The 72,089-nt window shown below is 31.9% G+C and overlaps 1 protein-coding gene across 2 annotated transcripts; it reads left to right on the top strand.

Annotated features, from left to right (window-relative positions):
- Positions 1-20,832: 20,832 nt before the first annotated feature.
- Positions 20,833-38,058, top strand: LRFN5 (leucine rich repeat and fibronectin type III domain containing 5). Of its 2 annotated transcripts, XM_045568026.1 has the most exons (4): positions 20,833-22,217; positions 24,886-25,598; positions 31,946-31,989; positions 37,667-38,058. In XM_045568026.1, exons 1-4 carry the CDS (start codon positions 20,833-20,835, stop codon positions 37,682-37,684), a joined length of 2,160 nt encoding a protein of 719 aa, XP_045423982.1. In that variant the 3' UTR covers positions 37,685-38,058. The 2 variants fall into 2 exon arrangements, with proteins under 2 accessions (XP_045423982.1, XP_045423989.1); XM_045568033.1 differs by lacking the exons at positions 31,946-31,989; positions 37,667-38,058 and adding an exon at positions 28,878-29,312.
- The last annotated feature ends 34,031 nt before the right edge of the window (positions 38,059-72,089 follow it).

The raw sequence follows: 72,089 nt of genomic DNA, 5'->3' as shown, positions 1-72,089 counted from the left end.
TGTCTTAAAAATACACACTTTGCAGTTGATACACATCCCCATATATGTATATATTATATAATATTTACTAAAGCAATGAGTTCAAACATTCCATGTTCTTCATAATTTTCCTTCTAATAACATCTTCATCAATATTTAGTATTAATGTCTTCAAACATTCCATGTTCTTACTATTTTCAGATTATTCTGTCATATGCAGAGGGTGGAGTATTATATTATACCTGATGATTTTGACTGTACTTACATTGCTTCATACATTTAAGACTACCTTGTTAAAATCATTCAGTTTCATAATGTGTATATCTTCCTATTGAAGTGTGTCTTTTTTACTGTAGATAATACTTTTTTACTTCAAATCTGTGTTTTCTGATATTACTAGTTACATCTACTTTTTCTGATTTGCATGTGATAGTTTATCTTTTATGTTCAGCATTTGTATATTTTTTATATTTTATATGTGTCTTCTGTAAGGAACACAAAGTTTAATATTTCTATTAATAATACAGTGTGACAAACTTGTCTTTTTTTTTTTAATGTGGATTAACCTTTTTTTTAACAGTAGGGTTTACGTTTTGCCCCCTGATAGATTTTTTATTTTATTTATTTATTTATTTAATTTCAGCTTATTATGGGGGTATAAAAGTTTACGTTATGTATATTGCCCATGCCAGCCCCTCCCCCCCCCCGGAGTCAGAGCTTCAAGAGTGTCCATTGTCTAGACAGTGTGCATCTCACTCATTATGTAGGTATACACTCATCCCCTTCCCCCACCCCCCACATCTGCCCGACACCCAGTTGGTGTTATTCCCAAATGTGCACTTAGGTGATGATCAGGGAAACCAATTTGCTGGTGAGTACATGTGGTGCTTATTTTTCCATTCTTCGGATACTTAACTTAGTAAATGGTTTCCTTTGGCTCATGTCTTACTTTGCTAAGGTTTCCTTAACAAGGTACCTTAAACTAGATGACTTAGACAACATAATTTTTTTGTCTCACGATTCTGAAAGCTTCAAGTCCTAGATCAAAGTAGTGAAAGGATCGTTTCCTTCTGAGGGCTGTGAAAGAGGATCTATTCCACACCTCTCGCCTAGCTTCTTGTGGTTTGCTGAAGATCTTTGGTGTTCTTTGGGTTGGAACAAACATCATCCCGATTTCTGCTTTCATCTTCACATGGTGTTCCCCCTGTGTGTCTGTCTTCAAATTTCCCCTTTTTATGGAGACACAAGTCAAATTGGATTAGGAACCTATCCTACTCGATTATGACCTTATCTTAACTAAAAACATCGGCAATAACCCTATCTCCAGATAAGGTCACAGTCAGAGGTACTGAGAGGAATATAGTTCAAAACCTAATACGACTTTTTGAAGGAACACAATTCAACCCATAATAGAATATTTAGTCTATTTCTACTTCATGTAAATACTAATACATTTTGGGTTAAATATACTATATTAGCATTGGCTTTCTCTTTCTCTAATCTGTTATACATTTTTCCCCCTTTTCTCTCTTGTCTGTTTTCTGGTTATTTTTCCCTTAGAATAGTGAAGAACTCCTGTGATTCTTATTTCTTTCCTCTACTAGATATTATGTTGTACTTTATTTTCTTGTACAGCGTATATTCTTAATTTGATACAGGGTAACTAAATTAGTTATTTTGCCTTTTTTTAGGCTGAAAAATACAAAGTTTTAAACTTTTTGTCTGTTTTGATAGAATTTTACTTTTCTACTGACTTTTTAAATTTTGTTTGTTTATTTATTTATTTTTATTTCAGCATATTATGGGGGTAAAAAATGTTTAGATTACATACATTGCCTTTGCCCCACCCAAGTCAGAGCTTCAAGCATGTCCATACCCCAGATGGTGAGGACCACACCCGTTAGGTGTGAATATACCCATCCCCTCCACCCCCTCCCATCTGCCCTACACCTGGTGAATGTTACTACTAAACATGCACATAAGTGTTGATCTGTTAATACCAATTTGATGGTGAGTACATGTGGTGCTTGATTTTCCATTCTTGTGATACTTCACTTAGTAGAATGGGCTGCAGCTCTATCAGGGGTAATACAAGAGGTGCTAGATCACCATTGCTTTTTGTGGCTGAGGAGAACTCCATGGTATACGTATACCACATTTTATTAATCCACTCATCATGGGCACTTGGATTGTTTCCACGTCTTTGCAATTGTGAATTGTGCTTCTATAAACACTCTAGTACAGATGTCTTTTGAATTTATAAAGAAGACCCCAAAGGCAATCACAGCAACAACAAAAATAAATAAATAAATGGGACCTGATTAAATTAAAAGGCTTCTGCACAGCCAAGGAAACTGTCATGAGAGCAAACAGACAACTTACAGAATGGGAGAAAATATTCACATGCTACACATCCTATAAAAGAGCTGATAGCTAGTATCTATATAGAACTCAGTAAAATCAGCAAGAAAAAATCAAACAACCCTATCAAAAACTGGGCAAGCAACATGAACAGAAACTTTTCAAAAAACAGCTTAATGGCTAACAAACATGTGAAAACATCCTCAACATCTCTAATCATCAGGGAAATGCAAATCAAAACCACAATGAGATACCACTTAACTCCAGTGAGAATGGCTTTTATCAAAAAGTCCCAAAACAATAAATGGTGGCGTGGATGGGCAGAGATAGGAACACTCATACAATGCTGGTGGGATTGCAATCTAGTACAACCTCTATGGAAAGTAATACGGAGACACCTCAAAGAGCTAAAAGTAGAACTACAATTTGATCCAGCAGTCCCATTACTTGGCATCTACCCAAAGGAAGAAAAGACATTCTATTGATTTTTTTTTAAATGTGTACCATTATTTTGGAACACTTATTGAGATATAATTCATATACCATACAGTTTACTTACTTAAACTGTACCATCCAGTGGCTTTTAGTATATTCACAGAGTTGTGCAACCGTGGCCACAATCTAATTTTAGAATATTCTTGTCACCCAATTAAAAAAAAAAAACATGCTCTTTAACAACACTGTTCATGTCCCATCCCCAATCCTGGACAACCACTACTCTATTTTCTGTTTCTGTGTATTTGTCTATTCTTTACATTGCATATAAATGGAATAATATCATATGTGTTCTTTTTTGACTGGCTTCTTTTATTTAGCGTAATCATTTTGACGTTTATGTTGTAGCATATCTGAATACCTCATTGTTTTTTATTGCCAAATAATATGCTATTATGTGAATATGGCACATTTTATTAATACATTCATCAGTTAATAGACATTTGGATTATTTCCACATTTCTGCTGTTATGAATAATACTCCTCCCACAAATTTTGTACAAAATTTTGTGTCAACATGTTTTCATTTTTCTGGTATATAATTAGGAGTGCAATTATAAGGTCATATGGTAACTATATTTAACATTTTAAGCAATTATCCTTAATTTTTTTTAACGTGGCTGCACATTTTTGCAATGTCATAAGCCATGTATGAAGGTACTAATCTCTCCACATGTTCACCAATACTTGTTATTGTCTTTCTTTTTGATTGGAACCATTATAATATATGCAAAGTGATATCTCATTATTGTTTTGATTTTTAAAAATTGAGCATCTTTTCATGTATTTATTGGTGATTTGTATATCCTATTTGGAGAAATGTCTATTTATTCAAATCATTTTCCCAATTATAATCAGGTTTCCTTTTTATTATTATGTTATAAGAAAGAGTCCCATATAAGACATGATTTCCAGTACCAGTCCCATATAAGACATATGATTTCCACATACTTTCTTCCATCCTGTAGGCTGTCTTTTCATTTTCCTTGATGGTATCTCTTGATGGCACAACAGTTTTTAATTTTTTAACATCCAATTTGGCCATTTTATTTAGTTATTTAGAATTTGGTGTCATATATAAGAAGCTGTTCCCTAATCCAAGATCACAAGATTTACACCCCTGTTTTATCTAAGAGTTTTATAGGGTTAGGTCTTAAATTTAGACCTATGAGTTAAATTTTGTTGTATGATATAAGGAAGTATATTCATTCTTCATCATCCACCTTTCTTTCTGCCTAGGAATTCTGACAATAACGTATTGTGTTACTAGACTTTCTTAGGCTCTAAGAGAACAGAAGGATAACACCTTTGAAGGAGTTTCTCAGCTTTTGTAGGTTCAAGGCAGATATGGCTGAGGACCAAGTCCAGGTTATCATTTTAAGGGTTGTGGAGTTACTGCTACTATTAAATTTTCTACTTTTGGGTCTCTTACAATGAGATAAGTAGGGAAGGTATTTCAGCCCAAGTCATGAGGTGTATTTGAACTTAGCCCAAGGATATCCAAAAATACAAATAAACTGTGTGAGCTGCATGCTGTACTCCCATGGTACCCATTCTTATTACTCAGCTAGGTGCCTTTCCTTCAACCCACCCTGATAACTCCATGCAGTGTTTCATGTTATTATGAAGAGAGGAGAAAAAACCCTCTGTATTTTGTTTAAATTTTATCATTATTGTTTTAGTTATTGAACAATCAGTATGAAACAGAAGAGCTCCTGTGTAGAACAAATCACAGAATTTAAAATCATCACATAATTAACAAGTTACATTTATGTGATAAACTGAATATACCTGATTTGAACACATGGTTATCAATTTCTAAAAACAGTAAGACAGACATCTAACAATGCTGTCTTTTGAAAGATCTATAAGCAATCTCATGTAATGAATCCATGATATGACCTAGATCATATTATTAGATGAATAATATTAGATATTATTATATGAACCAAATGCTCTTATTTATGTAGTTGTCAATGCAGTTTGTCTAATATAGTGAGATACAGTCTCCAAATCACAAAGAACTATCTTCCAAAAGTATATTGACAAGATTATTGCCACTGAGCCTTTAATTATAGAAATTGCTTTAAGGCTAGCCTTCTTAAATCTATAAAGGAGCTGAATTATGATATTTGACTATTTCCAGTAGAGGTGATATAACATACTATTTAGGAACATAGGCTTTAGACTCAAACATATATGCATTTGAAATCATAGATATACTTTTTAATAGCACTATGACTCTTGATGACTTACTTAAACTCCACAAGTTTAAAAACAATTTTAATAATACTTACATAATAATGTCATCTTAATGTTTGTTATTTGATATATTTTAGACATGTACACATTTCTGTGTCTATGCACTCATGGTGGAAATAATGATTTAATCCAAATGTTCCAACTTATAAAAAGAGATCTGTGTTTTATGTAAATAAAAATCTCTATATTTCAACTTATTTTCACCTGATTATTGAATCCGTTCCATTCTTTTATCCAGAATGTCAACCAAGTTTTTATCATGATAGGTTGACAGGTCATTAATGTCAGTCCACATTGGTGTTGATGCTCACTATATATTATATATCATCCCAGCTGATTCTCAGATAATAACATACCTCCATTTTACCATCAGCTTAGATGTTTTATCCCAACCAGATTCCTGCAATTTTTGTTCAGTGATGAAATGACTGACAAATCTCCTCATTCATACCTTTTATATTTGTCAATTCTCACCTTCCCTCACTCTCTTGCTACTCTACCTCCCTGCTTCCCTCTTTGTCTTATGCTACTGAGTATATTGCTTCATTTCTTCTTTATCTACATGATTCCAAAAAGAACTTTTGTGGGGAAAAAATGTCTTCCAGGAATCCGGACAGAAAGATAGGATAGATTTCTTCAACTCCTGGAATCCATGAATGCTTTTGCTACAATTTTTATATTCATCATGGTGGTGCTATCCATGTGTACATATTTTTCTTTGTACTCTTTTTCTCTAGGCCAGAGTATTTTTTATCGTCTTCCTCTAGATGGAAAAAAAAAGCAATCAAAAAGCAACAGCAAGCTAGGTGGCGATAGGGTACATTAAAAAATTTTTTTTCAGGACCTAGGCCTTCCAAATCTCATAAGGTAAGAATTAACTTTTCTTTATTTCTCTTTGAATTTTCTTTATGTCTGTCTACCTGCTGAATAGGAGATATCAAGGTTAAGGGATTATAGGAAAAAAATACCTCATTGAGTAATATTTTAAACTATCATGCTCCCTCAAGCTTAGCCCAGACACAAGTAAAGCAATGAATAAATTTTGCCAGATCATTAATAGTTCTGATTTAACCAGTGACAGTAGTGGTAGTAATCATTTACTCCCATAACAAAACCTAAATAAGTTCTTAAAACTTGGCTTCTCCAAAGAGCGAATACCAATGAGCCCCTAAGAACCTACTGACACATGCCAGAAAGCGAATGTGCCCTGGAATGTGTAGAGTACATCATTTCCCTCCCATGACTCCTTCCTTGCCTTGGTGGTACCTACTTGGTTGAAATGAGAAGCAGCATTTGAATGAAGACCATTGTTTCTCAAAGGACACTTTGATTACTTTTCAACATTTTGGTAATTTTAAACATTTTTTGTGAACTGTATCTTTCAAAGTGAACAGTGCATGAAACACACATTTGCAGTACAATGAGTAACTATGAAATGAATGTCCATATAGCCTGCTTCTCAGGTAGGAATTTAAACATGCCAGTACCACCAGACCCTATATTTCCTATGGAGACCACATACCCTCCATTCCTTGACAAATAAACACAATTCAGATTTTATGTTAATCACTTGACTTGTTTTTGTTTATGGTTGCATCACCTTTTGAATATCTCCCTGGTTTTAAAATTTATACATAAATAGAGTAGTACTTAATCCTTTGTGTCTAGCTACTTTTGTCAATACTATACTTGTAAACAACATGTTGCTGCCTAGAGCAGTAGTCATTCGTCTCCATTGCTTTGTAGTATTTCCTTGTTAATTAACTTCAATTTATATTTCCATTCTACTCTGGGTAGACAACTTGGTTGTTTCCAGTTTGGGGTGATTACAAACAATGCCGCTTAAAACACTTTCTGTATGTCTCCTAGGCACACGTGCAACACCACAGGTCTGTTAGGAAGTCTCCATTTTCATAAGCAGAAAAGCTCTCAGGGCAAAATTGGCTTGGAGAAGTAAGTTTACCTCTGTGCGATCTTATGTTTCCCCAACATTAAGCTGGCACACCTCATTATGTTAACTTTATGCAGCTTTTTAAAAAGCTTTTCATTAGTATTTCATTCAGCTTAAAAGAGAGTCCAAACTATCTAGCCCAACATTAACAAAATAAAAATTCTATTGAGTATTATATTTAGTTTTAGTTTTCTATATAATTGTGATCATAGTGCACATCTAATTTTATAGCTCACTTTTAAATCTAAATATATATATAATATATATATATATAAAACTTTTCTATGGCTGGGAATTTAACACAAATTTAAAACAGTACATAGTATACATGTATTATCTCCCAGTTTCCATGGCTTAGATGTCTGGGCACATCTTAGCTGGATCTTCTGCTCAAGGCTAAGATAAAGGCATTGGCCTGGTTGAGTTTGTACTGGGAGCTTTAATAGGGAAGAACTCACTTCCATGCTCCTTCAGGTTGTTGGTAAAATTCATTTCCTCGATGCTGTGATACTTTGCTTCCTCAAAGCCAACAATGGAGCAAGAGAATTTCTGCTGTGTGAAGCCTCAAACTTCAAGGAAAGCTTAAACCTTCTTTTAAAGGACTCACCCATTATGCTATTTGCCTAGGATAATCCTCTTTTTATTAACTTAAAAATCAAATAATTAGAGGTCTTATATCTGCAAAATCACTTTATCAATGCCATTTAATATACTGGCTAGAAGCAAGCTGTAGCTTTTAACTACACTACACTCAATGGGAGAAAATTACACAAGAGTGTACACAACAGGGAGTGGGAATGACAGGGACATACCGTACATTGTGACACATATTTTTCTTATGATTTTTTAGCTCTTAAAGATTTTTCATAACTGTATTATGATCCATCTGATCAAGTATAATGTTAATATAATTCACTTAAATGCTAGATTATCAGTATATATAAATTTTTATATATTTATCAATATTTTTATTGTATTTGTCTAATTTTTAAGGTCTTAAAAACTCTAATGTCTGAAAAATAACATGGACCTCAGTTGTCTCAACTAGAAATCAGCAGTTTTTAAAAAACTGGAAAAAGTGAGGGGTGAGTGCATTATTAAAAATCTATCTCGTTCTATTTTCAAAATCCTAGAGATAAATAGTAGATACTATGTTTATCTCATCAAAAATATGCTTGTGTCAGTAGTCTTGCCAGTTGACAACTGAAACCAATCATCAGATCAAATATAATCATTATTTTGTATAATAATAAATAAATAACAGTGAAAAAAACTCCCACAATTAGACAATAGAGTGCTATCAAGAAATTTAAAATAACACATTTGCTGTCTGCAAAACAGCCATATCCATTGTATCCATCAAGGTTTGGATTCTCGTAGATTTTAATACCCGTATCATTTATTTCAACATCTTTCCAGCCCTGACTTAAACAAGACAGACACCTTCAAAAATAGATTATTCCATGTGAAATTCATAATTATATCTCATCATATCCCAACCTTTTTTTCCCCTACATTCTGTATTTTAATTAATACCACCCCATCCACTCTATACCCAAGCCACAGTTGAGGAAGTCAGCCAACATTTGTGCTTACCCCACAGTTTAACCAAACATCAAGTCTGAAAGCTATTTTTATGTTACATTCTCATGGTCAGGGAATATCTATAATTGGCCCAATACCTGATTATTTATAAAATATTATTTGATTAGCTTGAAATAATTAATAACATTTCCTAACTAACTTACTATCAAAAAATACTTCAGGGACTGAAAGAATAATGTCTGCCTGCTGATAGATGAAAGATGCATGTTAACTATGTTTACTCACTTTGATCATCACAAAATATTTGTTTTTAACTATTTTATTATAGCTTAGAACAATAACTTAAAAATCTCTCAATTAATAGATAACTTTTGTGGTTATGACTCATTGCTAACATGAATGATTTAGTATGAAAGGAACCAAAGTTAGGGTTAATATTTTTTTAATTTTATAGAAAATATGTACATACACTTTTTAAAAAAATTCTGAAGTATCTGTAGACATAGAGACTTGAATATACACTGTTTCTTTCTAGTCACTTTTAGCAAATTCATATTTGATGCATTTATGTTTGAAAAATCATACTGTAACCAGTTGAGATTAGTTTGGCTATGGATAACAGAGACTTTTCAAAATCACAGTTTAAACATGCTGGAAGGTAATCTCAGGCTGGTAGAGCAAATCTGTGACAATCAGGAATGCCTTCTTTATAGTCCTTGCTTATGACTCATCTTCAAGGTCACATCAGTGTCCAAGTTTGCTCCTAGAGTTTCAGACATCACATCCATATTGTAGTTCAGAAGAAGGCAGACAGACAAGAGGACAAGCAGGGCAGACCCCATTTCAGTCATCTCTCTTTTGGCAGCCTTCTATAAAAATCTCAACATTTTCACATACATATCATTGGGAAGAGTGATTCACACGAATATACTCACTTGCAAAAGAAAATAGAAAATAAACTATTCATTCTGGGAAGCAATGTGACAGTAAAAAATTGGGTTCTGTTTCTAAATAAGGGAAGAATGAATATTGTACAGGCAACTACTACTTCCTCACATGCACACACATGGGCACACAAGTGTGCACACAGATACACATATAGATTTGTATATACATAAAATGTATGTGTGAAGTTTATACTGATTTTTCAATAAGCACCTGTCTAAATTCTGCTTCATTATGATTCATAATCAATTTAATATCCTGGTTAAAAATTCACTAAGTTGATGTATCATAGTATACTCGAAAGTTAGTGATAAGCATGTCCACATTGTTATTCTTCTTACTTGCCATGCTGCTGCTTTGATGACTGCTGCTGCTGCTGCTTCTAATTAGGGAGCATCTATCCTGGGCCAGGTATTTTGTTAAATAGTTTATGTACATGTTAGGTGAATAAAACTGCTCCTTGCTCCTATTTTCAGGTATAGTATGGGATTTGAAAAAAAATACAAACTTAAATCTCAAAAACACTTGAGAATCATCCACATTTTACGTAATGTTTTCTTTAGGAATAGAATAGGAGAGTGCAGGGCCCAAAATACAATAAAATATCCTGAATGTCCCTGGGGGGGAAGAGAGAGATGGAGAGAGACATAGAGAAATGGAGAGAGGAGAGACAGAGGGAAAGAGGGAGAGATAGAAGGAAAGGGAGGGAGGGAGAGTGAGAGAGATTGCTTTCAGTGATATAAAAGATTCCATATGGTATTAGTTTGTCAAAATACTTCCGTAGGAGTACTGCCGGAACTTTCCACCCGCACACATATTTAGTATTTAAACCTTCAGTAAATTCATTTTTCTTCCTTCTGTGTGTCTTTCTTTTCCCAGTTTTTTCAGCTTCACTGAATCTCAGCTATTCAATTAGATTTTCTGTTGGAGATAACTAAACTGTTTTGATGCCCACAATAATATCAAGAAAAAGTCTAAATGACATTTTTTTTATGACGAATTATCCATATTTCTAAATGCCTGGATCCTGTCATACATATCTGTGCTGATGATTACACTTTCTGCAGGGCCCCATGACTGACTGTACTTCTTTAATTGCTATGGCAACAGCACAATAGAGCCAATATAAGCACAGGGACTACAGTTACATCAAATGTTAAATACCTTAGGGAAACTGAACTACAATGGATAGTATGACATTCAAAGTGTCAGAGATTCACCTTTCAGAATTTCAAGAAATGAGTGGGTAAAGTACTAAATCATTTACTGTATTTGAAACACTGATGATAGCATTGAAATTCGTATTATAACCTTTATTATGCCCTTGCAAGTTGTCATAAATCAAGGTGAATTATGGAGAGGGAGCTGCTATATTCTTGGAAATTGGGACAAAACAGGGGTCATCTACTGCACTGAGATAGGAGGATGGTGATTTCATTGCATTTCACATTTGTGACACTGTTCCATGTGTGGACTTATCATCTCCCCTGTATCCACTGAAGCTTGATTATCCTGCAATGAGATCCAGTAGGAAGAGAACCTGGTACCTTAAACCCAGGTTGGAATCTTAGACACCTAATAACGTCTTCAGACCTTCACTGAGATTCAGATTCCTCATCATTCAATGAAATGGAATATAAGCTCTTATTACCTTGATGCTTCATGCTTGCCACAAAGCATGGATATATTGGGGCAAACTTCCTCAGCTTGGACATTGATGGGGAGCAGCAGTGTAATGTCACAGCAAACAAGATACTCCTTATCTGAGAGATTCCTTACCTCTGCTTATTTATGTGAAGTCCACCATTTACACATAATATTGTCTCTTTCTATATTTTCTCCAGTCCTCTCTCCTCTTCCCTAATGCATTTTAATTTAATTTAATCAATCAGAGGAATCTGGCTATCCCTTGTTTCATTGCACCTTTAAAAGCTACACCTTGGGAAACTCATCTTTTAAATACAAAGTGGATTATCAAGTTATTTGTCAAAACAAATAACCATCCTCTCCGTGGATTAATTATACTTATCCCTCAGAGGCACTACTGGCTTAATTACAGTTTTAAATATAAATTATCTCCCTCTTTTCTGTATGCATTACTCCCTCCTTCCCAAATATTTCCCACTTACTTTTGAACGTTCATAAGGAGAGCTCAAAATCAATGGAAAATAATTTCAAAGAACCATTTGCCACTTGTGCCAGCTGACTCAACTCTAACCTACTGCTGTTCTAGAACTGCTGGAAATCTTCACAGCCACTTAGCACGGGGCTGCTCTAGGCTGCTTTTTCTCCTCAACCTATTTTCTGCAAGAGAAAATACATTCAGCTTCACAGTTCCTAAGTAGCATTTCCTCTCAGGATCTATGAGTTCTTAATAACAATATAGTCTCTATAGGGAGACTTTCTAGTAGGTAAGGTAGGTGACAACTCAGTTTATACCAGTGAGAGAATACTCAGACCTTTTTATATACGTAAATCACTCCCCTTTCTATAAGGTGGAATCTATATACTTAAAAGAATACTTGTCATTCTGGATTAAAGCATTTGGGTGATATTAGTCATATCTTGACATACTAAAGAAAAATGAATGACCTGTAGTTCAATGTGTCATTTCAGTTGCCTTCTCCGATGCTGTGAAGTCTTTACTGTAATAATCTGCTAGCACGTTTTATATGCAATTCAGTTATGAAGAGACACCAAGAAAACAAATAAGTACATGACTTGATGAATTTAAAGAGTCATTGTTGTAAGAATTAACAATCTTTTATGTAAAAGTGCTACATAATCAGAAAAACACAATATGAATAATATTTGCCACTAGCAACATAACAAACTAGAAAGAGCATGGATTTTGGAAATAGATATCTCTCTCTCTTAAACCTACCTTTTTGTTTACTTTCTATATGATCTTGAGGAAATTTCTTAAATTTGATTTTAATATATAAAATGGGAATAAAAATAACTATATGCAGTTGAGCAAGGATTAAATAGGATTTGGTACAATAAGTACATAATATAACAAGCCTGTTTTAGCTTTCTAATGTAAGCTAACAAAATTAATATAAGTAAATATTTTAAAATGCATTAAAAATCTCTGTGTATAGCCGTTACCTCAATTTTGGGAAGCAAAAAATTGCTGAAGTATTTGTACATCTACAAGTTAGAGTGAGCATGGCAACTTTTTCACTCAGTGAATTGGCTTAATTATAAATTATCACAATCTCAAAATTAGTTTCTCATTGACAAAATAGACCATTACTTCCTTTATGTTTACTTATGCTCAATGAATGGTAACTATTATATTTTTAATTAGTTACTTTGTTTACATAAGTTGTTATTTATCTGTAGTCAATTTATATAAATAATATTTATATATTTTGTCATGTTAAAAATACATATATGTGTATGCACACGTGAGACCAAAGATTACAAGATGCTATATTAAGAACTCACAAACCCATTTGAACTGCATAAATTTAAATATCAGAAGATATCTAAGTCAAAACTTTCATAGTCTGCCATATGTGTTGATTGTTTATATACTTGTCCTATATAGATCCTAACCTAATTTTAGTAGATTCTGTCAAAGTACCTTGTATGCATTGCTGGTGCTAAATACATCTTTCTGAAAAATAATCAAAGAATGAAGTAGACCTACGATTTGATCCAGCAGTCCCACTACTGGGTATTTACCCAAAGGAAAAAAAGTCATTTTATCAAAAAACACTTGCACTTGAATGCTTATTGCAGCACAATTCACAATTGCGAAAAAGTGGAATCAACCCAAGTGTCCATCAGTTCATGAGAGGATTAATAAAATGTGGTATATGTATATAATGGAGTACTACTCAGCCATACAAAATGAATTAATACCTTTTACAACAACTGGATAGAACTGGAGACCATTTTCCTAAGTGAAGTATCGCAAGAATGGATAAACAAACACCACATGTACTCACTATTAAATTGGAACTAACTGATCAGCGCTCATGCACAGATAAAAGTAAAACTCAATGGAAATAATCCAGATGGGAGAGAAGAGGTGGAGATGGGTGAAATCATACCTAACAGGTGCAACGTACACTGTCTGTGTGATGGGCACAGTTATAACTTTGACTCAAACAGTACAAAAAGCAATCCATGTAACCAAAACATTTGTACCCCTGTAATATTCTGAAATTTTAAAAAAAAAGAATGAATGAATGAACTGATGCATGGGTAAATTTTAAGAGTTTATTATGTTGAATGTGCTTAGGAATTTTACTAATGACTCTTAAAATCAAGGACCAAAAGATAATTGCTCTGTGTAATACATGTCATGTTTTGAGGATTGGACTTAACAGGTTCCATCATAATATCCTCAGTATGTGTTTTAAAAGAGAATAAAGTTAAAATGTTAGCACTGATAGTCTCTCTAGAAAAGCAATTAGGCAGAAAAACTAAAATATTTGAAATAAAACTATTAAATTTGTTTCACTACCTAAACTATATTATGAAATACCCTTTACAGTACTATAACCATTTCAACAAATCCTAAAACAACTCCTCAGCATCAACAGGCATTAATTAGTATTTGTTCTTAGGCATTGGTCTGGGCAAAGGGGCACTAACTGAATTGATAGAGTTCTGATGAATGATGGCAAGGCAGCTCCAGAGGACCCCGGTAGCTTTCCTTTAATTCAACATGTAAATTGCTACCATATTGGTTTCTGCAGAGACTAGATTATACTCTCAGTTTGTTGTAAAGTCCAAATTTGCTTGTCTATTCCATTCTGGTTGCCAAATACATACTGATTCTCTTGAGCATGTGTTATGTAATAGCCGTGAGCTGAAAGATGATGCAATGCTGGAAAATTATTTTCCAGTTTGTTGTGTGATAGACTCTTCTTTGTTTATAAATGTGTCACTTTGTATCTGAAAGGAATATGCTTGAAAGAATATAATATAGAGATGAGTAAGTATTATCTAAAAAGCTGCACTGTATCACTATTTACTAAGTTACAGCCCCATTCAAATATTTAATAAAAACCTGTCTGAGATGCTTGCATTTAACTATTTAGAGAAAGTAACAGATCATGTTTAAAATAGTTTTACTTCACTAGATATTAATAAAAATAAGGATACTGTGTTTGATGATATTTATTACTTTTTAAATTATTAATTCCAGGAAAGCATGACAATTATTCTTCTCTTCCATTCACAGTAATATTTTCAAGTAGTTATATATTAATTTAATAAATATGTCAAGGATTAGTTTATAATTATAGCAAATGAAAACTATGCTTCTTTACATGATCTCTTAGCTACTGTCTTTTACAAACTTTGAAATCTCCATTTTGTCCTAATAACTTGAAAAATCTCATTAAAAACAATTTATATGTTGGTATTCATTACTTAGAGGTCTCAAACAGAATTTTTTTTAAATTTCAGCATATTATGGGGGTACAAAAGGTTACGTATATTGCCCTTGCCCCTCCTCCCTCCCTGAATCAGAGCTTCAAGCATGTCCATCCCCTACATGATGGGCATCGCACTCATTATGTATGTATACACCCATCCCCCCCCCACATCTGCCCGACACCACCCTATTAATGTTATTCTTGAATGTGCTCTTAGGTGATGATCAGTGAAACCAATTTGATGGTGAGTACATGTGGTGCTTATTTTTCCATTCTTGAGATACTTCACTTAGCAGAATGGGCTCCAGCTCTATCCAGGAAAATACAAGAGGTGCTATATCACCATTGTTTCTTATAGCTGAGTAGTACTCCCTGGTATACATATACCACCTTTTATTAATCCACTCATGTATTGATGGGCACTTGGGTTGTTTCCACATCTTTGCAATTGTGAATTGTGCTGCTATAAACATTTGAGTGCAGATGTCTTTTTTATAGAATGTCTTTTGTTCTTTTGGGTAGATGCCCAGTAATGGGATTGCTGGATCAAATAGTAGGTCTACTTGTATCTGTTTAAGGTATCTCCATATTGCTTTACATAGGGGTTGCACTACTTTGCAGTCCCACCAGCAGTGTATGAGTGTTCCTGTCTCTCCGCATCCACGCCAACATGTATTGTTTTGGGACTTTTTGATAAAGGCCATTCTCACTGGAGTTAAGTGATATCTCATTATGGTTTTGATTTGCATTTCCCTGATGATGAGAGATGTTGAGCATTTTTTCATATGTTTTTTGGCCATTCTTCTGTCTTCTTTTGAAAAATTTCTATTCATGTCCTTTGCCCACTTTTTGATAGGACTCAGGAAAATCAGCGAGAAAAAATCAAACAGAAATTAAACATAGAGTTAAGAGAGTGGTCCACATTTAATTCTATACTTACTCTTATTTTCTAAATCACCATATCTGTAGTAATTTGTATATGTTGCCTGATGATAAAAAGTAAATCAGGTTATGAAATAGGAAACAAAATTTTAGGTAGAGTAGAATCACATCTTTGAATATATATGACAGAGCTAAGAAGATATGTTTCTAAAATATGGGTAAGTTCTAATTAACTACCAATGATGTGCCATTTTATGTATTCTTCCTTTTGAACCCATATTTGGAAAAATAATGAAAAAAAACCCTATTCCCTTTTTAAAAATTTAATCATCTTTTAATGATTACTAAAATGTTGCAAGAATAGCATGAAGAGTTTCTGCATACCTTTTCCCCAAATTAGCAAATACTCAAATTTAATGTTTGCTTTCCCCCTCTTTTCCATCTTCTTGTCTCTCTATATCTCTCTCTCCATATATATATACACACACACATATTTAATTAGATGTGATTATATGTATAAATTATCTCTATATAGTTTATCATGTACTATATATTTAAATTGTAATAGATATATACATGTATAGATCTCATCCTTGATCTGGAATTACCTTTGTGGGAAGATTTTGATTTTGAATTCAGTTTCTTTAATACATGTGATGTTGTTCATATCTTTTATGTATTTTTTATATGTTTTCTTGTGTTAGTTTAGTAATTTGTGCTTTATAATGAATTTGTCCATTTCATCTAAATTGTTGAGTTTATTGGCATGACATGGGGTTTGTATTGCTGTCTCATTTTTATTCTCATTGGTAATTTTTTCCTTTTATTTTTATCTTAGTTTTCTTGTGTGGATAGATCAATTTTATCAACCTAAAAGCCAACTTTTGATTTTGTGTATTTTTCTAATTTTTCTGTCTTCCTTTATATTGTATTGATTTCTGCTCTTATATTAATGATTCCCTTTTTTCTGTCTACTTTGGGTTTAATTTGCTTTTTTGTTGTTTTCTAGCCTTTTAGATATGAAGCCTTTATAACTGATTTCAAACCATGTTTTCTTTCTAATATATTCAGTCTGACCCACCATAAAAACTTAGACACACAGCTTTTTTATACCATAAATCACTATACTTTGTTTTCATTTTCATTCAAATGAAAATATTAGCTATTTTTCCTTGTGATTTTTTTCTTTGATGCATATAATTTTAAATTTTCCAAACATTTTAGAATTTCTTAGTATTTTGTTTTTATTGATTTATAATAAAATGTCATGTGGCCAGATATGTTCAATATGGTTCAAATTATTTTATATATTTTGAGAATTATGTTCTGTTACACAGACTTTCTTAGTAAAGTTCCATGAGTGCCTAAAAAGAATATGTAGTCCGTATTTACTGAATTTGTGTTCCATAATTGTAAATTAGGTCAGGTTGATTGATAGTGTTATGGTTCTGTGCAAATCTTTTATAGCTACTGCTCTCATTTTTTCTTCAGTTTATTCTACCAATTAATGATGGAGAAGAGTTTGTATCTCCAGTTTTAATTGTGGATTTTAGAAAATTTCCCTTTTGTTCTGCCACATGTTGTTTCTGATATTTTGAAGCTCTGTTGTTAAGTGCATGTACATTCAATGTTTTCATGGTTTCTTGATGAATTCCTTGTTTTTTTCTCTAAAATGCCTCTGTTTATCTCTGGTATACTCTCTGCCTTTTTTTTAACTTATAGACAAACCACATTTTTTATGCCCAGTGTTTTCATGACTTATCTTTTCAAGACTTTAACTTTCAATTGTCCATGGCTTTATTTTCAAAGTGCATTCTTTTAAATGCTTTATGGATGACCTGGCTATTTTAGTCATACAAATAGTCTTTGCCTTTAATTTTACACTCCATTTGTGTTTACGATTTTTGATATATTTTAGGATTATGACTACCACCTTGGAATCGATTTTATATTTTCCCAAAGGGTTCATTATCTCTCTATTCCTTCTATACTGGCGAACTTCTTTCTTTATGTCTTATAGAGAATACCTGAGATAAATTTTTCTTACATTTTGCCTACCTGTGAATATTTTTAAGCTAATTTTGAAGGATATTTTTATCAGCCATAAAATTCTTGGTTACAGGGTTTTTTCTTCTTTTTTTTAATTTATAAATTTTAAATACATTGTTCCATGAGGGTGGGCTTACTTTTTATGATGAAAATTCAGTTACAGTTTGTGTGGTTAGTCTCCATATAAGTAATGTCTTTTTTAATGAGTTTTCTCTTTATATTTGGCTTTCAGAAATTTATTCTTACATCTAGGTGTAATTATTTTTATGTTTATCTGCTGTATTTGTCTTTTGAGATCATTAGTGTCATCAACTCTGAAAACTTTTCAGCTATTATCACTTCTAATATTTATTTTGCCCCATTATCTCAGACTTTCTGTTCTGCGTTTTCAGATTTTTTAATTTGTCTGAGTTTAGATTTTTTTCTATTAATCTGTTTTCAAATTATGCTGATACTTTTTTTTGTGCAGTGTACAGTCTTCTATTAGGCACATTTAACAATTTTTTTCATATTTTAGAGTATTTGAATTTTAAAAATTGTTTCCACATTTCTGCTAATCCCAACTACTCCGGAGGCGGAAACAGGAGGACTCCTTAAGGCCAAGGGTTGGAGACCTAAGCAACCTAGCAAGACCCCGTCTCTAAAATAATTTTTTTTTTTTTAATTAGCCACGCATGGTGGCTTGCACCTGTAGTCACAGCTACTCTGGAGTCTGAGGTGGGAGGATCACTTGAAGTCAGGCGTTCAAGACTAGAGTGAGCTATGATTACTCCAGCCTGGGCAACACAGCAAGATCTCATCTCTTAAAAAAAAAAAATTATACTTATCTACAGATATGTCATCTCTGTTGTTCTCCATCCATTTATAAAGATTGAAGTTTCTTCCATCTGATTTCATTTTCCTACAGCCTAAAGAGAATGTCCTTTACATTTCTCATAGTGCAGGTCTGCCAGTGATGAAACTTTCAGTTTGTTTCTTTAAAAATTCTTTACCTTGTTTTCATCTTTTATAAAAGTATAACCCCACCTAGGTTGATAAGTTTTCCTTTCTTCTTGCAGCACTTTAAAGACATTTTCATTATCTTCCATCTCGCTTTATTTACAAAGGGAAGTCAGTGAGGAGTCAGCGGTTACTTTCATTTTGTTCACGTTATTTTATTGTAATCTGTCTTATTTCTGTGACTGCTGTTAAGATTTTTTTTTTTTCGCCTCTAGTTATCAGCAATTTTATTATGATGTGTCTTGGCACGATTTCTTTATGTTGAGTTGGGTTTATAGATTGATATTCTTTGTATCACATTTGGAAAATTGTTTGTTTTTTTATGTTTCTGCCTCACCGCCTTCTGATACTGCAATTTGTGTGTGTGTGTGTGTGTGTGTGTGTGTGTGTGTGTGTCTGCGTTTGCCTTCTCAATATTGTTCCACAGGTCACTGGGTTTTTGTTCACTTCCTTTTCATCAGTGTTTCAGGATGGTTAGTATCCTGTCTCCACCTATATAGATTTCTGAAGCTCTTGCTTCAATAACTCTCTCCTCTCTGATACGCTGCCCCTCAGATTCAAGCCACCTGAGACTCTCTGCTCTCCAGTCTCTGTCTCTTCACTTTAACAAGCCTTGTTTCTCCTTCTTGTGTAGTGGTTTGGAAAGTGTCTCCAGGAATAATTATAGGGTTTGTTTTATTTTTTATTTACTATTTCAAGGATCACATTTCTGTGCTTGATCAGTCCCAATATCTAAAAACTATGTTTTATCTATTTTTGTACTTTTGTCATTGTTTATTATGGAAAAGCTAGTTCAATACTAGTTAGTCAAGAACAGGAGATTCTATCTATATTTGTTGAAAACGATTATTCTTGTTAATTATAACCACATTTAATATGGCATAAAGTAGGCATAAATAATTCACAGTTATAAAAACTATGCTTTATTTAGAAAACTAGGCAAAATATTTCTGGAATAATTCCATATTTCACATTTACATTCAAATAAAATTTGGGTGATTTTTACAGCTATTTTCCCACTTGGTGTTTAAAACTTCATGCAGTGTATATGAACATTTAATCACATATGTTATTTTTATTTTTGAAGATAGATTTCAATAGCATATACTCAAGGTCAAATTGTACAATGAAATTGTCAAAGTGTTTATTTTTTAAATTAAATTTGCATAAATACCAATGCATTAAGATTTTAAGAGAAAGAAAACAATATTATATCTTCTTGAACTCATTGTTGAGTATTTTGACAATGATTTCCATAAATTATCTTCAAAAATCCCACATTTATAACTAGTACAATATTGTAATGTGGGAAACTAAAAGCTATTGTGGCAAATTTTCATCCTTATCCTTTTTTAGCATAAGATCCTATATTTGCAGTTAGAATGTGAAAGTTAAACTATGTCAAGATAGTTTATAAAGATGAAAAATTTAATCAATAATTAATTATATTCAAAGGTTATGCTACAAGGTTAACCCAATAACAAATACTGTCATTTATTGTTTCTATTTAGGCTAGTAATTTGAACTACTTGTAAATTTTTAAATGTGCCTCTCATTTTTTGAACTTCATTATGAAACAAGATGTCTTTCAGGATTTTGGGGAAGTTTTCCTAAACTCCTAGCCCTGTAGTCTGGGTTGAATTTCTGTTTTTTGTACATCCATGGCGTTCCCCGTACTTGTTTCAAAAATGGCACTTCATTTAAATAATTGTAATAACCTCTTGACTTCTTTGTTTTTTCATTTCATTTTAAATCCTATGAAACCATGAATGGTATATTATTCATTCCTAGTACCCATTAGTACTGAGTAAATATAAATACTTTTTCTTATATAAATAAAAATACTTCCATATTCAAAATTGCATTAAAATATTATTCTAGTAGGAACATCAATGTTAATTAAATGGTAGGATGCTAATACTATATTTTGTATCTTCTCTTACAGGCTCTTAAATCTGATCTACAATGGAAAAATTTCTTTTTTATTTGTTTTTCATTGGCATAGCAGTGAGAGCTCAGATCTGTCCAAAGCGTTGTGTCTGTCAAATTTTGTCTCCTAATCTTGCAACCCTTTGTGCCAAGAAAGGGCTTTTATTTGTTCCACCAAACATTGACAGAAGAACTGTGGAACTGCGGTTGGCAGACAATTTTGTTACAAATATTAAAAGGAAAGATTTTGCCAACATGACCAGCTTGGTGGACCTGACTCTATCCAGGAATACAATAAGTTTTATTACACCTCATGCATTTGCTGACCTACGAAATTTGAGGGCTTTGCATTTGAATAGCAACAGATTGACTAAAATCACAAATGATATGTTCAGTGGTCTTTCCAATCTCCATCATTTGATATTGAACAACAATCAGCTGACTTTAATTTCTTCTACAGCATTTGATGATGTATTTGCCCTTGAGGAGCTTGATCTGTCATATAATAATCTAGAAACCATTCCTTGGGATGCTGTTGAGAAGATGGTTAGCTTGCACACCCTTAGTCTGGATCACAATATGATTGACAACATTCCCAAGGGGACTTTCTCCCACTTACACAAGATGACTCGGTTAGATGTAACATCAAATAAATTGCAGAAGCTACCACCTGATCCTCTCTTTCAGCGAGCTCAGGTACTGGCAACCTCAGGAATCATAAGCCCATCTACTTTTGCATTAAGTTTTGGTGGAAATCCTTTGCATTGCAATTGTGAATTATTGTGGTTGAGGCGTCTGTCCAGAGAAGATGACCTAGAGACCTGTGCTTCTCCTGCACTTTTAACTGGCCGCTACTTTTGGTCAATTCCTGAGGAAGAATTTTTGTGTGAGCCTCCTCTCATTACACGTCACACGCATGAAATGAGAGTCCTGGAGGGTCAAAGGGCAACACTGAGGTGCAAAGCCAGGGGAGACCCTGAACCTGCAATTCACTGGATTTCTCCTGAAGGGAAGCTTATTTCAAATGCAACAAGATCTCTGGTGTATGACAATGGAACACTTGACATTCTTATAACAACTGTAAAGGATACAGGTGCTTTTACCTGCATTGCTTCCAATCCTGCTGGGGAAGCAACACAAACAGTGGATCTTCATATAATTAAGCTCCCTCACTTACTAAACAGTACAAACCATATCCATGAGCCTGATCCTGGTTCTTCAGATATCTCAACTTCTACCAAGTCAGGGTCTAATGCAAGCAGTAGTAATGGTGATACTAAAATGAGTCAAGATAAAATTGTGGTGGCAGAGGCAACATCGTCAACGGCACTGCTTAAATTCAATTTTCAAAGAAATATCCCTGGAATACGTATGTTTCAAATCCAGTACAATGGTACTTTTGATGACACCCTTGTTTACAGGTAAGAAAAATTAAGCAACTTTGTATACTTACCATGCATCTTAATGTAGGGCTTGTTAATGGACTACTGATTTTTTTTTTAATTGACAATACTTCTGTGTTGTAATTATAGTAATCCATTTTTTAAAGTGTATAATGTAAGGTTTGTAAAAGGTGGTGAATACATGTGGGGAAATATTTTGAATGGTGCTGTTTTTAGAGAGTTTAAACTTATATTTAATATTATGCTTACTTACGTTTTGTTCCCCTCATCTAAGAGATGTGACTATCAGAGAACAAGAATGATTTATTTTAGAAATTCAAAAACATACCAGAACTTACACATCCACATGAGTGTTCTTTCCTTCAAGGAAGTCACGTTGGGAAGCTATACCATTATCCCAATGATGCTGCCATTGCTCAAAGCACTTTTGGAATTATCTTTAGAACCTTCATCACACTATTTTGAATATCCTCAGTGGTGGCAAATCTTCGTCTTTTGAGGGTGAATTTGAATTTTGGAAACAAGCAAAAGCCATTTGGAGTCAAGTCTTGTGAATAAGGTGGGTGATCAAGATGGGTATTGCCATTTATGGTCAAAAATAGGATGTAACTATAAAATAATGAGACTGATTTTCTGAATGATGAGTTGTGTGTGTGTTGTGTGTGTGTGTGTGTGTGTGTGTGCTCTGTCTCATGTGCACTGGTTCTTAAGACAGTTCCAAAGAGAAAGTTTACAAATATTTTGAGCAGTGAAAGTATCACTGGAGTTAAGTATGTAATCTCCAGGCAGGTATAATGATGGAGAATTTTGCATCTGCTAAAGAATTTCTGGTATGTTTTTCTAAAGTTCAGCCTCATTGATTTATAGTCACATCTTGCCCAATTTTCAGTTGGAAATACACAGTTTTATTCCTTCATATAATTTCATTTGTTATAGATTATTATTACCCCTAGGAAATGATGTAAAATCATGGTTTTGATTTTTTTTTTTTTTTTGGTCTTGAAGCTTTTCAGAAATCAGATCAGTTCAGTTCTTATATACCCAGGTAAATTCTTGAATATAATTTTATTTCACTCAAATATGTAAATGAGAGTAATTTTTAAAAATAAGCATGGACTGGTAGGAAAAAATAAAACTATCCTAGCTAGCCATATGATCAATCCTGGGCAAGGTTCTACCTGGCTGAATTTTAATTTTCTCATTGTTATAAGGAAGAGATTAGACTAAACATTTTCTAATATTCCTCTAATCACTAAATATATAGGGACATAAACTATATTACATGTATATTAGCAGAAAGTAGTTTGCTTTTGTCATAGCAGTCTCTTCACGTAACCTCTGGGGTATTTAATCTGTTGTCAATGAAAAGTGCCCATGCCCCCCTCTCACCTTTCTGTAGCTGCTGAACTGTCTATGTATTTTAAGCATTAGCTCTGTGAAATAAGTCAGGTTTTATTTTCAAATACCAATATTTTAATCCTGCCGTGATAAGTAAACTTTGTGTGACCTTGAGGAAATTGCTTCAATATATGACCCTAATTTTTTGTCATATGTCAAATAGTGATAATGCCTGTCTCATAAAGTCATTGTAAAGATTAATTTTTAATGTATTTAAAGTTCTTAGTAATACCTGGCATTTATCATGCACTCTGCTAAATGGTGGTGATTTCAGTCCTAATTGTTTATATACTCTGAACTGAAAGTTAGAACACATTGTTTAGGTTCTATAACAGATGAGTATTACCAAATTTTGAAATTTCTACAACTCACTTTCAGGGAAGAAAATATGGTTTCAAGTCTTTTTTTCTAAATTAATTTTTATTTAGGTCATATGTAGTTGTAACTGAAAAAAAAATTTAGTAGAAAATAGCCATCCACAAAAATCTTTTAGAATGTAATGGATTCAGAGATGTCTGTCTATAAACTTTCTTTAAATTTTAGAAAAGGTGTTATGATGAAAATTTGCATTAAGACACAATGGGACAAGGGATTTATGATCTGGTCAACAACCTTGCCTTGTTCAAATTCCCGGGATGATATTATTCATATACATACTTTTCATCATCTTCATTTATAGGATAAAAGCATACTGGGGACCAACTGTTAAAGGCATTAGAAAGGGATAAGTCTGTAAATAAAACACTTCAATACTATTATTTATCTTAATTTTATTAAAGAAAGATTTAGTGGATACCATTCCACATAGGCTTAATACTGATTTGGAGAATAAATCCTCTGGAACATATTTCCATTCTGTTTTCTAATGTTATTGTCAGTGTTTTCACTTCCTTCAACTTGGCTTTTAGTCATAGAGGTGTTGTAAGTGCTAAGTGGATTTGTTTAGTAGTCAGATAATGTCACACTCACACCTTTCAAAAGCAATTTGTCAAAAATAATTTTTTAGCAGTGGCTTTTATTTGGAGTTCTGCTTTGCCAAGCAATGTAATTAGTCAGCTTGTCAAGGCATAGTACAGGCACCATTAATATAATGTAGACTCCAACAATGAATTTTAGTTATTTTAACTGGGTAAATATAAGATTAGATCATTTTCCCATATTTCATATCTGTTATAAATGTGCTTGTCTTAATGAATACTAAAATGAGACAGAACTAAAGACATAATGACTTTGTGTGTAAATGTTTTATTTTGTTCTAAATATTAATGCAAATTCCATTGTCCTTCAGAATGATACCTCCTACGAGCAAAACATTTCTGGTCAATAATCTGGCTGCTGGAACTATGTATGACTTATGTGTCTTGGCCATATATGATGATGGCATCACTTCCCTCACTGCCACAAGAGTCGTGGGTTGCATCCAGTTTACTACGGAACAGGATTATGTGCGTTGCCATTTCATGCAGTCCCAGTTTTTGGGAGGCACCATGATTATTATTATTGGTGGAATAATTGTAGCATCTGTGCTGGTTTTCATCATCATTCTAATGATCCGGTATAAGGTTTGTAACAATAATGGGCAACACAAGGTCACCAAGGTTAGCAATGTTTATTCTCAAACTAATGGGGCTCAGATTCAAGGCTGCAGTGTAACACTGCCCCAGTCCGTGTCCAAACAAGCTGTGGGACCTGAAGAGAATGCCCAGTGTTGTAAAGCTGCCAGTGACAATGTGATTCAACCTTCAGAAACTTGTTCCAGTCAGGACTCCTCCACCACTACCTCTGCTTTGCCTCCGTCTTGGACTTCAAGCACTTCTGTGTCCCAAAAGCAGAAAAGAAAGACTAGCACAAAGCCAAGTACCGAACCACAGAATGAAGCTGTCACAAATGTTGAGTCCCAAAACACTAACAGGAACAACTCAACTGCATTGCAGTTAGCTAGCCGACCTCCTGATTCTACCACAGAGGAGCCCTCATCTAAAAGAGCACATACAAAGCCAAGTAAGTTTCTCACTTTGCCTGCTGAGAGATCCAGAGCAAGGCACAGGTACTCCCTGAATGGAGAATTAAAAGAATACTATTGTTATATTAACTCACCGAACACATGTGGACTATTTTCTAAAAGAAGCATGTCTATGAATGGGATGTTAATTCAGTCCGACAATTCCGATGGTCATAGTGGAAAAGCAACTCTTTCAAATTCTGAGTGGATATTGGAAAGCTCTGTGTAATCTATATTTCTTTTAAATGAAAAATCAGTTTGAGAACTCACATGAGAAATTGGAATTTGTAATTCCAGTCTTGTCTCTCTGATACATGGCTAATAGAGCCCAGGTTGTGTATAAACCTTCTAGGGTATATATTTCAACATATGTGTATACATATATATATGTATGTATTTTACATATATATATGTTGGAAGGTAACATAAATAAAGTGGTTAAGGGAAAAAAAGCAAGAAATAGCAGCAGTGCCTTTCCCTATGCTAGGACCAACTTCTAGGTTCTGCAACAGCAGATCACAAAATGGAAGCTGTCATAGGAAAAAAAGTCTTATATAAAAGTGATATTTTCTCCAATTTTACAAAGGACCACCTATGGATAATTGGTATTTTTTAATGAGTAGACTGACTATTGTCTTTCAATGGCAATGGTGTTGCCTTTGTTTTTAGGAAAATGTTGTAGAGAACAACCCCATGTTCTTGTGTTATTCAAAACATAGTAGTCAATTAGCATACCCAGACAATAATAGAATAGGTACCCTTCTAAACAACATCCTTGGTTCAGGTGCCTTAATAGTTCTAGGATATTTCTCATCCATGACACAGTTATTTTCAGTGGAAAGAAGAAAATGCAATTTATTTTCCATTTATCAAAAATTCCGATTAGTTTTAAGTCACAGACCACAATTCTGTATGCATCTACATGGACGTATGAAAGTGTTTTCATTCATTTAATACACATTAGCTGAATGAATGAATTTTATATGGCTCTTAATGAAAGTTAAAGAGGGAGACAAAAGTACAAGACTTCCCTTGTATCAAAGGGGTGTTTATTTTTATGACCAAGTAAAATTAAAAAAACAAACAACTTCTAATGGAGTTCTCATTACATTTTTAAGTGATATAAAGTCATTGCTCATTAACCAGATAGTGGCTTTTTTCTTTTGTGCACTATAGTTTTGCATTTAAATCTTTCTCTCTTAAAGTAAGTGCATTTATTATTCTAACTAAAACCTGGGATAAATTTAATTAAAAATCACGCAGCTCAGTGAGAATGCATGCTTTTACAAAAGGATTTTAAATTTAGTCAGCAAATGTTGTTCCTTGTTAATATGGTAATCTTGGAAATTCACTGAAATCAAGGTCTATAGATAAATGTTCCTATCTACTTGCTGAAAACTTAATTATATGCTAACTTGGCATTTTACTGGAGATCCATAAATGGGGTTAACGTGAAGTGTGTTTTGTTTTGTTTTGAGAATAAGGCTCATGTGAGAACTTAGACACATTACCTTGCACAAAAGAACCTGAAATTTTAGCCATAATAAGATAAGTACTTCACTATCTTTTGTAAATTACTCCCTGGGAGTAAGTTAAACACACAGTAAAGGTTTATTAACTCTTTTAGATCACTTGAAATACCACTTAAAGCACAGGTGAGAAATGATGAATCATTAGTTTGATTTCCTTCTTCTAGAAGCACATAAACATTTATATAAGTTAATTTTAACTTGACAGAGGAACATCTTATCATATGAGATTTATCATCATATTATTCAATCGAGTGTAAGATTAAAGCAGTTAGTGATTACTTTCAGTGCCAGTCTTAAAAAAAATGTCCCATGGGCTTTTATTATCTCAGGCATTTACTAAATCACTTCTCTACTCTGCTTCCCTTTCTGAAAAGTTTGTTTTTTACATTTGCAAAGCCTAATCACCCATCATTGTTCAGGTCTGTAGTTCTTGTGAACAGTAAATGAGATCACATGTGGAGTAGTTTATGAAATCCAAGCACTACTCGAAGTGAAGTGTATTTTCAATACTATTACGGTAATAATGGTCTAACACCAACCAAATATTTTTAATTAACATCAATTACGTAATTCCTCACAAGGTGCTGATTGTCAAGAGCCTATTACTTTTCCCTTCCTAGATTTATCAGCACAGTATTAAAAAAATCTTGAATATACAAAAGCTTTCAAGATTTAAAGCTTAACAAAATGAATCTACAAAGAAAGAATTTTTGGCATTATGAAGGTTGTGATCAAGGATAAAAAGGCTCTGAATTCTTGCAACATACGGAGCAGCTTACCACATCTACTCCAATCTACGGATGAACTTATTTTGTATTTCTCAGTGGCTTATATTTGTTAAAATCAATGCCCTACTTATTTTCCTAATGAAACTTTAATTAAATATCTTTTACTTCTCATAGATATTTAAAACTATGATATCTAATCATGTGAAATTTATTTTGACTAAAGCCATTGAAAATAATTTAATTTTTTATTAATTTGATCAGACCATTTTCAGGGTATTTAAACCAAATACTTAAACGGTTGTTCTTTAAAATGATAGGTGAATTTCTGACTTGTGTTTGTCTTTTAAAAAGTTTATATTTTGAGAGATCAACAAAAGATTGTCTTATTAAGATGGTAAAATGGTTTTTGTATTTGTGTATAAATATATGAAGAATTTTTTGCATAAAGCAGTTGCAGTATGAAATGACTGAAAAATAAATCTATGGGAAAATTGGGGATAATGTTACTTGTTATAATGTCTGAAACAAAATAGTTGCTTAGATGAGTGAATGAGTAAATGGATAGATAAATAAATAAATGGGGTCAGCAAGGAAGGTGTTGAAATGAAAATTTTGATTAATTAGCACAATAGAGAATTGTGATCTAGATATTATAAGCTAGAAATTCTCTGTCCTTTTCTTGTTTTTCTTTCTGCCATTTATTGAATTTCTCATTTAAACAGCCATATATATGTGATATGAAGCATGTGGTTTGTTGTTTGTTGTTGACTATATGTAGATTATATATATCATATTTACTTCCTTGTTCTTAATTATTTTTTTTCATTTTTAGCCATGTTACATTATGGTTTCAGCATGTTCAATGTGAAAACAAACTAACAAAGTATGTTTGTCATTAAGCATGTTTTAACAGGTATTTACTTCAAACGTTTTTTTCAAAAGTGTGTTCTTGTACTGTTTTTGTTCCTTTTGAATAACTGTCCCCTAATTTAACATACCAAACTGCTGTTTATTACAGGAGCATCATAAAGGGATAATGAAGATTTAAAGCTACCTCAAAATTCTAAGAAGCAGCAAATTTTAGTTTGATGAGTATTATTTATTTTTAGTCTAAAATATACAAATATATAAGTATATTAAATACAATTTAAGTTAGATGCAGTAACACTCACATTATGGCCAGTATATTTCGTGTTTTTTTTTTTTTCCAACCATGAATGGAGTCAGTGGACTTCCCAGTAGCTATTTTATCTTTAAAACAGTGGATTTTACCTGGTTTGTAAATATATTTTATTTTAAAAAGTTTTACAATATAAGTTTTGAATTATTGTAACCAATCCCTAAACATAGTGAGTCTACTCTTTGAAAGATGCATACTTTCTCCACAAATTTTTAAGGAATTTTTAAAAATTAAATGTATTATTTTTGTGTGCAGGAATTTTTTTATCTTTTTTTGTGAATTATATTCTCTTCAATTGAAATCGCTGATAAAGTACTTGCTTCTCATATAAATTTTAATTATTTTATTTAATTGTATTTATGAAAAAGAACTATTTCATTTATAAAGCTAAAAAAATTTAAGAGTAATTATCACAAAGTTGACATCAATTTCCTTCTAGTTCCTAAGTTTAAGTATTTCCCTTCTACTTATTTAGAGTAATAAACAAACTTTAAAATGTCAATAATTAAAAAAATTCACAAATATAAAGCATCTTCTTGTGGGTAGAACTGTGCAAATGAGCCCTTTCTTCTAAGAAGACAGTAGGTACAAGCCCATTGTCTTCTTGGTGTGGTTGATTTCCAACTGAATTTTATAATGCTAAGAAAATAATATTCATTTATATTAGACAGAATAAAGACTGTCTACTTTCTTTCCCTTGCTCAACCATCCCTTGTTACTCAAAAACAATGATTTCACCTTAAAAATATCAGCTTTTGCTGAGAGTGTATTTAAGTGTTTTGGGGAAAGGACTTCATCACAGAGGTGGGTTGAATGTGAAAAGGCTATTTTTTATCCTTCTAGGTTGCTAATATTAATAATACTAATAATTTATCCTATAATGCTGGTTACTTTTAATTAAATACATGGAAATGAAATATGTCATTTTTGCAATGGCATAGAGAAAAGAAGGAATAATCAAAATAAATAACTGGATTTTTAAAAATTTCGAAGGACAGATTACTCAGTCCTTTCCTTCCCATGCTAGATAAATATATGCTGGGATTATAAATGTAATTAGTTTTTTTCAGGTCTTTTTTTTTTTTGTCTTTTATTTATTTATTTTTTAATTTCTTTTGGAACAGAACTCAGTCCTCCTTGCAGCAGTACAGAAGACCACCTAACATAAAGAGTGGTAAACATATCACTGTGATCGCATCATCCTAAAAATGTGGTTTTATTTGAAGTGGGACATAGAAAAATAACAGTTTATAACTGGGAATATATTTAAGTATTAATTACCTCATTAAGGTAACGTGAATGCATTTGCAATTTTATTAGATTATGCAAATAATCAATATAATCACCATACCATTGTCTTGTGATTATGTTCGGCTATTAGAAAGTCTAAATTTAAGATATAAAGTTAACATGGAATAAATTTATATGCTGTATATAGTTACACACATATATATGTACTATATAAATATCTATATATGTACCATATAGATACATAAATCTCTATACTCATAAAATTAATCAGTTAAAATCATAATTTTGTGTCTTGCAATATGGATTGTTATTAATGTAAGAATTAAATTTAAATGGATGGATGTCAGAAAACTTCAGACAGAAAACCTGTAAAATTACACTTGTTATTTATCAAATAACAATGGAGTATAAAATCTCAGTACAAATTTATTTATTTTTATTTTTTGCATTTCCTAATGATAACCATTTCTACAACCTGTCAAAATTCACCTGTTCATTTCAAATTACTGTTATGTTCATGAATTTTAAAAACAAAACCAAACTATTTTCAAATACATTCAGGAGAAAGCCATGAAGGCCCTTTCATTTAAAGTAATTGTGTTTTCAAGTGGTTGTATATTTAATCTTATCTGACACATAGGCTATGTAGATATTGTGTTTTTGCTATAGAATATGTCCAATAAATAATGATTTGAGTAAAGTCAAGGAGCTTATGAAATATACTATGTTAGCTGTACCATAATGCAATTCCCTAATCACTTTTTTCTCTATGATGTGAGTAAGTCTTATTATTGCTTTCATGTAAAATCTAATCTCCAGAGGCCATTGTAAATTTATGCGAATATTTATACTGGAGGTTTTGTAAAAATATTTTGTCCTAGAGTCATCATACTCATATATGAACCCTGAAAATGAACTTTCTGTTAGACACCTAGTTTTCTCTTATCATGTGTCACTTCTAAAGGATTAAAAATATTTGCTTAAGAAGAAAACATTTTGGAAAGAAATAGAATGTGTGCTGTGCAAGCTTATGTAATGGTATTAAACATTTATAGAAATGGAACATACGTATAGACATTTAAAGGCAGAATGTTTGTATTTAGAATGTTACTGTTTTACATAAGGATGAATGGGTACTTGGTAAACATGCTACTTTTGGGGGAGTGAGTATTGAATGATGATTAGTATTACAAATGATTATTTTATACTCCATGCAGTGAATATGTTTAAACTATGTTTTATTCTGTGGATTCTTGTTTCCTTGATATATTTTTCCATATTAATCATATGAAACTATATAGTTGAAATGTTAACTATGAGTAGGGAAAATGAATGGAAACCTGATTAGCTTATTTTAAGTCTGGCAGGAATAGTATATTCCACATTGAAAATCACTCATTATAGTTACTAGGACAATATTTTTTGAAATTTTCCTTTTAATTCTTATTATCAGAAATTAGCCATAGACAACTAAGAAATATTATAATAGTCAAGTACAAGTAACTGAAGAACTGGTAAGTTAAAAAAAAGTTTAGAGGAATCTTTGTTAATTCTTGGTAAGGACTCTTACCAAGATTTCATTAAGAAGTGATTTAGGATCTGTTTCTTAAAAAATAAAAATGAATTGTTCATGACACTGAAAATTTTATTCCCAGATGCTTTGCTGACTAATGTTGACCAGATTGTCCAGGAAACACAGGTGAGATTATTACCTGTTATATACTTCAACACTTAAATGCATATATTCTTTTATAAATGGATTTTTAAGTTTTGGTTTGCTAGTTTATGTAACTTGTTGAAATTTTCCATTAAAACATACTTGGAATGCTGAACAGTGCAGACTGAGGTTAAGTTTGGTTAAGTGAACGTCCAATTTCTAAATTTAGACATATTTCAGGTTAACTAAACATTTCTGATTCATAGTGTAGGAAATAAAAGTAATGTTAATAATGCTAGATGGGACTTTGGAGTCACTCTTAAGGTCACATATGACATATGTGCATTTTTAGAAATATTTCTAAACGTGAAGACAATAGCTTGATAGGAATGTATTTACTCCTATCCTTGACTTCTACATCCTAATAGAAGCTGAGATGATGCATTATGCCTCACTGGAAACAGATGATCAGAAGTGTTTCACTGTTATCTAAAATGAATGAAGCCTCCTTAAAATGGAGCAAAAGACTACACATGAAATATTCATCGTATTCCTTTTGTCATCAACCAATTACTCTTCTTGAGTTTTTTTTTTTTGGAAGTTTCAAATGAGTATTTGATTCCTGCATTTTAATTGGATTGGAAAGTGTGTTTCCAGAGCAGAACAGCACTTTAGCAATCTGTTCAAACAGCTGGAAGCATCAGCCATTTGCTTGAGGTTTGGCACAAAAATTCTGCTTTTAACAGATCTAAAAAGAGCCATTGATTTATTTGTTGATAGGTAAAAATAGGACCTTGTATTTTAACATTTCATATTTTTTAAAAAATATAACTTCCTCAATCTTTCAAGATCTTCCCTAATGAATTCCATCCCCAAATCAAGAAAAAAATGTTTTCATGCATCATTTCTTTACTGAATTTAAGATCCTATTCTTACATTGCAAGAACAGATGGCTCACTGAAAACAATAGCACAATGTCTGGCACATGTTTTGTATTCTGTTGTGTGTACTGAATTGACCTGCATGAAGGTGCCTTATTTCACCGATCTCAACCTCCCTCCCCACATTTCCCTCTCTCTCTCGCCTCCCCCGCCCCCGCTTCTCTCCCTCTATATCTCTGTCTTTCATTTTTGAAAATTCATTTATCACGTGACTTTGAACATCTAGCTGAGCTGAAATTTAGGATACCTTTAGAGAGGGATTAGGAAGTAGATGGTTAATCTATCAGTAGCAAAATTCAGAATGGTGCTAAGTGTTAAATCAAAATTTGGAAACAGGAGATTCAATGTCTAAGTCATTTTTCAATTACCAATTTAAAAAATTTCCCAAATATTTATATATGATGGGGCATATTATATATTATTGTGCTTATATATTTATTTTACCACACTATTAATAGTGGAATTTAGAGAAAAGTAATCTCTTTGGGAGTCTTTACTACTAGAAATAGTACAGGATTTGCTAAGGTGATCAGTACATAAGATTTTTAATAATGACATTTTTATCCTAAAGAAAATAGTAATAATTGTGAAAAATTCCGAAAACATAGTTAAAAAAAATTAGAAAATGTAAAACAATCATTAACCACCACCCTGTTACTAATACTAGTGCTCTGATTCATAATCTTTCATTGATTAGCTCTTTCAATATGTAATAAATTCATGTGTGTATCCTTTGCATTAGATTTACATAGCGAATGTATGTATAAATTATGTCATCTTTTTAAAAACTTCATACTGAGTCTCTCCTTAGTTATTTTTATGAAACTAATGACTGTGTCATAATATCATAGAAAACTTCCTTCCATACTTGAGCTAAGTTTCTCTTCTTTCTGTAAACATCAGCAAGAAAAACAAATCCACAAAGAATAATTGTAAGACAATTTAGTGGCAACACATCATTCGCTCAGTAACCAGCTCCTTGCTACATTTCTGTTATCAAATTTAAGTTACTACATGACCTCAAGATAACTATTCTTGGTCCTTGGTAAATGATTTCTGCTATAGCAGGCCGATTGTTTCTGTAGCTGTCAACAGGACCAAACAATGAAGCCCTTGCTGAGGAGACTGTGACCTGTGTGCTCTTAGTCTTCTCATAGCCTTGCCTTCCGTCAGCAGCACTTTACCGTGTGAATGAAGTGAGATAGGGTGGGCAGAGGCCCCTTCTGATTGCAGCTTCTCAGCTCTGTGTTTTCTATAGCTAATCATACTGAGGTACCCACCGGGTTAGTTTATTCAAAGCACAGAGAGTTAAAACATTTCATTGCCATTAGCCAGAATATGCCCCATGCCAATTTCTTCTTTAGCAGCCTTCCTGAATATGTATAGAAATAGAGTGAACTTGAAATATTTCAATGTCTTGCATAAAATTCTTCTATTATAACATCATAACATTTTAATCACACTAAGATGAATCGAGAGCAAGGGGAGGGGGAATCATTGATAAAATTAGTCATAATTACTCTACATGTAAACTAGTACTTACATGTAAATTAATTTTATGTTTGGCGAAGAATTTTATCCTTAAAATGAACATAGTAAAACAATAGATATGCCATGTTCGGCAGTAACGATAAACGGTTGACTAGTTTGCTTTTATATTGAAAATGCCTTAAATAAAATTTCTTAAGAAATGTTTGCTGTATTCAAACCAATATGTCTGCATTACTTGTGTGTGTGTGTGTGTGTATGTGTGTGTGTGCAAATATGCACAAGAACTGTGACATTCTGTGATTGCTAACACCAACCTTTAAGATATCGCTTCTTGATTTTAGTAAATTTGACTTATAATTATTCTGTTTAATATCAATCAAAAATTTAAATTTTATCATAAAATCTCTGGTACAGATGTTCTAACCTTGAAAAGACTATAGTTTTTTCAGAGAAACTATTAATATATAAATTAATAAAATGTTAATGCTGATTATAAATAAACAGCAACATTCAAAAACAATAAGAAAGCACAAGGTAGGAAAATATATGAAATAGGAGCCAAAGATCAAAGCAAATACTCAGAGAATATACTTTGAATATTTTTCCAAGTGAGAATGATAGTACAAAAGATTTGCTTCTAAGCAGAGTGGGTTTTCTATGAAAATTCCTCTCAAGTGAATTTTTTGACCCATGTGTAGAAAACTCTTTTAACTATTTTTATAATAATTAAAGCATACCTTTTGACATATTTATTTGAACACAACACCACATCAGAAAAAAAAACAGAACACTAGTGTCAGCAATGACCTTTACAAATAATTTTCTTCATGTTTAGACATCCAGGCTATATAAGATCAAAATTTTTCATCACTCTTAATTACATTCAGAATAAGGGCAGTAATAAACATTTCCCCACAATCCATTCAATATGAGTTCATTTTTCCTTCTCTTAATGTTGAGGAAGCTTGCATTTCCTCCTTATGTTTCAGTACTCTTAAGACTGTCCATCCACAGTGTTTTGCGTATCCTTCACTGTTAAATGAGAGCCATAACCAAAGCCCCAAGTTAATTACTTTTAGTTTTTGTAAAATTTTATTATAGTTATTATAATCTATTTCATTTTTATCTTTGTGATGCTATTGTGATTTTGTATTTTATGTTTAGATATTTATGGCACTATTTTAAGAGTTTGCCTATTGATAATTTAACTAAAAAGTATTATTTTGGATTTCCTACCCAATACTAGTTTTTATTTGGCTCCATATTGTGTCATCATTTCAATAATGGTAGTAAGTTCAGGGCACACTCTCATAGTTCAAAAAATATTTGTTATTTCTTCCTCTTCAAAATTAACAGCATTTATATAAATCTACCTTTACTACTAGAGATAGTACAGGATTTTTAAATTTTTAATTCCACAGTTTGTTAATAATGTTATGTAATATGAAATTTAATTAAAAAACTCCTTAAGATATGTAAGCTTATAAAATTATTAACTTAATATTAAATTAAAGTTTGTTATGCTGGAAGGATTTATTACTTACACAGTCAAACTAGTTACATGGTCAATATTTTTTCTTTTAGGAATCTTGAATTTTTTGTAATTTTATTACTTTTTGTAACTTGAAATTTGGTATAATAAAATTACATTTTTTTTCTAAGGGGTTATATTATTAGAAATATAAAAAGGAAAAAGATTGTTGATATCCAATTCTACCAATATAAGCTCTGCTTTGAAACCAATAAAGGAGAATTTAATGATTTATACCATATCGCATGATTTTTCTTAGTATATTCTAGGTAAAGTATGATAGTGATGTCTGTATTTCAGTGGTTTCCAAGATATTTATTTATTTATTTATTTATTTTAATTTCAGGATATTATGGGGGTACAAACATTTTGGTTACATGTTATGACTTTGCCTCACCCAAGCCAGGATTTGAGGCATGCCCTTTCCCCCATACAATGCTCACTGAGTCCATTAGTTGTGAGTTTACCTACCTCCATCCCCCCAACCCCCAGTGAATATTACTACCGTGTGAGCACCTTTGTGTTGATTTTTATAAATAGATTACACATTGGTCCCTTAACAATCTTCAATAATTGGTTGTGTCCCATATTAGTTTTCTAAAATTACTATTTGTGCACAAATTAACTTCCCTTATTCAGATTAAGAGTATTTTAAAAACTTTTCTTAAATAAAATCTCTACAGTATTTTATCTACCTTTATCACATTAAGTTATCAAAATAACTTTGATATACTTTAATAACTGATCACCAGTGATTCAAACATATTCTACAGCAGCATTTTGATGTAGAATATTAAGTAAACTAAAAATCTATATTTTATGATTCATTTGTGCCATTTCATAATCCCCAAATCAAAAGTTTGAACATGCAGTTGTTTTTGAATGGAGAGAAGGAAAATTATTTCTCTTTCATATATATGAAAAAATATATTATTGAAAAATTATTTTCATCTTCTATCAACGATAGAATATTTATAAATATTTTAAATCCATGAAGACTAGAACCCATATTAGAGGAATTATATTTCCAAAGTTTGATATAGAAATATTTTTATGAAATTGTTTTTATACTATTTTCTTTCAAAGTCTTGTTTAGTTTAACCATGGAGTGCCCTTGTTTGTGAGTTATTGTAAGTTTTTCATTTATTTTATTTGTTCTGTGGATGAAGAACTAATTAGTAAAGATGAATAATAATGTTTACTATTATTAAATGTATGAATAAAGTTTTCTAAAATTTTATTATATGAAATTTTTGAAAGAATAGAACAAATGTAGAGTTCACTTAGATTTTAATAGTCTTGAACAAATTTGATCTAAGATGTTCATATTTTAAAAATTATTATGAATATTTGTTAAAACTTAAATGGCATGTATTAATGAATAAAAAATCATCACTTGTCTTATCTTACCTTGAGAGTATAAATCTGACAACCAAAGTAAGGGAAAATGCCATTCCACAATTTGGATTTGACTTACGTAATTTAGGCTCATCTCTTAAAATTCTTTTTTAAAGTAACATTTTTATATATTTGTCAATGTGAAATAACCAAGCATAATTTTACATGTTGATATGCATGTTTAGATATTATTCAGAGGTGTATTTTTATTTTATGGCAAGAAACTCCTGTTTGGGTGCTTAGAGTTCAGTAACTTCCAGGTTGCTAGTACAATGATCTTATTAGCCATGTGTTTTCTTTCTTTCTCTTTTTCGTTTTTTTTTTTTTTTTTTTCCTTTTTCTTTTTCTTTTGTTTCAGAGGCTGGAGTTAATCTGAAGAGCACCACTTCTTCTCTCTCTCCTGAAAAAATTTGCCACTGATATTTTTACTGGATAAAATTCAAAAATGTTTCAATTCACAAAGGCTGATTGTTGAACTGGTGTCCTAAAAGAAATTGTCCACAGGAGCCCAGGCGCAGGTCTCTGATGCTGGCGGAACTGGCTCTATCAGACCATGGTTCATCCTCTTTTAAAACCAAATTTTTTTCTTCTGGCCTACAAGTATTTTTTTTTTTAATGAAAGAAAAAAAGCCTACATTGGCATCAAGTTCTGTATCAATCCATCTTACATTGCCATCCATGATTTAACAGACTGTAGAATCTTGAATAATCTATACCACTTTAACAAATAAATGTTTTACTATGACAGAATTTGCACATTGCCTGATTTCTGGAACTACCTACTGCTTCAAATATGAATGGTGAAATGATTACTGCCAGAACTAATAATACTGTTTATGTTTAGGTAGTGCAAAAACCTTAAAAGATCACAGATTGCTTTATAGTATTGAAATTATTTCTTCCATGACTAGGTCCACTCAATTCTATAGAAGAGCAGGACAGCTATTTAAACAAATCTGTAGAAATTTCATGCCTCAGTGTAAGACAGAAAGTGATGAGGGCTGTCTTCTAGTGAAACTTCCAAAAAGATCATGGTAGACATGCTGCAATTAATCCAAATTAATTTGTTGCTTTTCTAGAGAGCCAGGCAAAAAGAACTTTTGATAATTTCAGGCCTTATGTTTCAGTGTAAGTGCCCATTTCTTGAACTTTGCACATTTTCAGAGGGGAAAATAATAGTGCATTCGATTTATCACCAGCATATATAGTACTGAGCTATCATTGATGGCTAATAAATTTCAAAAGTCATATTAAACAGTATCCAAGGTTTGCATTTAAGAGTTGTACCTAGTCTGAGGCAGGCCTGAGCTGTGTGAATTGGACCAGTTACTTACCTACTCTAATTTTCCATATTGTCATGGGATAAATATTGACATAAAATTGGAAAATGCATGTAAATTACTACAGTACATGTCATAAGCAATAAAAATATCATAAGTAGCATTGTTATTGCCAGTTGAATCAAATTCTCTAAAATATTAAATATTATATTTCTATTCCTTAACAACCATGGTAGTTATCATTGAAAGCAATATGTAGTTGATTTTTTTTTAAATAGTTCAAAACGAAAAAACTAGAGAACTGTTTGCCTTTTAAGAAATTTAGGCTAATCTGTTAGCCAGTCCACATTTCTTGGACTAACAAGAAATATACAAGCATCCAAGGAGAGGTTACAGAATGTCAGCCATTCCAGGGCATATTAATATGGGTACATGCATGCACATACACGCACGAACACACACACACACACACTCTCTCTCTCTCTCTCTCTCTCTCTCTCTCTCCCAGACACACATATTTCCAGACACATAAAGCAGATTGAAGCAGAAATTACAGGTTTTGAGTTGCAATTTTGTAGTTAGTTTGTGACATTGGGTGATTTGCATAATTCTCTGTTTCTTGACAACTTTTATGCCCTGAAACAATCCTGCTTATGGATGTGTGTGCATATGCATACGTAAATATTTACGGTGATAAAAAGGAGACAGATTGAACAATAAACATTGCCTCTCAAAATCCCTACCTGTTGTATATAACTTTTCTCCTCAAACACGTATTCAAAGAACCAGGAATAGTAATGGCTTTCCTAGATCTCAGCACAAAGTAACATTTTAAGGTTTCTCTTGTGAGAGCCTCATAATTTTCTTCAAGCACATTGTCCCATGTTTCTCTGCATTCCCCCCACCCCTTGGCACTTATTCTTCCTTTTGTTGATGATAATAACAACACAGTGTTCATAGCCTGACCTGTCATCTACTTCCATTTCTTTAGGATATTCACATTATTGTTTCCTAAGAAACAATTTTTTGTGTTAGAACTAAAATTAAACTTAGTCATTTCAAGTTTTCACTGTACATCCCCTACTCCTGAATCTAAAACTTCCATTTATGCATGCATTTGAACAACATTACTCAGACACTCATAATATAGGCGGTTTCTCTTTTTTAAATATTTATGAGGAAGAGGAAGGCACAGTCTCTGATGCTCGAGGTATGCAAGGTATTAATTGTTTTTATGGAATGATATTTACTTCTTATATTAAGAAGATTGAGAGAACACAGGTGTATGCCCATAACTAGATGTGATTAAGGATCATTCACAAATAAAATTTCTACAAAAAGTGACAAAACAATATTATGAAAATAAGTGGGAACAATTAATTTATTTTAGCTGAACGTTTATAATGTACAAGAATGATCTAATCAATAGTCTCAATGGTAAGGTAAATGGACATAGATTGAAAACCATTTATATTATTTCTGTTACATTTCTGAATAATTCTGGAAGTATTCGGGTGCTAAAAATGCATAACTATGAATGCCTGCAGCTTATGACACATCTTACACATAGTCTATTATAAACCACATCAAGCACATACAAAAGAAATACAGATGAAAGTGTTTTGAATATGACATAGATATAGCATATGAGGTATGAAAGTGGAATTAAAACTATAGTTCATATTTTGAAAATCTATAATTATTTTTAATATTCATAATTGTAAAACTGAAGATTAGTAATAGTTATTGGTTGAAAGGAATAACTTACACATGGAAATAAAGCTTAATAACTTTCATATTCTATTTTATCTACAATTAATTAGCTCTCAGATTAGTTTTTGTATGGTTTATTGTCAATTAAATCACATAATATCTCATTTCATATACATGAAATGTTTTAGGACACATTTTTATTATTTTTTATAAAATACATAAATTTAGATTATTTCTTCTTTCATTCTGTTTTATTATACTGGGAACTTATTTAACTTTTATTTTCTTTTTTATTTCCAAAATGTATTTATACTGACATTTCTTAGATCTGCTGATTAAATATTGTGTGTATGTGTGTATGAAGGCATATGGAATTAATTTTAAAGTGCAAATAAGGCACGATATGTACAACCAAAGTCCCTAGCACATGATTGTTTTATTTAATATAAAAGTGTAATATATAGGGAGAATACTTGCACTAAGTTTTCTTAAAAGTGTTCTTTATTGTCAAAAACATGTAACATAAACCTTAACATTGTAACCATTTTCTGTATATAAGTCAAAGGCATTAATTACGTGCACATTGTTGTCCAATCATCACCATCTATTTTAAATACTTCTAAAAGACCATTTAAAAAACTTTTTTTTTCCATAGAACTTAAAAACTTTTTCATCATCCCAAACATAAACTCTGAACCCATGTAGCAATAATAGTCATTTTTCCCTATCCCTGTCTTTGACAAACTCTAATCTACTTTTTTCTTTCTAAGCATTTGCCTATTATAGATATTGCATGTAAGTGGGACCATGCAATATTTGTCCTCTTATATCTAGCTTATTCCACTTCTTGTAACATATCCAAGGTTTACCCATGTTGAAGCATGCCTCAGAACTTCATTTCTTTTTATGGAGGAATAATATTCTCTCTCTCTTCCTTATGAGAGAGAATATTGTTTGAGGTTTATCCACTTACCTTTTGATGGACACGTGTTGTTTCTACCTTTGGGGCACTATGAATAATGCTACAGTGAACATTCTTGTACAGGTATCTACTTGAATTCCAGTTTTCAACTCTTTAGGGTACATATCTAGGAGTGGAATTGCCAGGTCCTGTGATAGTGTTAGTTTTGAGATTTTTATTGAGTTTTTTGAGCACCTGCCAGACTGCTTTCTATCATACCTACACAGTTTTGCATTCCCTCTGGTAATTTGTGAGAAAGTTAATGTTCCAGTTTCTCTTCATTTTTAATTTTTAACTTTGTATAGTCATCCTAGTAGGTATAAAGCATCTCATTGGTGATTAAATTGTATTTTCCTAATGTCTAATGATGTTAAACATTATTTTATGTACTTACTGATCATTTGTATATGTTATTTAGAGAAATGTTTACTCTAGTTTTTGTCTTTTTAAAAATTAGGTTGTCTTTTGTTGAGGTGTAGGAATTGATTATCTATTCTGAACACCAGCCGATTATCAAATATATGATTTGCAAATAATTCTCCCATTTTGTGGGTTGCTTTTTTACTTTCTTGATATTATCCTTTAATGAAGAAAACATTTTAGTTTTTATGAGTCTCATTATGTATTTTTGTTTTTTGTTTTTTTTTTTTTTGTTCATGCCATTGGTGTTTATTTGCCAAATCCAAGGTCTTGAAGATTTACCCCAGTGTTTTCTTCTAAGAGTTTTATGATTTCTCTCTTATGTTTAGATGGTTTATTTACTTTGAATACTTTTTTGCAGATAGTGTGATATAGAGGTCCACTTTTATTTTTTTGGATGTAGAAATCCATTTGTCCCAGCACCATCTATTGAAGAGACTATTCTTTTCCCACTTAATAGACTTGGCAGTCTTGTCAAAAGTTAATTACCATTTACTTCTGGGATCTCTATGTTATTCTATTGGTCTATATGTGTGTCTTTATATAAGTACCACAGTATTTTCATTATTGTAAGTTTGTAAAATTTGAAACCAGGAAATGTGAATCTACCAACTTTGTTCTTTGTCCAGATTGTTTTGGCTATTCAAGGCACCTTGCAATTCCATATTAATTTGAAATTTGACTTTTCCATTTTTTGTAAAAAAAAAGAGCTGTTGGAATTTTGATAGAGATTGTATTGCCTGTAGATTTCTTTGGGCAGTATTGATATTGCAACAATATTAAAAATTCCTATCCATGAATATGAGATATCTTTATTTATGAATTATTTGATTTCTTTCAACAGTGTTTTGCTGATATTTAGAAATGCAATTAATTCTGTCTGTTGATCTTGTATCCTGTAATATGGTTGAATGTGTTGATTAGTCTAGTATCTTTCTTGTGGATTATTTTTCTTGTCTCATTTTACTGGCTAGAAATTATAGTAGAATATTGAAGATGAGTGGTAAAAATGGACATTATTTTATTCTTTTTGATATTAGAGGAAAATTTTCACCCTTTCATGATATGTATGATATAAGCTGTGAATTTTTCATAAATTGCCTTTATCATGTTAAGGAAGTTTCCTTTGTTGTAGTTTCCTGGTGTATTTTTCATAAAGCAGTATTGGATTTCTATCAAATACCCTTTTGGTGTGAATTGAGATGTTTGTGTGTGTTTTTTCCTCCTTTATTCTATTAATATGGTGTATTATATTGATTGACTTTCTGTCTGTAATTACCATAACATTAGTGGCATAAATCTCATTTGGTCATTGTGCATAATTTTTGACTATGCTGTGGCATTTGTTTTGCTAGTATTTTGTTGAGGATTTTTGCAAATATATATTTTTCATATTTGTGTATCTTAATAGTATACAAAAACTCTGCTCCTAATGAATGTCCATATATATAAAATGCATTATATTCATTAGGATATATAATATCCATATATACAATGGATAGTAGTGAATAGTTTTATTTTCTTGTGATGCCTTTATCTTTTTATCTGGCTTTGGTTTGAGGACAATGTTGGCCTCATGGAATGAGGTAAGAAGAGTTTCCTCCTCTTCTGTGTTTTGTTTGTTTGTTTTGTTTGTTTTTATTTTTTGAAAGAGTTTGAGAAGAATTGATTCTAATTTTTTAAGTGTTTGGTAGAATTCTCCAGTGAAGCCATCTCTAGTCCTTGAATTTTCTTGTTCAAAGGTTTTGGATTATTGATTCAATGTCTTTAGTGCCATAGGCCTGTAGAGATTTTTTATTTTCTCTTGAGTCAGTTTAGGCAACATGTGTGTTTCTGGGAATTTCTCAGTTTTATCTAGGCTATCTAATTTGCTGGTATGTAATTGTTCATCATATTTTTATATGTATATATATTTTTTCATTTCTGTAAGTCAATTCTATCCATTATTGATTGTGGTATATTGAAGTCTCCAAGCATTAATGTAGAACTGACTATTTCTACCTTCTATTCTATCAATGTTGGCTTCATATTTTAGGGGCTTCATATTTTAGGGCTTTATTTTTGGTAATATAAGTTTATAATTATTGTACTCTCTTCATAAAGTGACCCTTTAATCAATTTACAATGTCATTCCTTGTCACTTATAACAGCTTTTCACTAAGTGGCTATTTTGTATGATATTAGTATTGCCACATAAGCTCTCTTTGGTTATTATTTGCATAGAATTAAGTTTTCATTCTTTCTCTTTCAATGAATTATGTCTTTGGTCACAGTAGTCATGCCCAACATATTATTGGATAATATTTTATCCATTCTTCCAATCCCTGCTATGTGATTGGAGAGTTTAATTAATTTACCTTTAAAGTAATTATTGATAAGAAAAGACTTCTACTGTATTGCTATTAATTTTCTGTATATATCTTGTTTGTCCCTCATTTGTTGCACATTATTACTTTCGTTTGCATGAGTTGATTTTTTATAGTGAACCATTTGATTCCCTTTTATTTTGTGTATACTCTATAGATAATTTATTTGTGGTTAACATGACGGTTACATGTATTATCCTAAATTTATAACAACATAATTTGAATTGACACCGACCTAACTTTAATAGCACACAAAAACTCTGCTCCTAAACAGTTTAATTCTCCCTCTTTTCTTACTGTAACATTACAGATCTATACATTGTATGTCTAAGAACAAATTTATAAATATTTTTATGCATTTCTCTTTAAATCATTTATGAAATACAAAGTGGAGTGACAAACCCAAAATACAGTAATACTATTTTTTTTCTTTTTTTATAACTGAAAAGGGTAAAGCACATTTTTATATAAGATACATATTTGATGTAAATCAGAAACAGAAATATTGTTCTTGGTTTTAGGAATAATAAAAACACAAAGGAAAATGACAAAGCAGCATGAGGTATGGGTAGTTCCATAATATGCTTATTTTTCTATTATTTCCGAGTATTACGGTGGGGGGGGATGGTGGGGGGGGGATGCTTTCATTACATAAATTGCCATTGCAGTTTATGCCCGAGTCAGAGCTACAAGCGTGCCCATCCCCCAGGCAGTGAGCACTGCACCTGTTAGGTGTAAATTTACCTATCCCTTCCTCCCTCCTCCCACCTGCCTGACACCCAATGAATATTACTTGCATATGTGCATATGTGTTGATCGATTAGTACCAATTTGATGGTGAGTACAAGTGGTGTTTTTCCATTCTTGTAATACTTCACCTAGAAGAATGGGCTCCAGCTCCATCCAGAATAATACAGTAGATAGTTCATATTTTTTATAGTTGAGTAGTACTCCATGGCATACATATACCACATTTGTTTTTTCTTTTCTTTTTTTTTATTTCAGCGTATTACATGGGTATAAATATTTAGGTTACATATATTGCCCATGCCCCACCCGAGTCAGAGCTTCAAGTGTGTCCATCTCCCAGACGGTATGCACCGCACCCATTAGGTGTGTATATACCCATCCCCTATTCCCCCCTCCTATCTGTCCAACACCTGATGAATGTTATTACTGTATGTGCACTTAAGTGTTAATCAGTTAATACCAATTTGATGGTGAGTACATGTGGTGCTTGTTTTTCTATTCTTGGGGATACCTCACTTAGTAGAATGGGTTCCAGCTCTATCCAGGATATACAAGAGATGCTATATCACCATTGTTTTTTGTGGCTGAGTAGAACTCCATGGTATACATAAACCACATTTTATTGATCCACTCATGTATTGATGGGCACTTGGGTTGTTTCCACATCTTTGCAATAGTGAATTGTGCTGCTGTAAACATTTGAGTGCAGATGTCTTTTCTATGGAATGTCTTTTTTTCCCTTTGGGTAGATGCCCATTAGTGGAATTGCTGTATCAAATGGTAGTTCTAATTTTAGCTCTTTGAGGTATCTCCATACTACTTTCCATAGAGATTGTATTAATACCAATTTTCAGCCTCACCAGCAGTGTATGAGTGTTCCTATCCCTATGCATCCATGCCAACATTTGTTGTTTGGGGACTTTTTGATAAAAGCAATTCTCACTGGAGTTAAGTGATACCTTGTGGTTTTGATTTGCATTTCCCTGAGGATTAAAAATGTTGAGCATTTTTTCATATGTTTGTTGGCCATTAGTCTATATTCTTTTGACAAATTTCTGTTCATGTCCTTTGCTCACTGTGTAATGGGGTTGTTTGATTTTTTCTTGCTGATTTTCCTGAGTTCTATATAGATTCTAGTTATTAGCCCTTTATCAGTTGTACAGCATGCAAATAGTTTCTCCCATTCTCTAGGTTGTCTATTTGCTTTAATGAGAGTTTCCTTGGCTGTGCAGAAACTTTTTAATTTGATCAGGTCCCATTTATTTATTTTTGTTGTTGCTGTGATTGCTTTGGAGGTCTTATGGAAAAATTGCATAGCCACATGTATAAGACTAAATCAGGATCCACACCTCTCACCTCTCACATAAATCAACTCATAATGGATAATAGACTTAAATGTAAGGCATGAAACCATAAGATATCTAGAAGAAAATGTTGGGAAAACTTTTATATACATCAGCCTAGGCAAAGAATTTATGAATAATACTATTTTTTTATTTGCCTGTACTTATTTTACTGAAGACTTTTATTTATAGGACTTTGAAATACTGTGTAATGTCCTTTCACTTCAATCCAAAGTACTCCATTTAGCTTTTCTTCTTGGGCAGATCTGGTGGTAACACAGTGTCTTAGTTTTTGTTTATCTGAGAATGCCTTAATAACCCTCTTATTTCTAAGGACAGTTTTGTTGGATATAGAATTATTGGTTGATGGGTTTTTAAACACAATTTTTATAATAATAAAAAATATATACTCAATATTTTATGTCATTATACTCCCTTCTGACCTCCATAGTTTCTGATTAGAATTCAGCTATTATTCTTATTGAAGATACCCTGTTAGTGATAAATTTCTTGTCTCTTGTTGCTTTTAAGACCCTCTCATTGTCTTTGGTTTTCAGTAGTTTGATAATGTTTCTGAGTGTGGATGTAATTGAGTTTTTCCACCTTGGAGTTTGTTGAACTTTTTGGATTTGCATATTGATGTATTTGACTAAAATTGAGAACTTTGCAGTCATTGTTTCTTCAAGTATTCTTTCTGCCACCTTTTCTTTGTCTTCTCCTCTGGGACTTCCATAATTTATATCCTCCTGATGGTTTTCTACACGTCCCTTAAGCTATGTTCACTTTTCTTCATCTTTTTTTTCTTTTCACAAACCCAATAAATTCATTTTTCTGTATTTAAGTCCATTATGATTTCCCCTGCCAGCTCAGTGAACTTCCCCTGTAGTGAATTTATTATTTCATTCATTACAATTTTCAGCCTCATATTTTTAATTCATGTTTATAATTTCTATTTTTATTGGTATTATTGTGTTCATACTAAGTATTTTCTAATTTCATTTAGTTCTCTACTTATGTTTTCTTTTAGTTCTTTGAGTATATTTAAAACAGCTGTTTTAAAATCATTTTCTAGTATGTGTGATGCCAAACCTTCCTCTGAGATGGTTTCTGTCAATTTATTTTGTTCCTTTTCATTTAATCCTCCTACTTTGTCTGCCTTGTGTGTTTTTGATTGACAACTGAGTGTTTGATAATTATAACATGGTAACTGTGGACATGAGATTCTACCTCTTCCATAAGATTTGCTATTTTTTTTAATTCATGAAAGCTGTAGTAATCTGTGTAGTGACCTTTCCAAGCTATATTTGCCAAAACTGTCTCTGTTGGTATTTTTCATCACTGAAGTGTCTGTTTCTTTAGCTGGTGTATGACTAATGTTTTGTCATAGGTTTCCTTGAACTCTAGGAGCTAAAAATAAAACAAAACAAAACAAAAAATCAAAAACTTAGAAAACAAAACAAAACAAAGTACCTCTTTCAGTATTTGCAGATTGTCTCTGTGCTGTGACACTCTTTTAACATTTATCCAGACTTACACCAGGCCTATGCATCAGTCCAGGGTGGAGACAGAGGATCTTCCCTGGCCTTTTCTAAACATGTGTCTTACTTGGGAAAGTGCTTAGCTTTCTAAATTCCCCTGTATACACAGTGTTTTTTAATGTCCTAATTTCCCAAACAATGTCTTCTTGGACCTTAGGAAGTCTAGTTTATATCTCTACCGTAATCTTTTACCCCAAGCATCTTCAGTTTGTTAGTTTACCTTGCTGCATTTTTGAGCAATAACAGTTGTAATTTATCACATTTAACAATTTATAGATAACAATTTAGTGGAATGTGCTTGGAAATTTTTTTTATTTGAATGAATTTCTGAATGGAATAGCTTAAGAAATGTTCTTAAGAATCTCCAATCCCTAAAAGGCATCTATTATGGGTTAAGGAAGATATTTCAAAACTTCTGACCTCTTTTATCAAACTTTTTCAATTCTGCAACCGTTTGTTCAACATTTAATTGTCCTTGATCTAGTACTCAATATTTAAGAGTCCTTGGTCTGATACTCTTTACTGGGGATACAGACATAAATGACTCAAAGGACTCCCAAATATTCATATCTAGATAGTAGTTAAATGTGTGGACACATATATTTACCTAAGAATTTATATTATTAGGTTATTTAGGACCACAACTATGTGAAAACAGAGTATAAACCAATCCAATGGATCAAGAGAGATGAATACAAAAAAAAAAAAGCTCATACAATGGTGCTACTTAAGATGAGTAATATTTAGTAACATCTCAAAGTCATAATTCCAATTATAGAACCACAAGATCCTATGATTTAATTTTGAACCTGCACTCAGTACTTTACCACATCAACTCAATCCACCTTCCCCAAAGTCCACATACCCTTGTGTTATTTATAGAAATGTGTGTCTTTGTCTCTAGACTTAAAATTCCTTTGAGAATGTATTATGTTCTATTAAATTTTGGGTCTCCTACAATGTTTAGTGTAGTGTTTTGAATATATACTGTCTTGTAATATAAATACATTGCAACAGTAGCTGTATGCAGAGTGAGCTGATGAATGGCAAATTTGGGGTCAACTATGAGCACGTGGAAAAGTCTATCTGTGATGACATTTGGGTAATAGCTAACGAACAGAGAGAAGTTGTTTATTTATTCAATAAACTCATATTTATTTAACACATATTTGGTAGAATCATGTGCTGCTTAATCTTTTAGATGATTGAGATAGAACAGAGACTAAGAGACTTTTGAATATCTGAGATGTGTTCATATCAAATCAATGTACTAGGCATCATAGAAAATCTGGTTCCTGAGCTATGAAAGTTCATTTTCAAAGGAGTAGATAAAGGTATTAACAGCAAATTCTAAGACATAATATATGCAAGATAGTAAGCATAATATATACACTATGAGAAACAAAGAGAAATAAATGATTATAAATGATTACATGTTTCTGAGTTTGATGTCTGAGAATATAGTGATTAACACTGAGTAATGGAAAGATGAGTGACATCAAGTGTTATTTCCATTTTAAATGTATAATTTTAAGTTTGATAATGATGACAATAGAAACTTTCAGCTTTGAGAATGGGGAAATGTATGTAACTCTAAATACAAAATGAAATAAAATTTTAACCACCATTCTTGGATGCTTAACCACCCTTCTCTTGTTCTTCTCTAGGAAACTTATTTTCTATCCTTAACTCAATAAAGAGTCTTCCCAGGACATTCTCTCTATTATTACTTAAATTACTTCTTAAAGTCTCCTTTCAAAAATAGTTTAATACTCCATTCTCTATGCTGGCTGCCTTGACTGAGCTGAAGGATTTGAGTCAAGTGAATTAACTGATACAGCTTTGACAATTGTGAATAGCTAAAATTGGCTGTATACATTTCTTTGTATTTCATTATTTGTGGTTTTTTTCCATAATATGATTGTTAGTAGTGCTTTATTAGTCCTTATTTATTATTTTCTTTAATATCAGGAAAGAAATTTTCATTGTGAAATCAAATTAACTGTAAGTTCATTTTATTTTAATAACCTCAGTAACAGGATTTTTTCCTAGGAATTTTATGTTGGCAATTATTTTAGTGTTCTGCTATATTTCTTTTATTTGCTCAATGGCAAATACTTGAATTAAAAAATAGTATTCAAGAATGAGAACAATTATTTATTTTCATTTTTAAAATATAATTTTCAAAGGTATAGGAAAGTCAAAATAGTGATGACTATTATTTAGATGCAAATAACTAATATTTATGTCCCTGACATTGTGTCCCAAAAATCAGTTTTCTTGTTTACGTAGTCAGTGAAAACCGTAACAACTAAATGCTAACACTCTAATCCTTCTTTGGGAAGATTTTTTGAAACAATGTAATTTGCTCATTCTAGTTCTACAGTCCAATAGCCCTATTATTTTCTCTACAGTCTTTTTTATTCAAGAAAGAATAACACAATGTAGGCAAACCATATTTTTCAAAGGAATGTTTTCAGTGTGTTTTTTAATGACACCAAATATTATCTAAAAAAATATTTCTCAAACTTTATTGGACATCAGAATTGTGTGTTTCCATTATTTAAAATGAAATGTTTATTTTTAAATAAACAAGGAATTATTTTGATTAAATCTCATTGCTCTTAGTGACACCATCTCATCCTATATTACTTTACAACTTGGAGGCCTTTTCTACGCTACAAAAATTGTAAAATGTTTCTGCCAAAATTTTCTATCATCCAATTGTAATTTATTATCAAAGAATGTTCACTTTTATGCAAGTCATAAATTGGGGAATTAATTGTTTTATTTAATTATGTAATTTTAATGTTCTAGTAAATTAAACAAACCCAAATATAAAAACCATAATATTAAATTATTTGTCTGTAAAGGTATTTATTATAGTGCCTCCATAACTATTCTGAACATGAGCTCATACGAAAAGTATTTAGAAGTAGCACTAAAGTTTTCCAGAGGAAAAAATATCAAGTAAGTCAACTAGTATTGTGTTCCTTACAATTTCAGATTTCCTCAGATCTCAACATGTTGCCAAACCATGATTAATATAAGACTTTGACGCAAAGGAAGAAAGCAAACCAACATTAGTAATTCAGAAATATTTTAAGAGCGATAATTGTTTTTAGTTCATTAAAATGGAAAAATCATTCTAATATATTTTTTGAATTAGTGAAGATACATAATATCTTCATATCAATAGTAATTTTATTATGTAACATTTTAATACTCTATATTTTATAAAATGTGCTACTAAAAGTTCCATTCCAAAAGCAACAACTGGATGCTAGATCAATCAACTCTTTGATATGTCAAGTATACTGAATTTATATATTTAATTAGCCTCATTAGTAATCTGTACAAGATAGTTTCTTTACAGAGATCCTTTAAAACTAGAGATAAGATAAAATAATGGATAATTAATCAATGTCCGGTTATTTAAGGTAAGTAAATAAGGCAATCTTATCTTTCCCCAGAATGCTGGATATTTAAATTTTCAGAAATATCTAATTTGTACCATCAATAATTCTTTTTTCTCTTTCATCTTTTCAACCATCTTTATCTTATTTCTTTATACGATTGGTTTTTAATGTAATATTCAGCACATTTTTTTACCTATTTTTAATTTCTGTGAAATTATCTTCAAATTGTACTATTTACTATATTCTTGAATTTTAAATTAAATATTCAACTACATTTTCACATTTTTATCTCAAGATATTTAAAATTTATCTAATTGTACACAACTTTTTTCCTTACTTGGCTACATGATTCTCTCTTGGTCTTGACATTTTTGTCAGTCTTATAATGTTATGGTCCTCATGATTAATTGTTCTGATATTTTTAATATGTCTTCTAATTTGACAATAACCCAAAAAGTAGGCACAAGAGAAAGATGAAGTGTACTGAATATAGTATATTGAAAAATAGCAGTTGCAACAATTTGTAAAGGTCATGTAGAAATAATAAATGAAAGCATAATTCTGGTTGTCTGCATAAAAATAAATTAAGTTACAATAGTGGCCTTAGATAAGGAGTGCTCATAGGAAATGGAGTTAGGCATCTAAATACAGGGACCAAAGAAGTGGGTGTGGGTAAGAAGAGATGCTATATTAAAGAAAATTATGGAAGACTGGATATATAGAATAGGTTTACCAGTTAAGGTGAATCTGAGGGCAAGTAGAGAGTAGAAAATTGTCAAAAGTATCTAAATGGAGAAATTGGTGAATAAGGAAAAGAACATGATAACAAAAATATGAAATGTATTTTTAGACCCAAGACAGCTTTCTGTAAATGACACCTAATACTTATATTTTGATAGGAGATAGTCCATTTTTATGGTCTAGAGACTAAGCCAGATATGAAAGAGCATGAAGAACATGGATTAATTTCCAAAGGGCAACAACATAATGGTGCAGGATACTTTGAGGTGGAGAAAATAAAAGGAGGGCATACTAAAATTAAAATAGTGATGAATTTCACATGCATCTGTGTGTTTTTTCAGAGCTGGTTCTTTCATCAGTAAGATAGCAATCAAAATTTTTTGTTTGTAGATTTTGTTGAATCTTACCCAGATTTCTTTTCCTACATGTGGCCAAAGTATGGTGCCCTAGAATGAAGAAGGTTAAAGTTAGGCTAAAGCGGACACTCTAATTAAAAAGCCTCAGTGTAGTATCATCAGGCTATATTCAAAGCTGATTCTATTTGGTTATTGTTTATTTGATTGATTTTCCAAGAGTTAAAAAGAACAAGAGAGTCATTAATATAGTGGAGAATATAATTCAAGACTTCTGACTCGCCAGTGTAACCACTATACCATATTCTGATGACCTTGTGTGGGAGCTCAGATATAATTTATAAAGCTTTAAAAATCATGGTCTAGTATTTTGTGTTTCAAGCCAGGACTCAAGTATATTAGAGCAGGATCTACTTCATCGAACAAATATAAATTGCTTTTAGTTGTAAGTGTGGTCTTACTTAGCTTAAATCATTTAAGCATCACTTATAAATGTATTCAGTACTGAATTACAGCTAGAATCTTTGTCTTCAAAAATAGAATGTTTCACTTTACAAGAGTTAGAAATCCTAGATTCATTATGAGAAGCTGATGCAGCAGTATCTTTTCTGGTTTGCATGGAAGCCTTTATATGGCATGAGATAGCTGATGACACATTCTAGAAGACATATATTTAAATTTATATAATCTCTAACATTATAATTTTATAATATATTCATTTTGCTTGGTAATAATGCATTTATATAGTTATTGATATGTGATTTGTGATAGATGTGTTGTTATTCTCACTGGAACTCATGGCCCCAGGTAGAAATGTTAAGTAAGCAAGTTTATCACAGGTATTCTTTCATCATCCTTGGAAAATCCCTGAAATACAACTACGCTGCACCTCTCTAAGGTTTTTGCCTATGCTCTCTGGCAGTTCAAAATTTCTTTACAAATTTCTTTACAATCTATTGAAAGCACAACATGAAGCTGTGTTTTTCATAGAACTTTACTTAAGTTTGAGACTATTTTAATTTTCTTAAAGAACAAAGGTGGAGCTAATGGAGATCAAGTCATATTCTCTTGCCACTGCTATCTCTTCAGAAGATTTAAGTCCAGTCAGGAGGTAGGTAATAAATGCCCTGGATTCTCCAGAACCAATAAATAAGAACTTTGTCTTTGTGATATTAAACTGCCTGGAAAATTCAGTAAAAGTTTTAGTGGAACATCGATGGCCTTATAGAGACTGCTTTTAATAACATACAACACCACTTGTTTGTAGATCCAAGTGACAGGTTAAATTGAACTTAATTTTCTCATTAGTGACTAAATATTAAACAATCATCTCAGGCAAAGAGATGTGCTTTTAATTTAGAGGCATTAAACTGCATATACTTAACCCAAGACTGGATGGATGGGGAAAATAGACATCCACATACCCTTTCTATGTCTCTTTACAGAATATTTTTCAAATGAAATAAACTTTCAATCAAAATTTAAACCCAAAATCTCACTATCACAAAAAGATCTGAAAATACTTAAAAGTTGATCATTTAAAAGTTAAGGGAAAAGGAAAAGCCTAATTCTTAATTATCTACTTTATTGTTAAATAAACCATACATTTTTCCCCATTTGAAGAAGCTGTGACCACTACATTCTCAAAAGGGGGAAGATAACTTACCTAATGAAACATAGTGAATTAAAACCCATATGAATGTGTGCATGAGACAGAATTGATAATAACTATTTGTTGGATGAACAGATAAAATTAATATGAAGCAAAAATATTTTCAAACATTAAAAAAATAAGCCATCACATTCATAAGGGCACAATTGTTTATAGGTTTTTTTTTATATTAATCACTAAAATAACTTCTCTTCTTAAATACCTAACATCAATTGGGCCTTGGCCTAAAGACCAATTGGAAAAAATATCAACTATTATAATGCTTTTAATTTAATCACATGTCATAAGACCAGATAATCTCATCTTAATTAAATTGATCAGGTCCTTGGTTGAATTTACTAGCTAATCTATCCAATGAAAATCTCCATCATGATATTTATAAATACATACCTATAAACTTGATAATAATTTTACTTAATCATATTTAAATCCAGGTTCATATATCAGAAAGTACCGAACCTGTCTCCTAAGCACTGTCATCCTTTTTTCTTGCAGGTGGATTGTTATATTAACACCATAGAACAGCTCTTAAAGACATAAAACTAATCTATAATATGTCAAAGAGGTAGCACCATGCAGAGGTAAACACTATATTATTAAAATGAGATAGTACTTTTATTTCAGCCCTATTTCTACTACAACTAATACAGTAAATAATACTACTAACACTAAATTTATTAAGAATTGCATACTTGCTATATGCCCGGCACATTTTTTGTCATATTGCATTCATTAATGTATCACATTCTTGTTAGAGTTTTATGAGTTAGATATAAACTTTTCCATTTTTAAAAGGTGAATGAAAGTTTTAAGAGGTTAAACAACTGTCCCAGGATGACTCAGCCCATGAATGTTAGAGGCACAAATCAACCTCCAAACCTCCCAGCATTCCCTGTCATCCTCAATTCATGTCCATGTGACTAACCTTAATATCTCCAGGATAAAATAGTATTAGAACAATGACATTATACTATATTTGAATAGTAAATGTAATATGTGAAGGGTCTCTTTTTTTAAAAAAATAATTTGTCATAATGGGCAGCCATTTCTTTTAAAATTAGTTTCAATATAACTTTATTAAAGTTGAGTTAGTTATGAAAAAATTTATTGGGGACTTTAACTTTTTTATTTTTATAAAAGTATGGGATACATGTGAAATTTTGTTATGTGTATATTAAATAATACATTGTGATCAACTTAGGGTATGTAGGGTATCCATCCCCTGAGTACATTACATTTTATTAAGTATAGTCACATTACTCAGCTATCAAACATTGAATTTCATTCTTCTATCTTCCTGTATGTTTGTACCCTTTAACCCACTTCTCTTCATTGTCCCCTCCCCATCACTCACCCATCCCAGTTTCTGTTATCTGTTTTTATACTGTCTACCTCTATGTGACCAAATTTTTAAGCTCTCACATATGAATGAGCACATGCAATATTTTTCTTTTAGTGCCTGGATTATTTCACTTAAGATAATGACTTTGGTTCTATGCACATTACTAAAAATGACATGGTTTCATTCTTTTTTGTGGATGAATAGTATTTTGTTGTGTATATTTACCACATTTTCTTTATCCGTTCATATATTGATGGATATTTAGGTCAATTCCATATTTTTGCTATGTGGATAGTGCTGCAATAAACATGTGAGTGCAGATGTCACTTTGATTTACCAATTTATCTTACCATTGGGCACTTATTAAGTGTTTTGTACATAAAATTTTAATTTACCAACACTGGAGTTAGGTTTGATGATCACTAGTTTGCACCCCTGTAATATGTGGAAATTTAAAAAAATTAAGAAAAAAAAACTGAGGCTCACCTCAATTAATAAATAGCCTAGGTCACCCTATTCCTAAGCAGTAAAATCATAAGTTAAACTCAGGTGTGTTTGTCCCAAACACACACATTACTTCTTGTATACATATACATATATGTGTCTATGTGTCTATATATATGTATGTATACATATGTGTGTGTGTGCATACAACAAAAGTGGCTAATAATGGGCATTAGGAGCAGTTCCAATGGCTGTGCACCACCTCTTTGACCTTCTGGAATGGCGTGTGTCTACACTACAAAAGGTAGTACTACAAGAACCAGTTGGAGGTCCCAGGAAACAAAGTATAGATACAGCTGGTTTAAGGGATGCTTTTCTCTGTACACTCATTTCTGAGCAAGATATCCCAACTTGACATGAAGGAAGGCTTCCTGACCTTCCAAACTTGCCGTTACAAACTCTGTTATAGATGGGACACTTGTTGGGGTCAAGGTTTTCATGAATACTGACTTGGGATTGAAAGACATTTGACATGTGCTGCACCACATCTACAGTGCACTGTATGTGGAGCTGGTGATAAAGAAGGTCCTGTGTCCTTTGAGCCCAACTGTGCCAAGTGAGTCTTTCCACTCCTGACCGCAGACTGCATTCTTATGTCTGCTCTCTGCCTTCTTCCTCCACTTGACCCAGCTGAAGGAAACACCTTAACCCCACCAACACCTGGGTTCCTTCCTAAACTGTTTAACCTGAGAGCCACCCCCAACCTACAGATCTTCCAGGGCAACAGCTTAACCCAACTCCTTCCCTGCCCTGTGCCCTCCAGCCACTGGAAAGAAGCCCTCGGGAGTCCCTACAACCGCCAAACTAGCCTCTTCTAGTTTTATCCTCTCACTCCTGTGTGAAAAGCACAGAATAAATTTTTAACACCTTCAAAATATTTTATATGTGTATGTATGTGTGTGTGTGTGTATATATATATATATATACATATATATATATAAAGGATGTTTTCCTTTTAATGCACATAATATAGTACAGCGTTCACCTCATGGATATGTGAATCATAATCATTGTCCTCTGTTATTAAATACTCTGAAAAAATAATATGAAAAGTTGCATAGAATCAATTTTTTTAAAATACCTGCATTAAAATTAATTAAACCATATCCCAATCTATTGGATTTAGGTGTTATAAACACAACTATGAGAAATTCTTACAACTACTTCTAGCCATCAAAGATATTGCCATTTGGACACTTTTGATTCATATGACCAAAATGGCATTCAGAAGTATTGGGTTAAGTTATCTTCCCACGAGCAATGCCTGGAAGTGCCTATCTTACCATACACCATAACAAAAATGGGGAATTATCATTACAGAAAAGAAGGTCTGATCAATTTCTAGTCTGGAAAATATATTGTTATTATATAGGTAATCCTTGTGTAATAATGACTTTGGTCAATTTTTACATGTTTATTGGTACCTATACATATTTCCATATTTCTCTTGAAATTTTGATTATTTTTACATTGATTTATAAGTATTATTAAACATAATATCATTAACTCATTTTCATGTGTACTAACATTTTACAAGCTTGTGATTTGCCTTGTATTTTCATATAATCATTTACAAATATTGGAGTTTTAATTTATAGGTAGTTAAATACATTATTTTCTGGGTGGTTCTTTTTGTATTTTTAGTTTTGTTTTTATGTTTAGAAAGTTTTTGACAATAAATACTAACATTTTCCTTAAATTGTTATATTATTTAGTAATTTACTTTTTCTTTTAACTTTCTGTTTGGAAATATATCTTTGTTATATAGTGTATGCCAGAGAAATTTATATTTTTTTAATTTTTAAAATTTTAAAATTTTTCCATTTGCTCTATTTGTTGAATAATTCCTCTATTCTTCATTGATTTTCTTTCATTATTTTCCAGAAACCACTTTCTGTTATACATACATGGACACACAAACACAATCTGTTTCTGCACATTCAACCTGTTGTATCGATTTGACTGATACCACATCAATGTTTCTATTCTTGAGGAGACATTTTTTAACTATATAGTACATGTATAGCCGCATGGTCTTCTAGAACTTTTCTTATTTTCTTTCATCTTTCTAAAATTATTTTGTATTGTTCTTAATGAACTATAAAAGAATCGAGGGAGAGTTTCTATACATTTGAATCTTTGATCTAAGAAAATGATTTGATTTACTCAAGTCTTCTCTTTCATCTCTGATTTAAGATTCATAATTTTTGTCTTATACTGTACATTCCTTTGTAAATTTAAGGTTAACTTTAAAAATAAAAAGAGTAGTATTTTAGCTTTTTTTTCCTGTCTAACTTGATGATAGCTCTAACTTGAACTGCAAGATCATTTCTTCAAGTGTTCCTTTCAGTTTCATTGCCATGAACGGTGGTTAAGATGCTGTCCTGGTATCCAAAATATCTGACTTTGTAAACCCATCTTATCACTTATCTGTGTGCCCTTAGCAAGATACTTAAGCTTTCTTTACCTCTATTTCCTCATATATCAAATAGTGATATTAACAGAAAAAATTTCTAGGTTTCTTGTGAAATATAAATAATAACAGTAAATGCTTATAACAGTGTCAAATAATTTTAAGTCTTCAGTTATGAAATTCCTAATCTCAAAGGTAAGATGTTAGCTATTATTATTAACATTATATCTTACTACTAAAATGCAATGAGAATAGGAAAGTTGGTATGATGATGAAATGGAGCAGTGATAACAACAAATGTGTTTTGGATCAGTCAAATTAATTAACGGAGTCATGTAGACATCAGACATAGTCAGGCATCCAGAATTTTAACAGTCTTGTCAAAACAATCAAGAATATTTTTTGATTCTGGGAAAAAGATCTATGACAGCTGAAGAAGCATAATTTCTAGTGGCAATTATTATTTTAATAGAGTTAAAAAGTTTATTAATTATGATTATGATGATTTTCTCATTATTCATATATATTATAATGAAAAAGATTAAATGTAAATTACATAAGTTCTTGGTAATACATCAATGGAGTAAAACCAATTGTTTTAATGTGTCTTCATAGATTTTATTTTATGAAAAAGTGTATTTTGGAAAATGACACAAACAACTTTAAGGTGAAATGAACTGGCATTTATTATATTATTTATAAAATATTTTAATCATTATGAAAATTATGAAAAATGGTGGATTAAGAAAATCTACACATCCTTCAGCTATAATATCTAGACTACCTGAATTAAATATAAAAATTAACATAATAGTTCAAACAAATAGCATGAACAATTAGAAAGTGCAAAGTTGGTAGAAATGGGAAAAAAAATCCAAATGTTAAGCTCAGGCACTGTTGTTGAAACTGCAGCATCAAACTACCTTGGGAGTGGGGGCAAAATAATGATCAGCTACGTTATGTAAAGGCTTTGTGTTCACGTACACAATTACAGGTTAAGAATTTGGATCTGAACCAAACTGGAAGCAGGAAATGGAAGTACATAAAGCATAACCCTTGAATAAACCCTTCCAGCGTAAAAGGAAGGCCGAGCAAATATCTGCCAGTTGTTATAGGCAAAAGGAACTTGTTTTCTTCCTGCTTTATGGGAGAGTTGATGAGGAATGGGAGCGGAAGTAACTCCCCTGAAAAACTGCAACTATGACTTTCAGAATCCTTGTGGTTGAGGAATCTTCAAGCAAAGAGAACAACATGAAAAACCATCACAGGATGCTGTTATCAGGGTAACCCCTGGCTGAAGCAAGCACAGAAACTTTGGGGAAGGAAAAAATGACTCTAAAGAATGACAAGAAGGACAGGGAAATAAATAAACTCATACTTTTACACAGTTGTTTACAGAACAACATTGACAAAAAAGATAACATTAACAGCAAGAGGAAAAAATAACATTAAATTTTAAACAAAGTAACAATTATTAGATTCATATTTATGTATACTAACCTCAAACATAATCCAAAGACAATAGAATAATATCATCAAGTGATCAGTAAAAGTAAATGTCAACCCAATTTCTATATCCCATTGAACTGAAATGTGAGAATAAGAGTAAAAACATTTTTCTGGAAAAAATATTTTGTCACTCACTCATAGAAAAGAGAAATTAAATCTAGGTAAAAGAGAGGAGTGCTAGAAGCAATATTACACAATTTAATTGGTAAGTATATGAGTAAATATGAACAATCATAAACTGTGAAAAATAGTTATGATAATTATTATCAACTGGGGTGATAAGATATAGAAAGAGGATAAGATTTAGTTGATAAAAAGTCAAAAATTCTAACTTTATATTATCCAGAAGGAGGCTAGTAGAGACAGTGGTTAAGAAAATTCCAATGTCAAAAATAGTTGTGGAAATGTAAAACTAATTGTTAAAAATATAAATGTAGAAATTTTAACTGCCAAAGCAATATAGGAAATAATAGAAAGTGAAGAAAACAGGATAAATGAAATGACAAGCAGATAAAGGAAATAAAGGAAAGCTATATCAAATTAAAAGTTCTAACTAAGATACTAGAAATTATCAGTAGATGTACATATGTATGTATAGTAATACATACTATTTGTAATATATAATCACAATATATATCAGTGTATATTACTCACAATGTGTACTAAGAAATAAAGATTAGTTAAAATATTGAATAAATGAATTCATGTATATATTTGTATGTATATATATTTACATACTAAACAATGTATGTATATATATGTGCAAATTAGTAATAAAAAGGATAATTACATATATCATTTCTGCGGTCCACAGAAAGATAAAACTCTCCTTAACCTGTATATTGGTACAAAGCATTGAAATTGCAAAGCAAACTCTTCACAGTGAATAAAATGAATTGACAAAACTGAGCAATGATATAAAATATTTTAGTTAACATACTTGACAAATTTGATTTAAAGACCATATGTAGGATCTTAGTCTAATAATTTGGGAAATGCTTTTTGTAGACATCCATGGGATATTTAGAAACATTGACCATATGTGAAGTCACAAAAGAAATCTCAGCAGGGACTTAACAAACGAATTTAAACAAATGTGAGTTCTTATCTCATGGCATTAGATCTCAATCATGAAGAGATAAAACTCAATACTTCACTTTTAGGAATTTAAAAAATATTCCAAAATAATTCATTAAAAATTTTATATGAAAAATCAGTCACATGAATACAAAAACACAGTATTGCAGTATTTCTAGGATGCAGATAAAGTATTAATAGCCTTTAAAGGGAAACTTATAAGGATAGATTCATATATTGTGAAAGAAGAAAATTTATATTAATGTACACAATTCAAAAAGCTTCATAAAGAAGAAGGTAATAAATTGATAAGTGTAGAAGGCAGTCAATATATGTAATTGTTAAATTTAATAAATTAAAAACAAAAACAAAATGTGGGTGACAAGGAAACCATTTTCTTATAAAGGTAATTCAATATGAAAATCTCCTATGGTATGATTGATTAATTAAGACCAGGAAAGTTACAAATTCTATAAATAATGTTAAATGTTTGTTAACATATTTAAAATATCATGAAGCAATATTATAAATCAATTATATATTATTAATATTGAAATTTTAAATCAAAGACAATTTTTACAAAAAGCAATTGTCTAAGTTAACACATTAAGAAAAAGAAAATAGACCTATAAGTACTGATATACAGAAACCACACATGATTTTTTAGTGGTATTCTATTACATTTTCAGGAAATTGATTATCTATATTACCTAAATTGTTCCAAATGACAAAATGAAACAGAACTCATTCACTCATTTTATAATTTATGTATAAATTTTCGCTGTATACAAAATCAAATAAACATGTATGAAAGGCTCAAATATATGACATGAAACTATGAAACTACTAAAAAAAATGGGGGAAATTCTTCCGGACATTGGTTTGGACAAAACATTTTTGGGTAAGACCTCAAAAGCATAGGCAATAAACATAAAACTATGATTATGTCAATTTAAAAAGCTTCTTCTGAACAGCAAAGAAACCAATCAACAGAGTGAGGAGATAATCTACAGAATGGGAGAAAACATTTGCAAACTATCTACCCAAGTGATTAATAATCAAAGTATCTAAGGAACTCAAATAACTCATAGCAAAAATAAAGATAACCTGATTTTAAAAATGGCAAATGATTTGAACATATCTGAAAAGAAGACATACAAATGGCCAACAGTCATGTGAAAAAATGTTCAACATTACCAATCATCAGGGAAACACAAATGAAAAATGAGATATGCTCTTACCCTAGTTAAAATGGCTATTATCAAAAAGACAAGAATAACCAATACTGGCAAGGATGTGGAAAAAAGGGAATGCTAGTAGTCTGCTGGTGGGAATGTAAATTAGTACAGCTACTATGGAAAATCATATGGAGATTTCTCAAAAAAATGAAAAATATATCTAGCATATGATCCACACATCCCATTGCTGGATATATATCCAAAAGAAAGGAAATCAGTATATTCAAGAAATATCTACATGCCCATGTTTATTGCAGCACTGTTCACATTCCAAAGATATTGAATCAACCTAAGTGTCCATCAGTAGATAAATGGATACAGAAAATGTGGTATATATACAATAATGCAATATTATTCATCCATAAAAAGGAATGAAATCCCGTAACATGCAACAACATGGGTGAACCTGGAGGTCATTATTAAGTGAAATAAGCCAGGTAAAGAAAGACAAGTATCGCATGTCCTCACTTATATATGAAAGCTAAAAAATTTGATCTCATGGGGGTAGAGAGTAGATGGTTACTAGAAGAAGGGAAGTGTGGTTATGTGGAACAAAGAGAGGTTGGTTAATGGGTCCAAAATTACAATTAGATAGAAGGAATAAATTCTAGTTTCAATTGCACAGTCAGAGGACTATAGTTAATAATTTATTGTGTGTTTCAAAATAGCTAGAAGATTTGAAATATTTGCACACAAAAAATAAGAGTTTGAGATGATAGATATTGTAATTACACAAATAAGATCATCACCCATTGTATGCAGGTATCAAAATATTATATGTATCCCATAACTATATACAACTATTATGTGCCAATAAAAATATTAATAATTATTTTAGAAAAGATAAGACTATAAAGGAAGAAAATTTATACCAATTTCAACTATGAATTCTTTTATAATATATGAATCTATCCTTATATTACAAAAACCTAAACAGATACTGTCCTTAAAGTAAAACCTCACATACAAACCTGCAGATAACCCACCCTTACCTTACTTAATAAACATGTACTGGAAGTTCCAGCCTGTGCATCAAGCCAAGAAAAATAAATCAAAGGACAAAAATAGCACTTTCATTATTAACAAATATATTTTATACATAGAAAACTCAACATGTACTATAGGGACATAATTTTAACTAATAATTATGTTTAGGAAGTTTGGTGCTTATTAGAACAATATACAAAAATCAAAAGTGATCAAATGCATTTAAACAGTAAGATCAATACCATCATTGCTGGTTCCTGGTGTTGTAAAAATAACAAGAAAAGGGTTGCTGTTGTTTAATCTTTAAGTAAGCTATTATTTATTTAAATATTTAACTTTACATATTTTATTATTATTCATAACATTGTTAATCTTGTTTATAATGTTATGCTCTTTTTCCTTAAACAAAATATTCCCTGTTTCATGTCATGAAAAATAAAACTCAAATCAAAGTACAGCATATATTTATTTTTTGAATAAATCATGAAAACTGACAACATATTTATTCTATATAAAATATGTTTATACTTGTAAATTTTTTCTAAGATAATGTCATAATTTTGTTCATAAAGTAAGTTAGTCATAATCTTGATCTAGAATTTCTCTCTTCAACTGAGTTAAACTTACATGTTTTCATCATTTTTTTTTTTTTTGAGACAGAGTCTTGCTCTGTTGCCCAGGCTAGAGTGAGTGCCGTGGCGTCAGCCTCGCTCACAGCAACCTCAAACTCCTGGGCTTAAGCGATCCTACTGCCTCAGCCTACCGAGTAGCTGGGACTACAGGCATGAGTCACCATGCCCGGTTAATTTATTCTATATGTATTTTTAGTTGTCCAGATAATTTTTATTTCTATTTTTAGTAGAGATGGGATTTCACTCAGGCTGGTCTCGAACTCCTGACCTCGAGCGATCCACCTGCCTCGGCCTCCCAGAGGGCTAGGATTACAAGTGTGAGCCACCACGCCCAGCCTACATGTTTTCATTTTTAAACCCAATTTTAAAACATGGAAATTTCCTGAGGCTTTTTTTTAATCTGGTAAAAAAACATAAAATTTACCATCTTAACCACTTTTAAGTAAGTGCATTACAGTAGTATTGACTATATGTACATTGTTTTACACACTATTTTTTTGCAGCAATTGCTAACTTACCACGCCACAGGTGGGTGTAACTCTATTTCAAGTATAACTTGTCAATTGGATTCCTAATATTTTTGTAGATATAGTCTTAGAATCTAGTCTTCTCTCTTTAAAGTTAAGGATTTTTAGCTATAATGAAATCACGTTGAAGTTCCTCATTGAATTATGTCTCTTTGTGTACAACACTTTATTAAAGTTGCTTCTTTTTTATTTTATTTTTTATTTTTTTATGGGGGTACAAAACCTCAGGTTATATATATTGCCTGTTTCCCGCCCATCCCCCTGAGTCAGAGCCTTAAGCGTGTCCATTCCCCAGACAGTGCGCCTGGCACTCACCATGTAGTCATACCTCCATCTCCCCCCACCCCCACCTCCCCGAGTCAGCACCTTCAAACATGACCATTCCCCAGACGGTGCACAAAGCACTCATCATGTAGGCGTACACCCATCACCTCCCCCCACCCCCCGCCTCAGTCTGATATCCAGTTGGTATCATTCCCCAATGTGCATTTAGGTGATGATCAGGGAAACCAATTTTCTGGTGAGTACATGTGATGCTTGTTTTTCCATTCTTGGGATACATCACTTAATATAATGGGTTCCAACTCTCTCCAGGAGAACCAAAGAGGTGTCGTATCATTGTTATTTTTTATAGCTGAGTAATACTCCATGGTATACATATACCACAGTTTACTAATCCATTCGTGAATTGATGGGCATTTGGGTTGTTTCCACATCTTTGCAATTGTGAATTGTGCTGCTATAAAAATTCGGGTGCAGGTGTCTTTTTTATAGAATGACTTTTGTTCTTCTGGGTAGATGCCCAATAATGGGATTGCTGGATCAAATGGTAGGTCTACTTGAATCTATTTAAGGTATCTCCATATTGTTTTCCATAGGGGTTGCACTAGTTTGCAGTCCCACCAGCAGTGTATGAGTGTTCCTGTCTCTCCGCATCCATGCCAACATGTATTGTTTTGGGACTTTTTGATAAAGGCCATTCTCACTAGAGTTAAGTGGTATCTCACTGTGGTTTTGATTTGCATTTCCCTGATGATTAGAGATGTTGAACATTTTTTCATATGTTTGTTAGCCATTTTTATATCTTCTTTTGAAAAATTTCTATTCATGTCCTTTGCCCACTTTTTGATAGGGTTGTTCGATTTTTTCTTACTGATTTTCCTGAGTTCTAAATAGATTCTTGTTATCAGTCCTTTATCTGATGTGTAGTATGCAAAAATTTTTTCCCATTCAGTAGGTTGTCTGTTTACTTTCATGACTGTTTCTTTGGCTGTTCAGAAGCTTTTTAATTTAATCAGGTCCCATTTATTTATTTTTGTTGTTGCTGTGATTGTCTTAGGGGTCTTCTTCATAAATTCTTTGCCTAGGCCAATGTCTGGAAGAGTCTTTCCTACATTTTCTTCTAGGATTCTAATAGTTTCCCACCTAATGTTTAAGTCTGTTATCCACTGTGATTTGATTTTTGTGAGAGGTGAAAGCTGTGGGTCCTGTTTTAGTCTTCTACATGTGGCTATCCAGTTTTCCCAGGACCATTTATTAAATAAGGAATCTTTTCCCCAGGGTATGTTTTCGTCTGCTTTGTCAAAAATTAGATGGCTATATGAGGATGGTTCTATATTTGGATTTTCTGTTCTGTTCCACTGGTCTGTGTCCCTGCACTTGTGCCAATACCAAGCAGTTTTAATAATCACAGCCTTGTAGTATAGTTTGAAGTCTGGCAAATTAATACCTCCCATTTTGTTTTTGTTGTTTAAAATTGCTTTTGCTAAATGGGGTCTTCTCTGGTTCCATACAAAGCGTAAAATTATTCTTTCTATATCTGTGAAAAATGATGTTGGTAATTTAATAGGGATTGCATTGAATCTGTAGATAACTTTGGGCAGTATGGACATTTTAACAATGTTGATTCTTCCGATCCAGGAGCATGGTATGGTTTTCCACCTATTTACATGCTCTGCTATTTCCTTCCTCAGTGTTTCATAGTTCTCCCTATAAAGGTCCTTTACCTCCTTAGTTAAATATATTCCTAGGTATTTTATTTTCTTTGTTGCTATTTTGAAGGGTACTGAGTCCTTAATTTGGTTCTCTGAGTGACTGTTATTGGCATATATGAATGCCTCTGATTTGTGTGTATTGATTTTGTATCCTGAGACTTTATTGAATTCATTGATCAATTCCAAGAGTCTCTTGGTTGAATCCTTGGGGTTTTCTAGATATGACATCATATCATCAGCAAAGAGTGAGAGTTTGATCTCTTCTTTCCCTATTTGGACTCCCTTGATTCTGCTCTCTTGCCTGATAGCTCTCGCAAGGACTTCCAATACTATGTTGAAAAGTAATGGGGACAGTGGGCAGCCTTGTCTGGTTCCAGTTTGAAGTGGGAATGCTTTCAATTTTTCCCCATTCAGTATGATGGTGGCTGTGGTTTTGTCATATAGGCTTGTATCATTTTTAGATAGGCCCCATCTATGCCTATTTTGTTAAGTGTTCTTATCATAAAAGGGTGTTGAATTTTGTCAAATGCTTTTTCTGCATCTATTGAGAGGATCGTATGATCTTTATTTTTGCTTCTATTTATGTGGTGAATTACATTTATAGATTTGCGTATGTTAAACCATCCCTGCATCTCTGGGATGAAGCCCACTTGGTCGTGATGGATTATTTTTTTGATAAGCACTTGGATTCAATTTGCTAGGATTTTATTGAGAATTTTTGCATCTATATTCATAAGGGATATTGGTCTGTAGTTTTCTTTTTTTGTTGCATCCTTTCCTGGTTTTGGTATTAAAATTATGTTGGCTTGGTAAAATGTGTTGGGGAGAATTCCATCGTTCTCGATATTGGAGAATGGTTTATGTAGGATGGGCACCAGATCTTCTTTGTAGGTATGGTAAAATTCAGGTGTGAACCCATCTGGTCCAGGGCTTTTCTTGTTGGGAAGGTTTTTCATTGCTGTTTCGATTTCAGATCTAGATATTGGTCTATTCAGGAATTCTATTTCTTCCTGGTTGAGCCTGGGAAGGCTGTGTGTTTCTAAAAATTTGTCCATTTCCTCCTCATTTTCCAATTCGTGTGCATAAAGATTTTTGTAGAATTCATAGATGATATCATGTATCTCTGTGGCATCGGTCGTGATTTCTCCTTTCATGTTCCTGATGGAGGTTATTAGAGTTTTTTCTTTTCTGCTCTTGGTTAGTCTAGCCAGAGGTGTGTCAATCTTGTTTATTCTTTCAAAGAACCAACTTTTTGTTTTATTAATCTCCCTTATGGTTTGTTTGTTGTCCTTTTCATTTAGTTCTGATTTTATCTTAATAATTTCTCTCCTTCTGCTGGGCTTGGGGTCGGTCTGTTCTTCCTTCTCCAGCTCTTTGAGTCTATTCATTAGATTGTCTATTTGTAAGTGTCTTTTTGATATAGGCATTTATGGAAATAAATTTTCCTCTCAGGACTGCTTTAGCTGTGTCCCACAGATTTTGATAAATTGTGTCTCCTTTGTCATTTAATTCAAAGAATCTTTTGATTTCCGTCTTCATTTCTTCATTTATAAAATAATTGTTCAGGAAAAGATTGTTTAGCTTCCATGACTTTGAGTAGGGATGAGAATTTCTGTTAGGGTTCATTATTACTTTTATTCTGCTGTGATCTGAGAAGATACATGGTATAGTTTCTATTTTTTTTAATTTTTTAAGACATGCTTTATATCCTAGGATATGGTCAATCTTGGAGAATGTCTCATGAGCTGATGAGAATAAAGTATATTCAGTGGATTTTGGGTAGAATATCCTGTAGATGTCAGTCAGGCCCATTTGTTCTAGCATTCTATTTAAGTCCATTATTTCTTTGTTTATTTTTTGTTTGGAGGATCTGTCCTGTACTGTCAGCGGCGTGTTAAAGTCTCTGACTATTAAAGTGTTGTTATGTATCATTTTGTTCAAATCAAGTAGGGTTTGCTTTATGAATCTGGGTGCACCTAAGTTGGGTGCATATATATTAAGTATAGTTATGTCCTCTTGTTGAATTGTACCCTTCACCAGTATACAGTAACCATCTTTGTCTTTCATTACTTTTGTTGATTTACAAACTAAGTTATCGGAGATTAAAACTGCCACGCCAGCTTTCTTTTGGCTTCCATTTGCTTGAAATATCGATTTCCACCCTTTTGTTTTCAGTCTCAATGCATCCTTGCAGGTTAGATGAGTTTCCTGAAGACAGCAGATACTTGGCTTGTATTTTTTTTGAGGACACCATTGACTTCCTTTTCTCAGTTAAACTGATAAACTGTGACATATATGTATAAATCATATATCATTTAAAATATCTTATCTAAATATTCAATATACTCAATAGCCATATAAATTAATATATACCATAAATAATTGATCAATAAAAATTCAAACACTGTTACCTCAGAAATAAGATTGTGATGATTCTAAAGAATAGAAAATATAATCTATTTAGGTTAGGGAGAATATTATCTGTCTTCCAGATATAGATTACATTATAGATGTAATAAGTATAGTTTTTATCAGATATAAAAACAAAAAGTCAGTATTATATTAGAATTTTGTATAGTAAGAGCATTTGATGCTCATTGGTTAACATAAGAGCAATTCTATACTCTGTAACACAACTCTTACTTTTATTATTGAACATCTTAAATCCTTCCAAAACACCTCTCTTCTGGGGAATTCTAAATAATACTTAGACTTTTGGATAAAGATACATGTGAATGATCTATGACATTAATGCAGTAAAAATGATTTGAGAGCAAAATAGAAAAATTTTATTGGAATAGTTGGTTAGAGAAATCTGATGGTATAAAATTTCTTTCAATTATTGTATTATAGTTATACTAATTGATTAAATGGAAAAATTATAAGTTAAAAATAAATAAACAATACCTAGAATGGAATGTTGAGATAGAGAATTTTCGTGGCTTTATAATCCCACTCTAAAATTTTAGAAATATATTACTACTATTTCGTTTGAAATTGTTCTACGTACTTCTCAGTGATAACATACTTCTCAAAAAATGTTACCCATATCATTAAGTCCTTGTCTCCTCATGTGTTTGAAATTTCTTACTGAAATAAGATTGACATAAGCAAGCAATTGTCTATTTGTATGGTAATTTTAAATCTGTAAAGCATATAAAAGTAAAGTTGATTTAAGAAAATTTCTGGAAGGAATTATGAGAATAGAATTTTTCTATGTTAAATGTAGCAGTGAATTATCTAATTATTTCCATTAACAATCAACTTATTAGTACCTTATCGCTACAATGACAGCACTCAGTACTTACTCCTGTCAACAGCACATTTTAAAATTTATTTTTATTTCAAAATATTAAGGGGTAAAAATATTTTTGGTTATATGAGTCACTTTTGTAATGCTTGAGTCATGGCCTTAAGGGTGCCCATTATCCAAATGGTGTTCACTGTACCCAACAGGTAGGTTTTCACTCATCCCCCCTTTCCCTCCCCACTCCTTGACTCCCACTGAGGTTTACTTTTCTCTGTGCACATTTGCTCATCTTTTAGTTCCAATGCAATAGCAAGTACATGTGGTGTTTGTTTCTCCATTCTTTAGATACTTCACTTAGGATAATGGTCTCCAGTTCCATTCAAATTGTTGCAAAAGGCATTAATGCAACCTTTTTTATGGCTGAGTAGTACTCCATGGGATACATATACCACATTTTGTTAATCCATTCATGCATGGATGGGCACTTGGTTGATTCCACATCTTTGCAATTGTGAATTGTGCTGCAATAATCATTCAAGTGGAGGTGTCTTTTTTGATAAAATGACTTCTTTTCCTTTGGGTAACTACCCAGTGGTGGGATTGCTAGATAGAATGGTAGGTCTAATTTTAGTTCTTTGAGGAATCTCTGTATTGTTTTCCTTAGAGATTATATTAATTTTCAGTCCCACCCTTTCTCATTGCATCCATGCCAGCATCTACTGTTTTTGGACTTTTTAATAAAAGCCATTCTAACTGGGGTAAAGTGATATCTTATTGTAGTTTTAATATGCATTTCACTGATGATTAGTGATATTGAGCATTTTTTCATATGTTTGTTAGCCATTTGTATATCTTCTTTTGAAAAGCTTCTGTTCATGTCTTTTGCCCAATTTTTAATAGGGTTGTTTGATTTTTTTCTTGCTGATTTGCTTGAGTTCTTTGTAGATTCTGGTTATTAGCCCTTTTTCAGATGTACAGCTTGAGAATACTTTCTTCCATCTATGTGTCATGTATTTACTCTCTTGATTATTTCCTTATCTGCACATTTAGTGTCAGTATTGGTCAAGTTGGGGAACAAAGAGGAAACACACAACTACTATGATCTTTTCAGGAACAACAGGCATTTGACAGACTTTAAATCATTTTAGTGATAGCAGCTATCTATTAATTGAATGGATCTCTATAAAAAATCTTTAATTTAGGTAAATTTTGGAATGTTTCAAATAGTTGATAGATCTTTTATTATATCCTGTTTACAACAGGAGGGCTGATATATTATTTAAAAAATAAAATATACATTATAAAAGAAAATACAAAACAACTTGGAAAAACATTTAAGTGAAAGAGTATTTAATTGAATAAAAGGAAACAATAAACAAAGAAAAGTCCAGAGACTCCTGTCTCTTTTTGTGATGTTCAGGATTTTAATTTTCAATTTTTTATTCATTATTATCATCTTATTGATGGAATATCAATGTGCTTTTTATCTTTTAAAAGTATGTCTCTTTTCAAAAAGAATTCTGTTTGCATTCTATGAATACAAATTAAATTTTATAGGAAAAGGCCAAGAAAAATTTTGTATCAACCTAAAATGGTACATAATCAACTAGAGGAAAGCAGCTTATTTTATAAAACCAGAAAAACCAGTGAAGCAACTGTAAGCTCTATTGTTTAATCCTGTTTGGAACACTGATAATTAGTAAATGATTTGGCTCAGAGATTCAAATTATAAAGCTTGGTACTGGGCAATCAGGCATGATTTACTGTGGAAGGCAACAGGGAATGAGGTTTTCAACAATGTGGCAGATGGAAATTGGAAAACCATTACAATTGAGAAATGCAAAAACGTGGCTTCTTATGGTAATTATAACTCACCTACAGCTCCAGTCTGTGATAGTGATGGAAATGCCATGATTATTGCCTTTAAGCTTTTCAAACAAATATTTTCTTCCTATAGAACTTTTTACCCACATCAATGCATGCGAATCTATACATATATCCAAAGTATTTCTATGCCTATACATACTCATGTATATAATGTAGAAAATTTATATTTTTTTCATTTTAATGAACAATCCTTTATGTTTAATATAATAAAAAATCAGTTATTTTGGCAATTCAAAATATGAAGTTGATAATGTATGTATACACAGTATCTCTCCCAAGAGAATACCATGGCTATTACCATTATTATCACTATTACTACTGCTAATAAAAGCCATGAAAAAAACATATCCATCTTGAAAGATGTGGTTTTAAGGTTATATTTCCTGCTATCCATGAAAATAAAATTTAAAAAGACTGTGAAAGATGATTTTGTACCTAAATATAGTGATGCCTATTATAGCACTAATTTTCTATTTTTATATGTAGTTTTTACTATTTAATATATGATAAAATAGAGGAATTATGTGGTAAACTAAAAGCACTATAAACAATGTAATGCTTATACAATAAAACAACTATTTCAGAAATATACTGTACGATTGAGCTAAAAATAAATTATATACTTGTTACATTGGGGCTGGAAAATGTGGTGACTGATGATTTCTGAGTCATATTATATGGAGAGTTAATTATTTACTGTTCTTTTCATGAACGTTTATTATTTTATCTCTACTTATTTGAGTGTTCATTTTGAGAAAATGTATCATAAGACATAATCATAGCTACACCAACAGTCATTTCCTTTTTTTTACTTTTTGGTGCATAAATGTGATTCAAGAATTTTTTTTTTTAGGTTTCATTATTT

The sequence above is a fragment of the Lemur catta genome, chromosome 1 (assembly GCF_020740605.2).
Source record: "Lemur catta isolate mLemCat1 chromosome 1, mLemCat1.pri, whole genome shotgun sequence".
In the NCBI taxonomy this organism is placed as follows: Eukaryota; Metazoa; Chordata; class Mammalia; order Primates; family Lemuridae; genus Lemur; species Lemur catta.
The sequence above is the reverse complement of the archived record's forward strand: the minus strand, read 5'-3'. Positions and strand labels throughout refer to the sequence as shown.

Excerpts from the sequence above, each read along its gene's own strand:
- LRFN5 (XM_045568026.1), top strand. The coding sequence starts at position 20,833 with ATGGAAAAATTTCTTTTTTATTTGTTTTTCATTGGCATAGCAGTGAGA. Across the intron at positions 22,218-24,885 it reads GATGACACCCTTGTTTACAG|AATGATACCTCCTACGAGCA; the intron begins GTAAGAAAAATT and ends ATTGTCCTTCAG. Across the intron at positions 25,599-31,945 it reads AAGAGCACATACAAAGCCAA|ATGCTTTGCTGACTAATGTT; the intron begins GTAAGTTTCTCA and ends TTTTATTCCCAG.